The 72,089-nt window shown below is 49.0% G+C and overlaps 1 protein-coding gene and 1 long non-coding RNA gene across 3 annotated transcripts; one reads left to right on the forward strand and one right to left on the reverse strand.

The window, feature by feature from the left end:
- Positions 1-25,261: 25,261 nt before the first annotated feature.
- LOC136472466 (uncharacterized) lies at positions 25,262-32,934 on the reverse strand. Of its 2 annotated transcripts, XR_010762358.1 has the most exons (5): positions 32,558-32,934; positions 32,155-32,455; positions 31,544-31,581; positions 31,089-31,142; positions 25,263-25,545 (listed from the first exon to the last, which is right to left on the reverse strand). It is a non-coding gene; the product is annotated as an uncharacterized lncRNA (long non-coding RNA). The 2 variants fall into 2 exon arrangements; XR_010762357.1 differs by having other exon boundaries at positions 25,262-25,545; positions 31,544-32,455.
- Positions 32,935-35,320: 2,386 nt separating this feature from the next.
- LOC136472465 (expansin-A19-like) lies at positions 35,321-36,243 on the forward strand. The gene is made up of 2 exons (XM_066470167.1): positions 35,321-35,462; positions 35,594-36,243. The coding sequence occupies exons 1-2, from the start codon at positions 35,333-35,335 to the stop codon at positions 36,241-36,243; spliced, it is 780 nt and encodes a 259-aa protein (XP_066326264.1). The 5' UTR covers positions 35,321-35,332.
- Positions 36,244-72,089: the final 35,846 nt, after the last annotated feature.

Here is a 72,089-nt window from a genome sequence, read left to right on the forward strand (position 1 = left end):
TAGATTACAGGCCACTCAACGCTGTAACCATAAAGAATAAGTATCCCTTGCCTCATATTGATATTCTGTTTGACCAATTATCCAAGGCCAAGGTGTTCTCAAAAATAGATTTGAGATCCGGTTATCATCAGATCAAGATTAGGCCACAGGATATACCAAAAACTGCATTTTCCACCAGATACGGGTTGTATGAGTATCTTGTCATGTCCTTTGGCTTGACAAATGCTCCTGCATACTTTATGTTTTGATGAATACAGTTTTCATGCCAGAATTGGATAGGTTTGTGGTAGTATTCATCGATGACATTCTGGTGTACTCCGAGAACGAGAAAGATCATGAAGAGCATCTGAGAACTGTCTTGACCAGACTTAGGGATCATCAACTGTATGCTAAGTTTAGCAAATGCGAATTCTGGTTGAAGGAAGTTCCTTTCCTTGGTCACATTCTGTCAGAGAATGGGGTTTCAGTCGATCCAAGTAAGGTGCAAGAAGTTATGAATTGGAAAGCACCGACCACAGTTCCTGAGATTAGAAGTTTCTTAGGACTAGCGGGTTATTACCGTCGCTTTATACCAGATTTCTCGAAAATTGCCAAACCGATGATGAGTCTCCTACAGAAGGATCATAAGTTTGGGTGGACAGAGGAGTGTGAAGCAGCTTTCCACACTTTGCGGAAACTATTGACCACTGCTCCTGTTCTAGCACAACCAGATATCGAGAAACCATTTGATGTGTTTTGCGATGCATCAAAGACTGGATTGGGCTGTGTTCTTATGCAAGAAAGGAGAGTCATTGCTTATGCATCACGTCAATTGAGAAAGCACGAGGTCAACTATCCAACACATGATCTTGAACTTGCTGCAGTTGTGCACGCCCTAAAAATTTGGAGACATTATCTACTTGGTAATGTGTGCAACATTTTCATAGATCACAAGAGTCTTAAGTACATCTTTACCCAACCAGAGCTAAACATGAGATAGCGCAGATGGTTGGAATTGATTAAGGATTACAACTTGAATGTGCAATATCATCCTGGAAAAGCCAACGTAGTGGCAGATGCTTTGAGCAAAAAGTCACATTACTTGAATGTGTAGCCATTACTTGAAGATGGGTTCGATCTAATGCATCCTGCTGTGTTACATAGTATTTAGATTAGTTGCTCTTTGGAGAGTAAGATAATAGAAGGCCAGAAAACCGACAAGGGGATATTCCACATCAAAGAGAAAATAAAAGAAAAGCCGTCTCAACACTTTAAAGTGGATGAACAGGGCGTGTTGTGGTTTGACGACCGTCTTATGGTTCCCAAGGATCGAGAGCTTAGGAATAAACTCATGGATGAAGCTCACCTTTCTAAGCTATCTATCCATCCCGGAAGTAGTAAGATGTATCAAGAACTAAGATCTCGTTATTGGTGGACCAAAATGAAGAAAGAAATTACAACATATGTTGTCAGATGTGACACATGTTGTCGAGTGAAAGCAATTCACATGAAACCTGCCGGTATGTTGCAACCCCTATCAGTCCCTAGTTGGAAGTGGGACAATATAAGTATGGATTTTATCACGGGTCTGCCCACTACTCAAAAAGGACATGATTCGATTTGGGTAATTGTGGACCGTCTTACCAAGACCGCTCATTTCTTGCCTGTCAAAACAGATTATCGACCACCTCAATATGCCGAGAAGTATATCGCAGAAATTGTGAGGTTGCATGGTATACCAAAGACCATAGTATCTGATAGAGGCTCACAGTTCACGGCTCACTTTTGGGAACATTTACACAAAGGCTTAGGAACTAGTTTGATTCACAGTACCGCTTATCATCCTCAGACAGATGGTCAGACTGAACGAGTGAATGCTGTTTTGGAGGATATGTTAAGAGCCTATGTATTGTCTTCTAAGGGATCATGGGAGTCATGGTTACCGTTAGCTGAGTTTTCTTATAATAATAGTTATCAAGAAAGCATCAAGATGGTTCCCTTCGAAGCTTTATATGGCAGAAAATGTAGAACACCATTGAATTGGGTCAAACCTAGAGATAGAAGGTATTATGGCATTGACTTTGTAGAAGAAGCCGAGAAGAGAGTTCAGATTATTCAGCAGAATATGAAAGCAGCCCAATCACGTCAGAAAAGTTATGCAGACAGAAGGAGACCCCTTGTGTTTGAAGTTGGTGACTATGTTTATCTGAAAGTCATGCCAATGAAGAAGAAAAGGTTTGGAGTCCGAAGAAAGCTTGCCGCGAGATTCGTAGGACCATACAAGATCTTGGAACAAAGAGGTCCGGTAGCCTACAAGTTAGAGTTACCTGAGACAATGAGTACCGTTTTCCCAGTTTTCCATGTATCACATCTCAAGAAATGTTTGCGTGTTCCGGAGGAAAGAATAGAACCTCGAGGTTTTCAACTCAAATCAGATTTGGTGTATCGTGAGCAACCAGTCCGAGTGTTAGACACTAAGGAACGTGCTACTCGGAATAGTGTGGTGAAAACATACTAGGTACAGTGGGATCATCATGATGAGGGAGATGCAACTTGGGAAACAGGAGAGTATCTACAAAAAGCTTATGAAGATTTTTATAACAAATGGTTCGTAACCCAAATCTCGGGACGAGATTTTTATAAGGGGGAGGGCTGTAACACCCCGGTGTTATGCCTGCATTTAGTCACTGCAAATCATGCATATCATGCATCATCAAGCATTCTAATCACACATGCCTAATCATGTAAATAATAATTGAAACACTGCTTCGAAACATTTGAAACAAGTTGTGAAACCTGAATGTTGCATACCTTTGTTAGAATTGTTTTGCCCTGATTTTGCTTACTAGGTAAGTAAAACATGGTTGGCTACTATTGTAAATCATCTAGGATTGTTTAGTTCAAATTTTTGGAGCACGGTTGTATTCCAATTAATTCGAAATTTGGCTTCAAAAAAATAAATTCCCAAAAATTAGGATTTTGAGTTAAACTTGGACTTTGAATTTACAATTCAAAATCTAGAAAGAATTTGGCTTTGGTCATAAAAGCAAAGTTGTAGAGAATTAAATTCTAAGCAACTTTCATTTTTGATACATTTTCAAAAGATGTCATTTTCTTGCTCAAAATAATATTTGAAGGATGGCATTTAAAAATTCCTTGAAAATACAAATGAAAAAGGCTTTTCCCTCCTTCGCGGGCCGTCGCCTCACTTCTGGCCCACGACTAAAGTCAGCCTAGCCAGCCTCCCGCACGCGCCTCGCCTCGCTCGGCCCAGCCCAGCCCAGCGCCGCGCCGCGCCTGGCCTGCCTCCGCGCGCCTGCCCGCTGACGCGCCGCGCCGCACGTCCCGACCGCGGCAGAGCTTGCTCGCCGCGTGGCGACCATGCGTCGGTGTCGCCCGCCGCGCGGCAGCCATGGCCTGACCCCACGCCCACGTGCCCGCCTACACCTGTCGAAGCCAGTGCGCTCGCTGGCTCATTCCCGTGCTGCCTCTCCTCTCCACCAGAGCCAAGCGCCCGCAGCTCTACCTCTCGCCACGCCACGCACCCGCCGGCAAAATCCACCGCGGCTCCTCCACCTCGGCCAGCAATCACGCGCCCGTAGCTCCGCCTCACCCTCCTTCAAGTCGTGCTCGCGTTTGCGCCGCCTGCCGAGCTCAGGTAGAGCCGTCTCAGCCTCGCCACCGCCGGCCATGGCGCCGCCGTGCTCGGTCGCCATGGAAGGCCCCTTCCTTCTCTTCTCCAGCCCCGCCTAGCTACCCTACCGCATTCGCCATCTTCTCGCGCATCACGTGTGCCCGCTAGCTCACCCTGCCGTGGCCGGAGATGGCCGCCGGCCTCGTGGCCGAGCCGCGCCGCCGCGCCCGCGCAAGCGCCAGCGTAGCCCCTGCCTCAGCCAGGCCAGGCCATGGGCCGACGCCTGCCGGGCCGTCTTCCCCTCCCTTGTGCTCGGGCCGCGCAGGCCGGAAGCAGTCGTGGGCCGCCTAATCCGTTCGGGCCGGCCCAGTAGCGATTAAAGGAATTGTTTTCAATTTATTCTTTATTATTTGAAAATAGAAATGGTTTGCAAAATGTTTGGATACTCAAAGTTGCTCCAAATCTATTGAAATAAATTTTTCTAGGTTCCTTATCATCAGATCTACTAGGAAAAATTATTGCATGTCATTTTTGAAATACTTTTCTATAGAATTTTATTTAATCATGTATATTGCTGATAACTTGAAAAAATATGTAGAAAAATCTATAGGCTTCAGAAAAATATGATTCCAAGTTTGTTAATCTTCTTATGTCATGTATTTCCTATGAAAAATATGTTTCATGCATGTGTTGTGGGAAAATTTTGAGGTGTAGTTCAAGTACCTTTAATGGCTGAATTTTGTTAATTTAGCTAGAGAGCAAACTTTGTATAAAACATGCATGTGATAAATTTTGTACAGTCATTGTATGCTATGAAGAACATAGGAAAAATACTAACTCTATTGTTTGACACTTTTCACAGTTCAAAGTATTTTTATGATCATAATCCTGCCATAGCTTGTTATTTTTGTGTAGGCTAATCCACTCATTCAAATATCATGAAAATCTGTTAGTAAACTACTTAGGGTAGTACTATGCTATAGTAATTTTCTAAGATTTTTCTAAGCAAGAAAAATAGAGGTTGCTATTCAAACCTATTATTAGTTAGGTTTTTATTAAGTGTTGCTTTTTGTGGGATTTAAGAAATTAGTAAAGCTTTGGTGTATCTTTGAAGCATTTAATAAAATGTGTTGAATTAACATATTAGTAGTAGAAGAGAATGCAGTAGATGATATGTGTTTGTAGTATATTTTCTTGGATGATGTTGACTACCTTGCATTCAAACATATCCATTGTATTCATCTCATCCGATGCACCGATTGCATAAGCACTTACGCACATTGCATCATACAGGATCGCAAACCGAGAACCCAGTCGTCATACCCGAGGAGCCCGAGGAGCAGTTCGAGGTGCAGCCGTAGGAAGTGCCCGAAGCCGACGAGGAGGACGTTGAGGAACTTCCGGAGTGCCCAGATCACCGTCCGAGCTCCTTCGAGAGAGGCAAGCCCCGGAGCATTTTCTCCCAGTTTGCAATTATTAATTCAATGCTTTACTTTAATTGATGCATTACGTTCAGGAGTTGTTTGCAACCGTTGCTGCATTATACCTTATTTACCTTTGTTATACTATATCCTTGTTACCCTGGTATCCGCAGTCGAGTCAATGCTTAGCTGGCTTAGACCGATAGAAGTCAGGTGATTTCCTGTCACCTGCGAGCTATAGGTGGTTACCTGGATCTGCTTGGATGACTATGAAGTCATGGTATAACTAAGTGTTAAATGAAGTTCAGACCGAACGGAGACTTGCAGAGTTTTGGACTGTAGTGCTTTCCGTCTATGTCGATTAAGGACCGACCGTTGTTGGGCCTCGAGTCATGTTGAACGCATGCCTTACATTTAGCTGGCTGGATAAAGTACCTTTCGACCGCGAAGCTGGGAGATTTTTCGGGCCGAGTAGATTGCCCGCAACGCACTGTGCCGGAGCAGGTGTGGTAGGACACGGGGGCGGGATGATAAGACCAAAGTGCAGTCGGTCGGCCCCCGGGTACATGTGGTTCCTGGCAAACTCGAGATACCTGGAAAGTTGACTCGGTGATCAATATCTCACTTTAGCGGGTGAGTGAGGTTTGTGTAAGGAATCAATCACCAGCTGGTTAGGAATCGATTCGAATCGCCATCGCTCCTTGATAGTGAGCACTTGACTTGAGTTACTTCATCGTAGTAAATGTTTATGGAACACATGGATAGTTATAATGAATATGACAGTTTGGAAGTTGTTTAATGATCATTGGTTATCATTATCTGCTTAATCACATGTTTACTCTAGTATAGGTGCAAATCTAGTTGACAGGTTAATAACAATTAACTCGACAATAATGCTTTTAGAAAGGTTTTTGAAATGCTAAAAATGCTTCTTTTGCAAATGAGTCAGCTATCCTACTATAAAGCCCTTCATAATCCTTGGTGTTATTTATTTTCGGTTATGTCGGGTAAGTCTAGCTGAGTACCTTCTCGTACTCAGGGTTTTATTCCCACTTGTTGCAGATGGGCAGATGTATTACGACTACTGTATCAACTGCCTTTATCCTGCGATGGGTGATGCTTAGGACCATGGGCATGGTCATTCCTTAGGTCTCGTCTGATGCTTTTGTTGGAAATGATCATTCGCTGGCACTATATTTGAACTCCACGCGTGTGTGTGTGTGGTTTGAACAAATGACTTCTGCTACTTTTATTCGAACTGGTTTTGTAATAACTATGTTGAAACTCTGATGTATCTGTGATGCAAACTTTTATGTAATATGTGATGGCGACCGCTAAACTTATTACGATCTTGGATGGAATGGAAGTTGGTTTGAAATCCTTCGTGATTTCACGGACTACCGGGTTATACGGGCTTAAGTTTGCTAGATCGTCTGCTCTGGCGGATGATTTTCTTACTTAATTTCGTATAATTGGTCGGTTCTGTTACAACCTTCTCGTACTTAGGGTTTTATTCCCACTTGTTGCAGATGGGCAGATCTATTACGGCTACTATATCAACTGCCTTTATCCTGCGATGGGTGATGCTTAGGACCATGGGCATGGTCATTCCTTACGTCTCGTCTAATGCTTTTGTTGGAGATGATCATCAGCTGACACTGTATTTGAACTCCATGTGAGTGTGTGTGGTTTTGAACAAATGGCTTCCGCTACTTTTATTCGAACTCGTTTGTAATAACTATGTTTAAACTCTGATGTATCTGTGATGTGAACTTTTATGTAATATGTGATGGTGACCGCTAAACTTATTACGATCTTGGCTGGGATGTGAGTTGGTTTGAAATCCTTCGTGATTTCACGGACTACCGGGTTATACGGGCTTAAGTTTGCTAAATCGTCTGCTCTGGCGGATGATTTTCTTACTTAATTTCGTATAATTGGTCGGTTCTGTTACAGCTGGCATCAGAGCATGGTTTAGCGTTTTACTGTTCACAAGTGTATTTAAAACAAAAAGGCATTTGAAAAACGTGATTTCCAAACTAAAAAGTGTGCTAGTGGTCATAACCTTTATGCCCAGTTAAGGACTCTAGGTGGCTTAATTAAGTACTGACTTGGGGTTCTTGCATCATATTTCTCTTTCATCGCTCATACGGTGTGCTATTGTATGAGTGCCACTTGTTTGAGTGGTAGTGTATGGATCAATTGCCTCTACGCCTCGGTAAGTGTGAGTTGTGAGAGCATGATCGGATACACCGCCGATCTAGGGTGAATGCTTATATGATGTTGGAGTAATTACATGTTCTACGCATGTTTTACAAAGGTATCTCATGTGTGGGTATTCCGTCTGCTGAGGCGATGCCGTCAGTAGGACGATGGTTCGGGTAGTTACTACCGTTGTACACATATCTAGGGATTCATGTAGAGTGTGTAGATAAAATTTACTGCTTTTATGCATTCATTGGGAATTGGGCTGAAATGAATCTTTTGTAGGTACATAACAACGCTATCGTGTAGAACATGTTAGCTACGTAATTGAGAGATCGTTTGTATGCCACCGAATTCGTCACTAGAAATTATTTATTTCATAAGTTTGTGAGAACGTATGGCACGTACATACATCATATTACTTGTGCATTTCATTCATGTCATGCATTCCTCCCCTTATAAATTGATTATCTCATTTTGATAAAAGTTGTATCACCTAAAATATGTTTCCCCGGGGTAATAAAAGAACTTTTGCTACAGATGGCCCGCACGAAGCAGACCGCCTGTAAGTCCACCGGAGGAAGAGCACCTCGACATCCATTGGCCCTGAGGGAGCACCGCACCATGGACACATTCTTGAGCGAGTTTGGCATGCCGACCTTGCTTTGGAGAGTGCTCCATGATGTGGGGTACCTAGAGGGTCAAGAGCCGGTGTACTCTTGGAATGAGAGCCAGTTAGCAGAGGATGGACTTGCAGTGGTAGAGATCATGGTTCCTGCTCTCGGTGATGCTCCAGATTGGGATGGTTAGCACTTGGAGTTTGAGGGTCGCACTCCTGCTGAGGGTGTAGAGGGAGCAGCTTTCCGTGTCATTAGGGATATCATGAGCAGATTTCCCAGTGAGCTTGTAGCAGCTCTAGCTGGCACTTTTCCTAGGGATGATCCTCGTGATGCTATTTGGGTTCAGCCTCAGGGAAGTGCCTTGGTCAGAGGTCCCGCTGAGGGACAGGCTAGCGACAACCACGCTATGAGTGCTATGTTCGTCGCCATCAGAGCGTATGAGGGTCTTGAGAGCACCTGCTGGACTTTGACTGGCTTACGTGGTCAGGATAAGCTCAAGGGGAGAAAGCAGAAGAAGAGACAGGCACGTGCCATAGCTAGTTTGCAGGAGCAGTTAGCTGATATGAACTTACAGCGAAACTAGGTGGTTGAGAGAGGTGATAGAGCTATGCAGCGGGTGCATACGTTGACTCAAGCCAACAACAATGCAGACCGCATGATTGGACAGTTGGTTCAGGAAAGGAATGAAGCCTGGGACAAGAGGGACCTTCTGCTGCAGAGGGTCGATGAGCTAGAGGAGTACAACGTCAACCTGCACGAGGAGTTTCACGCGCTCTACAATGGGGTTGGCCCATATGCTCCACCAGACGCCGCTGGCATGGACATCGACGACGACAACAAGGACGAGCCTATAGTTTCACCTGGGGTGATGGTGACGTCTCTGATCCCGATAATGGCCCCGAGGAGTAGGCTAGTTGCCTTGCGCTAGTATCTAGGTCCTGTTGCGATGACCTTTCTTTTGTTGGCATAAAACCTAATGTACCTTGCTTTGAACTTATAAGATTTGGTATGTGATTGAAACTTGACTAAGAATGCGATATCTGAACGCATAAAAGTCCAGTGTATGTATGCTGGCAATTTGGTTGTCTGGACGCGATGTTTGCTGTTGAAGTAATTTGATTAAGTGATGTTGTTTTAATTGGGATGCAATTGTTGTGCCTCTGTTTTATTATATGAATTTATTCTCTCTAGTAAATTCAGTACGGCATAATTTTTCCTTCACTCGCAATTATTACAGCTTCACTCAATCATTACTTGTTGCTGAAATATGCAGATGACAAATACTCGTCGTACCACGTATGAGGCCGCTGAGACTGGTGCTAACGGTGCGGGGACCGGTGGTGGTGGTGGAAACCACGGCAACAACAATGAGCCTCCCCATGAACCGCATTTGCCACCTCCTCCCCCATTTACCCCAGAGATGTTCCTCGCACAGTTGCTCGGAAGTCAGCGCAACACAGAACAATCCCAGAAGAACATGGAGGATTTTCTGCGTACCATCACCAACAACATTCAGCGCGGTAATAATCAGGGTGGTGGCATTGGAGTGAACCAATATAGCAGCTTCAAAGATTTTATGGACACCAGGTCACCAATATTCAAGGAAGCAACAGAGCCACTTGATGCTGAGGAATGGATCAACACTATGGAAGATAAATTTCGTGTGTTGAGGATGACTGAGGTATTGAAAACGAAGTATGCTGCACATCAGTTGCAAGGACAAGCCAGAATGTGGTGGAAGCACCATCGCACCACCTTCCCTCCAAATGCTCAGATTTCGTGGAGAGAGTTCGCTGAGGCCTTCCGTGGAGTTTATATTCCACCTGGGCTGACCGAGATGAAGTTGGGAGAGTTCTTGGCGTTGAATCAAGGCACCAAGACCGTGACGCAATATTTGCATGCCTTCAACAACTTATGTCGTTATGCTCCCGACATGGTTGACACCGATGTTAAGAGAATCGCCAGTTTCAAGAGGGGACTCAATCCAAAGATGATGAAGCATGTGGATACCAACAACCGCGCCAGATTCAATGACTTCATTAGCGATTGTCTAAAGTTGGAAAAGAACAACAACGCCAGCACTGCAGCTAAGACTCGCAAGAGAGCCCTAGAAGGTGGTCTGTCCCAAACAAGAGCACCTGCGGGAGGTCGTCCTCCCTATCATCCATCTGCACCAGGCGCTAGGTTCAGGCCACCTCAGTAGAGAAGTCAGAATTTCTGTGGACCCCAGAAGCCTTACAAGATGGCAGTACAGCCCAACAAGGCAGCCGCAACTGCAGTACAAGGCAGTTCCAAGGGAGCTGTGGGATCTGCTGGGACAGTGAGGGGACCCTGCTATAATTGTGATCAACCCGGCCACTTCTCGAGGTTTTGTCCTTATCCGCCCATGAAGAAGTAGCAGACTTATAATGCTAGGGTGCATAGTACGACTATGGATGAAATTCCTGAGGGAGAGCTCGTAACCGCTGGTAAGTTTCCTGTCAACGAAAACCCTGCAGTTGTTCTATTTGATTCTAGATCATCGCATTCTTTTATGAGTCAAGCATTTGCACAAAAACATGAACAACTATGCACAGAATTGGGTTATGGTTACCGTATAAGTTCAGCAGGGGCTGATGTTTTGACCAATCGGATGGTTCGAGGGGCAACCCTTGAATTAGGTAGCAGGAAGTTTCGAGTGAACTTGATAGTTATGCCTAGACTAGTTTTGGATGTCATTATAGGGATGAATTGGATGAAGGATTGGGGAGCGGTCATAGATACTGGAAGTCAGGTACTTACCCTTAAGGATCCCCTGGGTGAGGGTACTTTCCAAGTACCATTGCCTCGGAGAACAGACCTTATAAGTGTTACATGTGCTACGGAAGTTATTCCTATTCATCAGATTCCGGTAGTGTGTGAGTTTCCGGATGTATTCCTGGATGAGCTACCTGGTCTTCCACCGGATAGGGATATTGAGTTTGGAAATGAGTTAATCCCCAGAACAGCTCCGATTTCAAGGACACCCTATCGGATGCCTCCCGATGAATTAGTTGAGCTGAAGAAGCAACTAGAAGAGTTATCAAAAAAGGGGGTTTATCCGGCCAAGCAAGTCTAAATGGGGATGTCTCGCCTTGTTTGTGAAGAAGAAGAAAGAGGGCACATTGAGAATGTGCGTGGATTACAGGCCACTTAACGCTGTAACCATCAAGAATAAGTATCCCTTGCCTCATATTGATGTTCTGTTTGACCAGTTAGCCATGGCGAAGGTGTTTTCAAAAATAGATTTGAGATCCGGTTATCATCAGATCAAGATTAGGCCACAAGATATACTGAAAACTGCCTTTTCCACCAGATACGGGTTGTATGAGTATCTTATCATGTCCTTTGGCTTGACAAATGCTCCTGCATACTTTATGTTTTTGATGAATACAGTTTTCATGCCAGAATTGGATAAGTTCGTGGTCGTGTTCATTGATGATATTCTGGTGTACTCCAAGAACGAGAAGGATCATGAAGAGCATCTGAGAATTGTCTTGACCAGACTTAGAGATCATAAGCTATTTGCTAAGTTTAGCAAATGCGAATTCTGGTTGAAGAAAGTTCCTTTCCTTGGTCATATTCTGTCAGAAAATGGAGTTTCAGTCGATCCAAGTAAGGTGCAAGAGGTCATGGATTGGAAGGCACCGACCACCGTTCCTGAGATTAGAAGTTTCTTAGGACTAGCCGGTTACTACTGTCACTTTATACCAGACTTCTCAAAGATTGCCAAACTGATGACAAGTCTGCTACAGAAGGATCACAAGTTTGTGTGGACAGAGGAGTGTGAAGCAACTTTCCACACTTTGCGGAAACTGTTGACCACTGCTCCTGTTCTCGCACAACCAGACATTGAGAAACCATTTGATGTGTTTTGCGACGCATCGAAAACTAGATTGGGCTGTGTTCTTATGCAAGAAAGGAGAGTCATTGCTTATGCCTCATGTCAATTGAGAAAGCACGAGGTCAACTATCCAATACATGATCTTGAACTTGCTGCAGTTGTGCATGCCCTAAAAATTTGGAGACATTATCTACTTGGTAATGTGTGCAATATTTTCACAGATCACAAGAGTCTTAAGTACATCTTTACCCAACCAGAGCTGAACATGAGACAATGAAGATGGTTGGAATTGATCAAAGATTACAACTTGAATGTGCAATATCATCCTGGAAAAGCTAATGTAGTGGCAGATGCTTTGAGCAGAAAGTCACATTACTTGAATGTGCAGCCATTACTTAAAGATGGGTTCGATCTGATGCATCCTGCTGTGTTACATAGTATTCATATTAGTTGCTCTTTGGAGAGTAAGATAATAGAAGGCCAGAAAACCGACAAGGGAATATTCCACATCAAAGAGAAAATAAAAGAAAAGTCGTCTCAGCACTTTAAAGTGGATGAATAAGGCGTGTTGTGGTTTGACGACCGTCTTGTGGTTCCCAAGGATCGAGAGCTTAGGAATAAACTCATGGATGAGGCTCACCTTTCTAAGCTATATATCCATCCAGGAAGTAGTAAGATGTATCAAGAACTAAGACCTCATTATTGGTGGACCAAAATGAAGAAAGAGATTACAGCATATGTTGCCAGATGTGACACGTGTTGTAGAGTGAAAGCTATTCATATGAAACCTGCCGGTTTGTTGCAACCTTTGTCCATACCTAGTTGGAAGTAGGATGATATAAGTATGGATTTTATCTCGGGTTTGCCCACTACTCAAAAGGGACATGATTCGATTTGGGTAATTGTGGACCGTCTTACCAAGACCGCTCATTTCTTGCCTATCAAGACAGAATATCGACCACCTCAATATGCCGAGAAGTATATCGTAGAAATTGTGAGGTTGCATGGTATACCAAAGACTATAGTATCTGATAGAGGGCCACAGTTCACGGCTCACTTTTGGGAACATTTACACAAAGGCTTAGGAACTAGTTTGATTCATAGTACCGCTTATCATCCTTAGACAGATGGTCAGACTGAACGAGTGAATGCTGTTTTGGAGGATATGTTAAGAGCCTGTGTATTATCTTCTAAGGGATCATGGGAGTCATGATTACCATTAGCTGAGTTTTCTTACAATAATAGTTATCAAGAAAGCATCAAGATGGCTCCATTCGAAGCTTTGCATGGCAGAAAATGTAGAACACTATTGGATTGGGTTGAGCCAGGAGATAGAAGGTATTATGGCATTGACTTTGTAGAAGAAGCCGAGAAGAAAGTTCATATTATTCAGCAAAATATGAAGGCGGCCCAATCGCGTTAGAAAAGTTATGCAGACAAAAGAAGGAGACCTATTGTGTTTGAAGTTGGTGACTATGTTTATCTGAAGGTCACGCCAATGAAGAAGAAATGGTTTGGAGTTCGGAGAAAACTTGCCGCTAGATTCGTAGGACCATACAAGATCTTGGAAAGAAGAGGTCCAGTAGCTTATAAGTTAGAGTTACCTGAGACCATGAGTACCATCTTCCTAGTTTTCCATGTATCACATCTCAAGAGGTGTTTGCGTGTTCTGGAGGAAAGAATAGAACCTCGAGGCATCCAACTCAAATCAGATTTGGTGTATCGTGAGCAACCGGTCCATGTGTTAGACACTAAAGAACGTGCTACTCAGAATAGTGTGGTGAAAACATACAAGATACAGTGGAATCATCATGATGAGGGAGATGCAACTTGGGAAACAGGAGAATATCTACAAAAAGCTTATGAAGATTTTTATAACAAATGGTTCGTAACCCAAATCTCGGGACGAGATTTTTATAAGGGGGGAGGGCTGTAACACCCTGGTGTTATGACCAGCATTTAGGCACTGCAAATCATGCATATTATGCATCATCAAGCATCCTAATCATACATGCCTAATCATATAAATAATAACTGAAACCCTCTTTCGAAACATATGAAACGTGCTCGTGAAACATGAATGTGGCATACACTTGTTTAGAGTTGTGTTTGCCCAAATTATGCTTGCTAGGTTAGTAAAACATGTTTGGCTACGATTGTAAATCATCTAGAATTATTTAGCGCAATTTTTGGAGCAAAGTTTGTATTCAAGTTATTGCCAAATTTTGCTTTAAAAATAATTCTCCAAAATTAGGGTTTTGAGTTAAAATTGACTTTAATTTTATAATTCAAAATCTAGCAAGAACTGGACTTTGGTCATAAAAGCAAAGTTGTAGAGGATTAAATTCTAAGCAACTTTTATTTTTGGGCCATTTTCAAAAGAAGTCATTTTCTTGCTCAAAAGGGTATTTAAAAACTGCTATTTGAAATTTCCTTGAAAATTGAAAATTGAAAAAATGCTTTTCTACTTTCACGGGCAGTCGCCTCCCTTCTCGGCCCACGGCCGAAGCTGGCCCAGCCTGCTGCCGCGCCCGCCGCTCGCGCACCCCGCGTTCGGCCCAGCCCAGCGCCGCGTCTGGCCTACCCAGCGCCGCGTCTGGCCTGCGCTGCGCTGCGCCGCGCCGTTCCCGTGCGTTGCGTCCCTACCGCGTCAGAGCGTGACCGCCGCGTGGCGACCATGCACCGGCGACGCCCGCCGCACGGCAGCCACGGCCTGCCTCACCCTCCACGCGCGCGCCTTCTTCTGCCCGACCACACTGCCTCCTCCTCATTCCTCCTCTCGCTCTCTCAGACGCAGCGCCAACAGTTCCCGCGCGCGCCATGAGCTCGCCACCGACGCCGCCGCTGCCCCGCCGGCGGCATACCCCCTTCCACGCCTCCATTCCTCGATTCCCGCCGCTTGAAGCTCTGCCTAGCATCCCTGCCACGCTTGTGCTCGCTTGAGGCCGCCGTCGTCGAGGTAAGGACCAAGCTCGGCCGCCTCCTTCCTCTCCAGCGAGCGCGCTGCCACGACCAGGTGGTTCATCACGCCACCGAGCCACCTCCACCCTCCCAGCCGGTGTGGCTCGGCGTGGTGTGCATGCTGGCACCACCCGCGCCACCGGAAGGGCTCACCGTCGGTGAGCACTGGCCGGCGGAGCCCCTCCCCTGCTCTCGGTCGCTGACCCATAGGGCCCAGCCGCAGTGGCGTGGCTCCTTGCCCGACCGAGCTGGGCCAGGCTGGCTTGAGCCGAAGCCCCGAGCTAGGCCGCCGCCCTCCCCTTTGCTCGGTCTACGCGGGCCGAATGTGGCCGTGGGCCAGTTGTTTTCCACGGGCCGGCCCAGTAGTAATAGGAAAATTTCGTTTTCAGTTTTCTTTTATTATTTGGAAAGAGAAATACTTTGGAAAATGTTTGTATACTCAAATTTGCTCCAAATCTATTGAAACAAATTTTGCTAGGTTCATTGTCACCAGATCTACATGATAAAAATATTGCATGTCATTTTTTAGATACTTTTCTGTAGAGCTTTAATTAATTCTTGATATTGCTGATATCTTGTAAAATGGTTAGTAAATCCTATATGTATCAGAAAAATATGATTCCAAGTTTGTTACTCTTCTTGTGTAATGTACTTCCTAGGAAAAATATGTGTCATGCATGTACTATAGAAAAATTATGAGGTGTAGTTCAAGTGCCTTTAGTGGCCGATTTTTGTTATTTTTGCTAGAGAGCAAAATTTGTATAAACCATGCATGTGATAATTTTTGTACAGTGATTATTTGCTGTGTAGAACATAGGAAAAATATTTCCTCTGTTGTTTGACACTTTTCACAGTACAAAGTATTTTCATGTTCATAATCATGCCATAGCTTGTTATTTTTGTGTAGGCTAATCCACTCATTCAAATACCATGAAAATCTGATGGTAGACTACTTAGGGTAGTACTGTGATATGGTAATTTTCTAAGATTTTTCTAAGCAATAAAAATAGATGTTGCTATTCAAACCTATTATTAATTAGGGTTTAATCAAGTGTTGCATTATGTGTGATTAAGAAATTAGTGAAGCTTTGGTGTATCTTTGAAGCATTTAATGAGAGGTGTTGACTTAGCATATTAGTAGTAGAAGAGAATGCAGTAGATGACATGTGCTTGTAGTATATGTTTTTGGATGATGTTGACTACCTTGCATTCAAGCATATCCATTGTATTCATCTCATCCGATGCACTCATTTCATAAGCACTTACGCACATTGCATCATACAGGATCGCAAACTGAGAACCCAGTCGTCATACCCGAGGAGCCCGAGGAGCAGCTCGAGGTGCAGCCGTAGGAAGTGCCTGAAGCCGACGAGGAGGACGTTGAGGAACTTCCGTAGTGCCCCGATCATCGCTCGAGCTCCTTCGAGAGAGGCAAGCCCCAGAGCATTTTTCTCCCCGGTTTGCAATTGTTAATTAACTGCTTTACTTTAATTGATGCATTATGTTCAGGAGTTGTTTGCAACCATTGCTGCATTATACCTTGTCTACCTTTGTTATACTATATCCTTGTTACCCTGGTATCCGTAGTCGAGTCAATGCTTAGCTGGCTTAGACCGGTAGAAGTCGGGTGATTTCCTATCACCTGCGAGCTATAGGTGGTTACCTGGATCTGCTTGGATGACTATGAAGTCATGGTATAACTAAGTGTTAAATGAAGTTGAGACCGGACGGAGACTTATAGAGTTTTGAACTGTAGTGCTTTCCGTCTATGTCGATTAAGGACCGACCGTTGTTGGGCCTCGAGTCATGTTGAACGCATGCCTTACATTTAGCTGGCCGAATAAAGTACCTTTCGATCGCGAAGCTGGGAGATTATTTGGGCTGAGTAGATTGCCCACAGCGCACTGTGCCGGAGCAGGTGTGGTAGGACATGGGGGCGAGATGATAAGACCAAAGTGCAGTCGGTTGGCCCCTGGGTACATGTGGTTCCTAGCAAACTCAAGATTCCTGGATAGTTGACTCGGTGACTGATACCTCACTTTAGCGGGTGAGTGAGGTTTGTGAAAGGAATAAATCACCAGCTGGTTAGAAATCGATTCGAATCGCCATCGCTCCTAGATAGTGAGCACTTGACTTGAGTTACTTCATCGTAGTAATGTTAATAGAACACTTGGACAGTTATAATGAATATGACATTATGGAAGTTGATTAATGATCATTGGTTATCATTATCGGCTTAATCACATGTTTGCTCTAGTATAGGTGCAAATCTAGTCGACAGGTTATAAATAATTAACTTGGCAATAATGTTTTTAGAAAGGTTCTTAAAATGCTAAAAATGCTTCTTTTTGCAAATAAGTCAGCTACCCTACTATAAAGCCCTTCATAATCCTTGGTGTCACTTATTTTCGGTTATGTCGGGTAAGTCTAGCTGAGTACCTTCTCGTACTCAGGGTTTTATTCCCACTTGTTGCAGATGGGCAAATCTATTACGGCTACTGTATCAACTGCCTTTATCCTACGATGGATGATGCTTAGGACCATGGGCATGGTCATTCCTTATGTCTCGTCTAATGCTTTTGTTGGAGATGATCATCAGCTGGCACTGTATTTGAACTCTGTGTGAGTGTGTGTGGTTTTGAACAAATGGCTTCCGCTACTTTTATTCGAACTCATTTGTAATAACTATGTTTAAACTCTGATGTATCTGTGATGCGAACTTTTATGTAATATGTGATGGTGACCACTAAACTTATTACGATCTTGGCTGGGATGTGAGTTGGTTTGAAATCCTTCGTGATTTCACGGACTACCGGGTTATACGGGCTTAAGTTTGCTAAATCATCTGCTCTGGCGGATGATTTTCTTACTTAATTTCGTATAATTGGTCGGTTCTGTTACAATCACCACCTATGTCGGGGACTCCTCGGTGCTCAGTCATCGCCGGTGACGCTGGGGACTCCTCGCTCCTCGGTCATCGCCGGCGACGCCGGGAACTCCTCGCTCCTCGATGCTCGGACATCGCCAGCGACGCCGAGGACTCCTCGCTCCTCGGTGCTCGATCATCGCCAGTGACGCTGGGGACTCCCTTGCTGCTCGGATCTTGCTACGTCTTATCGGTGTGCTATCAAGCTGCTCCATGCTGTTTGGATCAGGGTGTTGATCTTGGGCAGCACGTCTGGGGTCTTGATACGAGCATGTCGGACGACGTCAGCAAAGCTTGCAGACTTCTTTTTCTTTGACCCTACTACAAGATTCATTCTTCATCTTCCAGCAGGCTCGGGGACTAAGTGGGCACACTTCACCTTGTGGTGAATGTGCTTGTTCTCATCTCAAGGCTACGCCCGAGGATTGGCTACCTGCTCGGCTGGTCTTCTACTTTCTGACCCTGGCACCACGTGACTACGTCACCTACTATCAGGCTCGGGGACTAGCGATGGGGGTATGGCCCCCGGTATCTACAAGACAAGACATGGGCCACACCATCAGAGGTGGCCCAGCCCACAAGATCAAGGCATGCACGGCACTGCTCGACGTGCACCGCAAGCTATTATATAGTACCAAATAGGATACTTACCTTGTAACCCTACCCCTCCAGAATATATAAGGAGAAGCAGGGGTCCCCTAGTGGGCAGATCTCATTTACATATAGCAATACAATCAGACGCAGGACGTAGGTATTACGCCTTCATGGCAGCCGAACCTGGATAAAACCTCGTGTCTGTCTTGCGTCACCATCTCGTTCGTAGCTTGCACACCTGTCTACCGATAATCTACTACCTTGGGCATACCCCTAGGTAGACTGCCGACCATATTTCATTGACAGGCGCCTCCTGCCCGGCCGCCGGCCTTTGGGGTAGGCTTTTGGGCCTTGCCCTACTAGCCGAGGATGCTGCGGATGTAGCCCTTCATGGTAGTGCAGTCCTTGAGGAGGTTGCCTACCCCCCATGGAACGGGTAGGGGGACTCGAGTGCCTTCTCAAAGTGTTCTAGGCATGCACCTTGCCCTCGAGGGTTAGGTCCGGTGGTGCTTGTTCCTCCTATCATGGCGTCACTATGACCGATGGCTTTGGCTTTGTCACTGAAGTTGGCCTAGACCGCCTCCTCGCCGGTGGCGTACTGGGTGGTGACGTCCAGGAGCTCCTGTGTCATATGCGGGGTCTTGTGGCCGAGCACATGGATGAGCGCCTTGCAGGTCATGCCGTAGATGAAGGCATTGATGATGTCGACGTCGGTGATGTTGGGGAGCTTGTTGTGCTTCTTGGAGAAACACTAGATGTACTCCCGAAGGGTCTTGTCAGGCCTCTACGTGTAGTTTTGGAGGTCCCAAGTGTTCCTAGGCTAAGTGTACATACCTTAGAAGTGGACGATGAAGATGGAGCAGAGATCGCCCTAGCAGCAGATGCTGCTAGGCTCAAGCTGCTCGAGCTAGGCTCTGGTCGAGCCTGACAGAAGCAGAGGAAGGTACTAGATGGCGAAGTCATCATTTGACCCTTCGGCCTTCATGGCGAGGCGGTAATCCTATAGCCTATGTTCCGGGTTGGTCTCACCATCGTACTTGGAGATGTGCATCAGTGGCTAAAAATGCCTAGGGTAGGGGGTCGCTCGGATCGCTTGCCTGAACGCCGGGGGGGTGAAGTGATCTAGGGAGGCGCCCTCGCCCCATCGCTTAGGGGTATGGGACTGCGCCTGAGCGTGGTGCCTGGCCTCGATGGTGTCGTGGATGTCATGGTCGTTGTCGATCCAGTGGCATGTAGGGGGACGCTGAGGAGAAAGATCACACCTTCGCTCCTATTGATGCTTGGCGCCCCGAGTCCGCGGCTGGTCAGAACTATTGCCGGAGGTGTCACCGCTGCTCCTCCCTGCCTGTTGGGCATTAGCATCGGAGCGGTCCCTGTTAGGAGAGATCGTCATCTGGGATGGCCGAGAAAGCGTGGCGCGGTGCTGGGACGCTAAGCTCTTGGCCTGTTGCTTGAGGGCGATGCGAAAGAGCCGCTCGTTGGTCTTTGGGTCCGGCGTGTCGAAGATGTCTTCCACGCGGCAAGCAGCGGCCGCCATGTTGTACGCCGCACGGGGAAAGCAGAGGCCACTGGGAGCCCCCATGTGGGCGTCATCATCGTCGCCGAGAGGGTGCCCTGCTCGCTGTCATGCAAGATCCTATGTTTGGCGCTCGAGGTCTGCCTCGATGGCCTCTAGGTCCACCTATCGAGCCTGTAGGCGATCCTCCTTTTCCTAGAGGTAGGCCACATGGCTACGAGGACTCTGGTCCGACAGCATGAGCCCGGGCACCTCCTCATCAAGGACCTCATCGTCAATGCGGTAGCACATGCGTGGAGGGGCGTTGTAGTCGACATCGTCGAAGTCCTACTCCAAATCGCTCCCCGAAAGGATCTCGAGGAAGGCACACAGCGATGGGACGTCGGTCCCCACCATGCTAGAGATGATGGCACTTCATGGCGCCTCACGACTGATGAGGTGCTCTAGCTCCATCTAGAAGGATGCTGCCATGTTCTGGATCCCAAAAGGTAGGTTTGGGAGGTAGTACCAGAAGTGGTCAGGCGGTGGGAGCACCTCACCGGTGGTGATCTGGTGGTGGACGTTGGCCAGCATGTAAAACATTTGGTGATGGTCTGACACGGTGGGGTTCGGGCCCAAACTACATCGGATCTATCGAGCCAGGACCTCGTGATCTGCTCTCAGAAGTCTTGGCAAAGTGGGCGATGTCGGGGGCTCGCTGCTCACCGGCGTAGCCCCATGTAGTGGACAAAGCTCGTCGTAGCAGTCGGTGGCGTAGGCCAAGATCCCAAAGTTGAGGACCTAGCCTAGAGCAAAGGCGTCGGCCATGACGGAGAACTCGCTGGGGAAGCGGACACCACCATCTAGGGTAGTGCCAATTGCTCTAGCAACGAGGTAGGTGACTCCAGCCACCGTAGAGCCAGAATCGCACTTGACATTGCCCCTTATCTGGCACACCAGCTATCGTGGGGTTGAAACCACGGCAAGCATTGTTGTTTGAGTCAGTGTCAGAGTACGGGTCTCTGGTGGCTCGGGTGGACTAAAGAACACAAGAATCACAGAGAGGACGCAACGGTTTATCTTGGTTCGGTCCAATTGGTGCCAATGGTCCAACAACTGATGATCCTTATACTCAAAAGCACCCAAAATTAGGGGGTTACAATAGGGTTGTAGAGAGATTTGGTAGGGGGTTAGCTCGGTGCTAATCCTAAGGTTGCCTCGCCGCCGGTGGTGCCTTCCCCTCATCGGAGAAGAGGAAGACGATGGGATGCGGTGGAGAAGCTCTCGATGGCCCTCAGTGGGTTGCCTTGCTTTCAGTGCTGAGCAGAGGCCAAGGAATGGAATGGAGTGGAATTATCTATCTTCTCCTTTCCTTTCCTTTCCCCTCCCCTAAGTCATACCTTATCCCTTATATAATGAGATAGGTTGGGTACATGGTGGTTTGGGGGAACTAATCTATGGTCTACATGCGCCAGAGTCTAGGAGGGCCTTGCAGCGACGCGCTGTGGACCGTGGCAGTGTCGTGGAGCCAAAGAAGCCTTGGGCGTCGTTCGTCTGCTCTGTTTTTACACTCTGCGTGTCAGGCTATGTCGGCTTGGACCGGCCTCCCCTAGGTGGACCTTCTGGAGTCTTCTTGGCAGTAAAGGAGGTTGGCTTCAGGGGCTAACGCACGGGCTCGGGGGCCTCCGAGCCCCTGGAGGCCGCTGGGAAGCTTTGTCTTCTTATGTCACGCCCCATGCCTCGGTAGCTCGGGGCATGTCTTCTTACGCCTGGGCCTTGGGCCGATGTGTCTTCTTGCGCTCGGGCCTTGGCGGGGTAGGAGCCAAGGGCCGGGCCAATGTGTTGTCGTAGATCGGGAGCCTTGGGGCTCGGGCAAGCCCTCGAGCCCCAAGCGGAAGTTGTGGTGGAGTCAGGCTCGGCCAGGATTCTTCTCCAGAGGGTGTGCACGAGCGCACCTGATGGGTATAGCCCCCGAGCCCTCGGGCGATCATGGAGGGATCGGTCGGGGGTCTTCTTCGTTCGGTAGCCACTGGACCCGAGGCTTAACATACCTCGTCAGGGGGGAAATAGACAATATCATATGCAACAATTTTTTGACAGATTGAGTTGGGGAAGCCAATCTAGTATATCTATATAACAGTGTTAAACGAGCATTGACGTTTCCGAGAGGGTCTAAAAATTACGAGATTAACCGAAAAGAACAAGGACGCGTCACACTGTTTAATATGATGATCTAATGGTTCAAATTTAATCCAAGGGTCGATTACAAATAGTACACTACATGAGATATGACCTTCTACATCGTTGCATTCATGCCGTGAAACTGGAAATCATGCCATGTTTCACAATTTACGACACGCGTGCGACGAAAATATATTCATCGCCTATTCCCCATAGCTAAAGGTGTTCCGTGACAAAAATTATATTCCTGTCGTAATTTTTGTGACATTCATACTTGCATGGTGGATTTATGACACTCGATTTTTGTTGTTATCAAGTAGAGAAAATGTTGCAAAACATTGACCATGCTGGATGACTATGCAGGTACCACGCGCATAGGGTAATAAAACACCGTAAAATATTATTGTCATATGATGTGGCAATGATTAGGATCTGGCATGGCAATTTAATATAAAAATTTAAATTGTCACAAAAAATTTGATGGCCCAAGAGTATCATAGTTTCATATCAATCAAATAATTGTTTCTTTTCAAATCTAAGCATCATACATGCCAAGACTAGTTGTATATCTTATGTTTTGCGAGAGGCACAAGTTACATGACCATTGTTAAACCTAAACCAACACTCAAAATTCACGACACCAAATACAACTACAACTACAAAGTTCTCCCATCTTTGACGATGGCTTGCAACATTTTCAATCCATGGATGGCTGGATGGGCCATGAAAGCAATTAACAACAGTAAGAAAGTTAAACAACATCTACACAACAAGAGTATACAACTACTAGCGGTGATGCTGCTACTGTTGTGCCTTGGGAGATGACAGTGATGGCAATGGCCAAGGGCGGAGCTAAGGTTTGAACATAGGGGGCCGTTCGAACCGACAACAATCACGTATAACAAAATACGTACACGACAAGAGTATACATAACAACCGAATAAATGTTTGTAACAATACAAAAGAAACTTGAAAATCTAAATAAAACACTGAATATTATAGAGCAAAAGATTAAAAAATAATTAGCCTTAGGTCTCTAACCTTCACCGGATCAATCTAATTCTTAGGCTAGAAAAATAATCATAGTAATAACAGGAACAAATGAGGCAAGGAAGATAACAAAATGATTAATCCTAAATAATATAGATACCATTGGAGATCATTTTGGAGGCAGCAAACAAGCAAAACACTAACTTATTAGAGGGTGTATTGTGGGGACGAACTCGATATTTGGTAGGCCCTACAAAAATTATAAGAGATGGAGAATATAATAGAGATGTCTAATTCTTAATTATATAAGATGCTATTATAGATTAATATAGAGCAAGGACGACACGGAATCAAAGCATGAATAACAACATTAACTAGCTAACCAGGTATTAAGTAGCTAATGGAATGGATGAAATATGGAAGGCATTGGATTTGGGGTAGGGGGCTTGTGCCCCCTCCCTCCGGCACTGCGACACAGGGTTAAATACTAATAATCGTAGGAAGTTTTGAAAGGAAAATGGGATTTTTCATCTGAAGTAGGAAGTTTGAAAGGAAAATGGGATTTAAAGTCTAGTTCTTACCTCCTCAACCACGTTCTGGTAGTGAACACTCACACAAAATGTGTTGTTCTCCACACTTGCACCAATTTTTTTTTCCTTTCACGTACCATATAGTAATAAACCTAAAGCGATTAAATACGTGTATTAAAATTCCATAGGTCATATAGATTAGCTTTCTATCGGTAATTGGCAGATGTATTCTGCACCTCATTGATCACCGTGGCATACTCCTTTGCAGGCTGGTACGAACCTTGCTCTTTTGTCTGCAATGAAAATGAGATGATCAAGTTCAATAAATTTATGGATCAAACATATAATCCATAATACGAAATTGTGCAAAGTAATTGTATCTCGTTGCTGGTACTGGCGTACTGTGTGATAGAGGCCATCTTGATGTCCATGCCACGGCTGCTTGCGTAAATCAAAGCTCTATGCAATAGTTTAGCAAATATGTGAACATTAAACAGAGGGGGATGAGAGGTTTACGCTTAAATGAGGTTCAATTTATGTTTAAAAACGACAAATGCAAAGCTCACTTAAACAAAAATTGTGTGAGGTTCAATTCAGGCTGAGACCTACCTCCTAGGGGGGCTCAAGCCCCCCTACCACATCCGAGCCCCTGGAGATCTAAATTAGAAATACTATATATCACAGACCTTACAGATATGTACGCCCCCTCTAGGTCTCCTAGAGATCTAAATAGAAATACTATCTCATTTACTTTACCAGACATGTAAGCCCGCTTTGGGTCCCTTACAATTGGCGTTAGTGTTCCGTTATAGTCTGGAGACACGGATATTTCTCTCTTGTTCGTCTGTTGTATGATCTTCAAAGTCACCTTTTATTACCTGTACACGAAGCTCCTTAAAAAGGATTATCTAGAAAGTAATGGGCACGAAGCAAACAATGAAAACTAGATTACTCTGATAAAAACTATTATTACAATGCATAGTACAAATGTAGAAGTAATGGGCTTGCACATATGTTGTGTATTTTAAATTTGATAGTCACCAAAAGAGTTGTTGTATATTTCAAATATAGGTGTTGATGCAAAGATCGGCTACACACCATAAAGAGCAAGAACGCTCTTGTCGCAAACAGACCAAGAACACAACGGATAAATTATATATAGTTAAACTCGTACTTAAAAGATATAGGAAATTATTAATTCAATTTCTGTATGAATTGAGAAACAAAATACATACATATACGAGTCCACGTCAAGTGCAACAAATAATAGTTACATTTGGAATAAAATTATTGAAAAGTAGAAGAGACATGGGCCGTTGATCTTGATATATGTGTCGAGTTTGGTAACGCTGCAGATTATTGAACCTAATGGAGTCCATGAAGAATTTTAAAAACATGTAATAACAAAACAAAAATTAGGACCATGTAGACTCATGCTTGGATGGGAATACACTTTTTATAACATTCTGTGCAATAACACAAGATCAACTTGCCAATAATGTCAAGGATATCAGATTATATGTATAAAGGGAAAAAACTCTTTGCGCATGAAACATGTTAGTAGGTTCTTAAACTGATCGCATGTCAAGCACTACGTGAAAAACCTTTTTGTAGAGGCGGCTCCAGATGATTTGTAGGGGCGGTTTGACCAGCCGCCCCTACCATACCATCTTTACAAATCATGTATTTGTAGAGGCGGTTCCCAGACCGCTCTTACAAATCGATTTGTAGGGGCCCTACAAAATAGATTTGTAGGGGCTACAGCCACCTCTATAATACATGTTTGTAGAGGCGGTTTAGTCTAGAACCGCCCCTACAGTGCATTTTTTCGCCAAAAAAAATTCAAATTCGACCACAAGCACAAGAGCACAAGGTGTTGGTCCTGAGAATTTCTACCTAAGTGAACGTTACAAGTATGTATACAAACATATAAGCTAACAAGGTTATATCAATGGGCTAGAGCTAGCCTTTCAGTCTCACGAAGCTGTTGGTGCTGAGGATTTCTACCTAAATCAGAATCTCAGTACAATCTGCATACATGGACGGAGTTGTGGTGGCCTGTATAGAACCATGAAAATCTATGCAACCATCCATATATAGTGACCGTGGCCACTTAAATGACTCCCCCGTGGTGATGCAGTGTTATCCTGCAACAACAAATGACTGAATGAGCAAACCATATAGCAGCAGGCAAGCAGCAGATCAAAAATTGCGTTCAAAAAAATAGCAGATCAAATTGCAGACAGCAGCAAATCAAGTAGTACTGCAGTGGGCACCCCTTTATTTAACTGTTGCATCATATTCTATCACTAGTTAGGCAAGCAAATTGTAGAAAGGAGCAGCATGTGCAATCCTGAAACTAGTATATAGCAAAATGGTAAAAAAATATGAGTTTGGAAAGGAACTGTCATGTGGGGCCAAGGCTATGTCAGGCGCCAGCGCAACCGCGACGCACGCCGCGCCAAGGAACGCGCGGCCCGCGCGGACCAGGCTGTTCCAGCGAGCCTTGGCTAGATGGGAAGTAGGGCGGTTAGTTGTTAAATCCCTAGAATCAAGGAGTGATTAGTTTCCCTTTTGGTTGGCCTCATGGCTATATGTATCCAGCAACAAGAAGTTAAGAATTAAGCAAGGAATTATCCCTAAACTCCTCTCTCGCTCTCGTTCAACCAAAGCCTGCGGCGGAGGGGTAAACCTCGCCGGAGAAGACGGATCGCGACTACGAGTTACGTAGTCGGGGTCGTGCTATCCTAGGGTTTGAGGCCCTTGACAACCTGGTATCACGGTCACATCGATCCTCTTCACCATCCGCTGCCGCACCAACAGTCCAGCCGCCAGCCGCCGCCGCTCCCGCATCCCCACCTCCCGCCGCTGCCGCATCCCTAACCCCATCATCCGTCGCCTCCTGCTCCGACGACGACATGGGTGACGACCTCAAGGCTGCCATCGCAGCGCTCACCAAGACAATGGCCTTGATGCAGCAATCAATTGAGGCCAACGCCAAGGCGATCCATGATCTCTCCATCGCGAGCTCTTCAGCATCCGGTGGCCGGCCGGGCACCGGCGAGCACCACCAAGATCGGCCGCCGAAACACTGGCGTCCCGAATTCCCGCACTACGACGGCAAGAGCGACCCGCTGATCTTCATCAACAAATGCGAGTCCTTCTTGCAGCAGCGGATCATGCCAGAGGAACGCGTTTGGATGGCGTCGTACAACCTCCAAGATGGGGCGCAACTGTGGTACATGCAGGTCCAGGAGGACGAAGGCACGCCGACGTGGCCGCGCTTCAAGGACCTCCTCAACCTTCGATACGGGCCCCCGCTCAGATCGGCGCCCCTCTTCGAGCTATCGTCCTGCCGCCGCACGGGAACGGTGGAAGACTACCAGGACCGATTTCAAGCGCTGCTTCCCCGCGCCGGTCGTCTCGATGAGGCCCAACGGGTGCAGCTCTTCACGGGGGGTCTCTTGCCGCCGCTCAGCCTCCAAGTCCAGACGCAGAACCCGCAAACCCTAGCCGCCGCCATGAGCCTCGCCCGCCAATTCGAGCTCATGGAGCAATACTCTGCCGCCCCGGCCAGGGCTCCTGCACGGGGCGTCCTGCCCACGCCGGGAACGCGCCCGGTCCTGCCCCAGCCTCAGACGTCCAAGCCGGCTGCACCCACGACCACGATCGAAGGGCGGCCCGTGCGACGGCTCTCCCAGGCCGAGCAGGAGGAACGACGCCGCCTTGGGCTGTGCTTTAACTGCGATGACAAGTACAGCCGCGGCCACAACAAGGTGTGCAAACGCCTCTTCCTCCTGGACTGCGCCGCGGACGACGACGAAGATGACGCTTCCGCGGCTGATGACTCGGTGGACATAGAGTCCCCGGTGTTCTCCCTCCATGCCGTCGCGGGCGTTCCCATCGCCGACACGATCCAGGTCACGGTGTCAGTTGGGGGCGCGTCCTTCCTCGCCCTGCTCGACAGCGGGTCGACTCACAGTTTCATCAGCGAGGACGCAGCGCGCCGCACTAGGCTGCTGGTCCAGGCCCGACCGCGCATGACCGCGACGGTCGCCAACGGCGAACGAGTGGCCTGCCCTGGCGTCATCCAGAACGCCCCGTTCTCATCGCCGACACGATGTTCCACACCGATCTGTTTGTGATGCCTCTCGCAGGGTATGACGTGGTGCTCGGTACACGGTGGCTGGGGACGTTGGGACCTATCGTCTGGGACTTCGCCACAAGATCCATGTCGTTCCAGCATCAAGGGCGCTCCGTCTGCTGGTCGGGCGTGCCCTCGGCCTCCGCCGCGCGCCTGCGCACCATCGCCGCGGCCAGTGGGACGCTCCTGGACGAGCTCCTGACCGCCTACAGGGACATCTTCACCGAGCCGACCGGCCTTCCACCCCAGCGCACCCGCGACCACGCGATCGTCCTCAAGCCAGGCTCCGCTCCCGTGGCAGTTCGCCCGTACCGGTACCCGGCGGCCCACAAGGACGAACTTGGAACGCCAGTGCGCCGCGATGATCGAGCAGGGCGTCGTCCGACGCAGCGACTCGCCCTTCTCCTCACCGGTCCTCCTCGTCAAGAAGGCCGACGGCTCGTGGCGGTTCTGCGTCGACTACCGCGCCCTCAACGCTCTCACTGTCAAGGACTCCTTCCCGATCCCCGTCGTCGACTGAACTCCTCGACGAGCTCCACGGCGCGCGCTTCTTCACCAAGCTGGACTTGCGTTCGGGGTACCATCAAGTGCGGATGCGGCCGGAGGACATCCACAAGACGGCGTTCCGCACCCACGATGGCCTCTACGAGTTCCTGGTGATGCCCTTCGGGCTTTGCAACGCCCCGGCAACATTCCAGGCACTGATGAACGACATCCTCCGGGCCTACCTCCGGCGGTTTGTACTCGTGTTCTTTGATGACATTTTGATCTACAAGCACCACATGGGCAGATCACCTCCGGCACCTTCCGCATCATCCTCGCACTACTGCGCCAGCACCGCCTGTTCGTGAAACGGTCCAAGTGCTCCTTTGGTGTGGCCTCCGTCGCCTACCTGGGCCACACCATCTCCGCGGCCGGCGTCGCCATGGACCCCGCCAAGGTCCAGGCCATCCACGACTGGCCCCGTCCCCGATCGGCTCGAGCGGTGCGAGGCTTCCTCGGCTTGGCAGGCTACTACAGGAAGTTCGTCCACAACTACGGGGCCATTGCGGCGCCCCTCACGGCGCTCCTCAAGAAGGAAGGGTTCGCGTGGAACCCTGATGCGGAGGCAGCATTCGGCGCCCTCAAAGGGGCCGTGACTTCGGCGCCGGTACTGACCTTGCCGGACTTCACCAAGTCCTTCGTCGTCGAGTGTGACGCGTCCACACACGGCTTTGGCGCCGTCCTGCTCCAGGAGGGCCACCCGGTCGCATTCTTCAGCCGGCCCGTCGCGCCCAGGCACAGCTCCCTCGCGGCGTATGAGCGGGAGCTCATCGGTCTCGTGCTCGCGGTGCGGCACTGGAGGCCATATCTGTGGGGCCGCCGCTTCCTCGTTAAGACGGACCACCACAGCCTCAAGTTCCTGCTGGACCAGCGTCTCGCCACCATACCGCAGCACCACTGGGTCGGCAAGCTACTTGGCTTTGACTTCACCGTCGAGTACAAGTCCGGGGCAACCAACACTGTGGCGGACGCCCTCTCCCGTCGCGATGCTGAGGAGGACAGCATGGGCGGCCTCCGCGCAGTCTCGGCACCGCGCTTCGACTTCATCGGCCGTCTTCGCCACGCTCAGGCCGTCGACCCTGCCTTGGTCGCCATCCACGACGACGTACGGGCCGGCACGCGCGCCGCGCCTTGGACGGTGGTCCGATGACATGGTGCTAGTACGACGGGCGCCTGTACATACCGCCCGCATCGTCCCTTGCTCCTGGAGATCGTCGCTGGCGGTCCATAACGATGGCCACGAGGGCGTTCAGCGCACCCTGCACCGACTTCGCCGTGACTTTCACTTTCCCAACATGCGTCGTGTTGTGCAGGATTTCGTGCGGGAGTGCGTCACGTGCCAACGCTACAAGTCGGAGCACCTCAACCCGGCGGGACTTCTCATGCCCTTGACCGTTCCCACCGTCGTATGGGCGGACATCGGTCTCGACTTCATCGAAGCCCTTCCCCGGGTCAACGGCAAGTCGGTCATCCTCTCAGTCGTCGACCGCTTCAGCAAGTACTGCCACTTCATCGCCCTCGCCCACCCGTACACCGCCGAGTCCGTGGCCCAAGCATTCTTCGCCGACATCGTCCGCCTACACGGCATGCCGCAGTCCATGGTCTCCGACCGTGACCCGGTGTTTACCTCCACGTTTTGGCGCGAGCTCATGCGCCTGATGGGGACCAAGCTGCACATGTCCTCCGCCTTCCACCCACAGTCGGATGGCCAGACCGAGGCGGCGAACAGGGTTATTGTCATGTACTTGCGCTGCTTCACCGGAGATCGTCCCCGCCAATGGCTCCGATGGCTGCCGTGGGCCGAGTACGTCTACAACACGGCCTTCCAGTCGTCCCTTCGGGAGACACCGTTCCGCGTGGTGTACGGCCGCGACCCGCCCACCATCCGCTCGTACGAGCCCGGCGAGACTCGGGTCGCCGCTGTTGCCCGGGACATGGAGGAGCGCGACGCCTTCCTCGCCTGACGTACGCCATCGTTTGGAGCAAGCACAGGCGGTCCAGAAGCTGCACTACGACAAGCATCATCGGCAGGTGTCTTACTCCGTCGGGGACTGGGCCCTCCTTCGCATCCGCCAGCGTGCCGCGTCGTCCCTGCCTCAAGCACCTACGGGCAAGCTGAAGGCCCGCTTCCTCGGTCCGTACCGCGTCGTCGAGCTCATCAACGATGTCGCGGTGCGCCTGGAGCTACCCCCGCAGGCTCGCATTCACGACGTGTTCCACGTGGGCACCCTCAAGAAGTTCATCGGAACACCGCCGACGACTCCCCCGCCCCTGCCTGACATCAAGCATGGCTCGGTCGTCCCTGCGCCAGACCGCGTGACTCAGACTCGTTTGGCCCGTGGAGTTCGTCAGGTGCTGGTCTACTGGCGCGGCGAGCCGGCATCATCAGCAACCTGGGAGGACCTCGACGAGTTTCGCACCACATATCCAGCATTTCAGCTCGAGGACGAGCTGGATCTCGAGGGGGGGAGAGATGTCATGTGGGGCCAAGGCTATGTCAGGCGCCAGCGCAACCGCGACGCACGCCGCGCCGAGGAACGCGCGGCCCGCGCGGACCAGGCTGTTCCAGCGAGCCTTGGCTAGATGGGAAGTAGGGCGGTTAGTTGTTAAATCCCTAGAATCAAGGAGTGATTAGTTTCCCTTTTGGTTGGCCTCATGGCTATATGTATCCAGCAACAAGAAGTTAAGAATTAAGCAATGGAATTATCCCTAAACTCCTCTCTCGCTCTCGTTCAACCAAAGCCTGCGGCGGAGGGGTAAACCTCGCCGGAGAAGACGGATCGCGACTACGAGTTACGTAGTCAGGGGTCGTGCTATCCTAGGGTTTGAGGCCCTTGACAGGAACTGTCACAGATCACGTATACTCAAAATACTACTGGACAGATGCTTTTTGTTTCACAACTTATTCAACCAACAGTGTACTAGATTACCAGTCTTCGAAGAACACACTCTGAACCCAACAAAAACAGTACCACACCACATATATGTTAGAATAGATCTTACCAGTCTTCGAAGAACAGCGTCACCCAACTCTTGAGTGAGGTTTATTAGTAGCCCCTGGAAAGAGAATTGGCATCAACAAAATATAGATAACACAAGAAAAGATGATTCAGAATTAAAAAAGAAAAAACACCTGTAATCTTGTATACAAATAATGTCATGTTTTGGTAATGCAAAGAACAATCATTAGTTTCCAGGTTTCTTTTTCTTTACTAAAAAAGTAATCATGAGAAAATTTGGTCACTAAAAGCTGAGAAGGTAAAGTGGAATATTAATTAGACTAATTTAGTGATGACAGCTATTGCCCTATAAGGCTGAAAACTGTTTCAGAAATGACGGAGCACAGAATTGACACCCCAAGAGGCAAAAATACAAAGCAAAATTCCTAACATGTCCTAGCCAAGGTTACTTTCTTTATGGAAACCAAATACTAGGAGTTGAAGTTAAGGGTAATTTACATTGAAATTGAAGTGACTGCCAAATACTGGATATCAATCTGCAAAGTAAAAACCAGCCACCAAATAGAAGCCTCAGCCTCCAGCATTACAAGAAAACAACTAAATATGATAAATCTATAAAATCACCTAAGAATATGGCAACTGAACTAACAGAAAATACAGACATCCTTTTGCTCACAAGAACTTCTAATACTGTAAGAATATCATACGGCATTGAACCAATTTTCATGAATTTGCATTCAACCAGTGATTAATTTTAGAAGTAATCCATTTGCTGGTCAGGGTTTCAGTGTTAGGGTTATTCACAGCCATGGCAAGAAGCTAATGTCAGGGTTTCAGTGTTAGGATCGTAACACAAAGATGAGGCAATCATAATTTGACTGGTGCACTGAAATAATAAAATGAAATTTTTTAGTGATAAAATGAGGAAAGTCTATGCAGGATATTGGCAGTTAGAATGTAAGGCGGTGGATGTAATCCTAAATTGAAGCATGTCAAACTGAAGAATGTGTTATAGTGCCACTTAAGCTATATATTGAAGCCTGCTGCAATTGAGAACGATGAATTTCTATACAATGTATAGAGGCAAAATTGAGGGAAACCAAACTGGCCTATTAGTTCTTGCATCTCATCATTAGTTTTACGAGACTGTGAACATAGATCCCCTGCAGACAAGAAAATAGGAGCAGATCTGAGAGGGAGGTTGGGGAGAGAGAGCTCCTCGCGGTGGTAGCAGCATGGGTGCCGGAGAGGTCCTGCAGCGTCGGCGGTGCTGGCGTCAGGGGAGGCCCATGGGTTTGCGGCGCGGGCGTCGAGGAGGGGCCGGCGGCGTGGGTGGCGGGGTTGCCCCTGGGCACTGCTTCCGCTTATTCTTCACAGCATCACCTTCCTCCTCCAGTCCTCCTGTTGCCGCTGCTCTAGCCGTGGCAACCAATTCGATTGCTGTCAGAAACCCGATTCCCAGCCATGAAAAAGATTTGATTCGAAGGGAGAGAAGAGACAGAGAGTGCTCACCTGGCTCCTCTGGATCCAAAGGCCCATCCTCTTCCTCGTCGCCTCCGCTGCGGGGAGCTAGTGGCGTGGGTCGCAATGGCCGTCGCCGTGGCATGACTAAGCCCGGCCGGATCCACGGCACCGACGGCCGGATTCGCGACGCTGAAGCTGGATCCGTGGCACCGACGGCTAGATCCGCGGCACCGACGACCAAATCCGATCCGCCACGGCCTTGTCCTGGCCGCCCTCGGTCGTGCTTCGCAAGGGTTGCCGCCTCCGTCCGCCTGGGGCTACGCATTGCCACCTCTGTCCGCCATGCGTTGGAGGCGCGCAGGAGCTCGCACGAACAGAGTTCTGGTGGTGGGGAAGAGGCCGCAGTCACGAAGAGGAGAGTGACGATGGAGATGAATGAAAGGGCTTCTCTAATATATATATATATATATATATATATATATATATATATATATATATATATATATATATATATATATATATATATATATATATATATATATATATATATATATATATATATATATATATATATATATATATATATATATATATATATATATATATATATATATATATATAGAACTACTATCCTATAGCTGGCTACAAAATAATTTATTATGTAGCTACTTTGAGTTACGATAATTACTATGTTAATTTACTAAGTGGTTTACTATAACGTTATGGTAAATATCCCCATATGTTATAGTAACCCAACTATCGTAAATATGTATTGACATTATCGTAAATTAGTGTATAAAATTATAGTAAATGGAGGTGGCTACAGAATAACTTATTTTGTAGCCGGCTACCGAATAGTCTCTCCCTATATATATATATATATATATATATATATATGTGTGTGTGTGTGGGTGTGTGTGTGTTAGAGTTTGCTGAGGGGTGTATTTTCCGTCGTCCGATACTAGTGTATATATATATATATATATATATATATATATATATATATATATATATATATATGTGTTAGAGTTTGCTGAGGGGTGTATTTTCCGTCGTCCGATACTAAATCTTACGGTTGTTAGTGATTGAGCTGAGATGGGCCGTAACGATTTGTAGCCGGTGATTCAGCCGCCCCTACAAATAGACACATATTTGTAGGGGCGGCTTGTATTACCAGCCACCCCTACTATGCCATTTGTATAGGCGGCTGCTATGCTGGAGCCTGAACACACCACTATAGGAGCGGCTCCAATGTTAGCCGCCCCTAAAAAAAAGATTACGTTGCTACCAACTGTTTTTCACGTAGTGAAGCTTCTCATCACGTTGGAAGGCCCAACTTCCTCAGTGCCTCTTCACCACATCATCGTCGTGTTGTTCGCCAAGTAGAATATGCACAAGGGCTTGGCACATCAAAACCATCACGAGAGGCACGCAACAAAAGCAAATACAATTATATCTTAAGAGGAACCCGAAGGCTTCACGGATTGGGACTCACCTAAAATTGCGAAGACACAATATATGAGTGGGGAAAAAATAAGAGAGGGAGATGACAATAACCTTAAGGAACCATTCAACAATAGCTGTACGGAGATCATACCCTAGGATGCAATGGCTGACATGAAGAGATGACATATTACAATGTAATAAATAAAAGGTACTATAAAATTTTATTTTTAAATAAAAAATCAAAATATATAATAAGAAAAGTCTATCTACTCGTGCTATTTGTGCGGACTGTCTTGCTAGTTGAAGGACATATTGTACGTTGTGCTATTTAAATGTTTAGTTCGTCTGAAAAGAATTGCAAAAGTTCAGTTCACCAATTGTTAGGCAGAAGCTACCTGCCGTTGCAATAGTAATGATTCCAAGGCGTTGAGCAGTTTAAAACATCACGGTTTAATAGCAGTTGGTACCGGCACTTAATTATCTATGTATATATGTAATAACCTACTGATCGAAAGAACAATGGTGAACATAAAGAATTGTGAAGTAGTACTAAGCGTACTAGTCAAACACAATTTTATATGTTCTTGCGTGCATGAAATGTGGATGGTAGCATATACTGAACCAAGCAATGGAACGAAGATACCCAATAAGGGGAATGTTTCAAGATCAAAGACACAGAATAAAATGATGAACTGTACGGCCCCGTTCGCTGGTCTGAAATTTGGCTGAAAAACACTGTTCCGGCTGAATTGTTGTGAGAGAAAAACACTGTTCGGCTGGTTCGATGAATAGTAAACTGAGAGAGAGAGCAGTCGGCTGGCTGGTCAAACCAGACCAGCGAACTACGTAACGACCTAATACGGTGCATTTTTTTATTTGTTTGTCTAAAATAATAGAGCTGAGAAAATTTGAGCTAGATGCTTGAGTGTGGTTGTAAGTTGTAACTACATGCACACCAGCTGGAGCTGGCTACTGAGTACGGAAATATAATTGCTTTCTAGAAACAGTACCAGTGCTAAGCAGACATGCAGATATCGATCTTTAATTAAATATAAACAACTATCAAGTCAACCTCTGGTCGTTGCGATCGTCGTTGGAACAGTGTTTGTCCGTTTCGATATGTGATGATGTGATAACCATGCATGCAATGCAATGCATTTCTGTTGGAATAATCTAATATCAAATTCTTTGCCGGCCAGTACGTACGTCTCCTCCAGCTCGAACCCTAACCCTAGCTAGCTATATAAGCACCACCATTGCTGCAGACATTTCTCACCTCCAAGCTCCAAACTTGTTTAGTGTCTACAGTCTCTATCTACTCTCTAGAACGTAGCAGCATCTGGGACTGGCATCGATCGCCGGCCGTTTCTGAGCAAGATGGGGAAACCTTTCCTCCACCAGCTGCTCGCCGTCGTCCTTGCACTCTTCGTCTCGCCGGCGAGATCGGGCGACTGGCTTCCGGCCACTGCCACATTCTATGGCGGCGCTAACGGCTCCGACACAATGGGTAACCTAGCTGTCTTTGTCTTTGTGATCGTGAATCGTGAATCGTGATGATCAGTTCGAGCATGCATGCATACTACACGACGTCTGTATATGGGCTTTGATCGATGAGCACGAACATACGCATGCGTGCAGGTGGCGCGTGCGGGTACAGCGACCTGTACGAGCAGGGCTACGGCGTGAATAACGCGGCACTGAGCACGGCGCTCTTCAACGACGGCGCGTCGTGTGGACAGTGCTACGCCATCATCTGCGACAGCAGTAAGACCGGGTGGTGCAAGCCCGGCAACAACTGGGTCGTCGTCTCCGCCACCAACTTCTGCCCGCCCAACTGGGACCTACCCGCCGTCGGGGACCTCCCCGCCGGCGGCTGGTGCGGCCCGCCCCGCCCCCACTTCGACATGTCCCAGCCCGCCTGGGAGAACATTGGCATCTACAGCGCCGGCATCATCTCCGTCCTCTACCAGCGGGTGAAGTGCTGGAAGAGCGGCGGCGTGCGCTTCACCATCGCCGGCTTCAACGGCTTCTACATGGTGCTCATCACCAACGTCGCCGGCAGCGGCTCCATCCAGAGCATGGCGGTGAAGGGCACCGACACGGACTGGATCCCCATGTACAGGAACTGGGGCGCCAACTGGCACTGCCTCTCCGGCGGGCTCGTCGGCCAGGGCCTCAGCTTCGCGCTCGTCTCCACCGGCGGCCAGAACCTCGTCTTCCAGGATGTCGTGCCGGCTTGGTGGCAGTTCGGACAAACTTACACCACCTACCAGAATTTCGATTACTAATAACCTATATACACTGCTTCATTCATTCATTCCACGACGGAAATCACTTTATATTATTATACAACCGCCAACTGATCATTGAGAGTATATATATGTTGTAACTTGTAAGTAAAATACTTGGTTATTTCCTCTTAAAAAGTACACTTGGTTACTATGTGTTTGTCACTGATTTGATTTGTGGATTTGAAATTGCCACCCACGAATTATTCTTTGCTTCATCTTGGAGGCGCATACTTGTTTCACTAGTAGATAAAAGTTGCATCAAGAGTTTCAATGCATGCGAGTGCGTTATCAAATAATTATTGAGAGTTATATATATATATATATATCATCCTGATCACAGTTTAGTGCACCTCTCTTCTAACAATCAAAGCGTGACAATAGCCAACTAGTGGTGTTTCTCTTCTAACTAACAGCCTAGGGCGGAGGATCCAATATGGCACTCGCCATACCTGTTCCATCGCGGATACCCCTTGAAATCACCAGCCGACAGCCGCCCAAGTTCAACCTCCGTTGTATCTCTTGATTTTCTGAGCACCGCTTTGTGGTTTACCGAAAGTCGGCACCCCGATATTGATCGTTGCCAATCCAAAACCTCATCAGGCACCTCCCGCTAGGCCCCAACCGCCACTGCCAAGCCATAACCATGCTGAACTAGGCCATAGCTTCCCTAGGTCACGACCATTTACCCCACTTTTCATCTTTCTACTGTCTGGATCCCCTTTGGTTGGCCCTCGAGGTCTCTTCGATCACATTACAAAGCAATGTTATCCTAAACAGTAAACAATAAACAATTAGTATTTTATCGTTTAGCTAATATTTTGGCTAAACGACCACTTAAAAACTGGCAAACAACCATTTAAATGTGGGTAAGCGGTTGATTAAATGGAAACAGTATGTAAATGGGTTAAACGACGTTTGTATGAACAGTATAAAAAGAAGCATAACCTTGCAATAAAAGGTGATAATGTTGCGCCCGGTAATGTTGCAATAAAAGGTGATAATGTTCCCCACCCGAAGCCACGCCACCTCGCTTCTATAGCCTATGCCACCGCTGCGAGTGTGGCCCGCGCTGATCGCCCGTGTGCCCGCATCCGCAACCAAACATGCCGCCCATTGCCCAGCACAGCGCGGCGCTGCCCCCTGGTTCCGCCCTGCTCGGACGGGAGTGGAGGGGAATGCATTAGAGAGAGAGAGAGAGAGAGAGAGAGAGAGAGAGAGAGAGAGAGAGAGAGGGGGGGAGGGAGAGAGAGCGAGAGAGGGAGAGGAGCGGAGGCAGGCTTGTGCGAGGGAGAAGTGGATTTGAGTGAGGGGCGACGGTGATACAAGTACACTCCAAAATTTCCAACCAAATCTAAGTAAATTTCTAGGTTTGATAGCCCTAGCACTCTACACATTTGTTACCAATTAATGGTTCGTGTCACAAACCGGCATGAAACTAATTTCACCGTCGATTCGTGTCATGAACTATTGGTAAAAAAATCTCCCAGATGGATGCACAACTTCATTACAAATAGGTGGTGATATATTATCAGCAACAATATTAACAGAACCGGATGATGAAAATGTCATTCGCACAAACTATTGCAGTGGTAGTGATTGTAGGCCCAACCAGTCATGAACCCCATTCACCTTCATTTTTTATACCACAGAAAGTTTTTATACCACTGAAAATTTTCTACGGCCAGTACCCACCGCCACTAAAAAATGATTTCTTGAGGCAGTCGGCAACATGAGTTGCCTCTAGAAATCATTTTCCAAAAAAATGGATAACTCCCATAAAAAATAGCAAAAAAGAAGTAAAAAAAGTCACGCAGTTTTCATACAGAATGGTTTTTATATGGACTTTGGTTTGTAATGACTTCATATGAACCTATCATGTATGTATGGTTTCCTAATTAATTACGATGTATTTGTTATCGTGTTATGTGAGATATATGATGGTAGTGAGATATATGTAATGCGTCAATAATATTAGACACTATAACATCTATTTGAACGTAATGTAATAATAAAGTAAATTAAAGAAAGGAAAATGTAGATCACTATCAATTGAAGTCATTGACTCGACAATGACCCTAATACTATCACCGTCGTGTCAAGGTTAATTAGACCCGGCAGTGATATCCTCCTATCGCTTCTAGGTCTAGCTAGGAACATGTAATGATAGGCTAGTCCGGTCACTAAAATTGTAAGTGATCGAGAGCCTTTGATTGAGACGCTTGGCATGTACAACCGATATAAGGAGAAAAACTCTCGGCAAGGAGAAAAACATGGCCGCTGACCCTCTGCTGCAAGATTGAAATCATTGACTTTCAGAAAAAAAAAAGATTGAAATGATTGTACCACTATTTGAGAAAAACATGCCGCTTGCTTTCATGATCCTATAACCCCGGCCTTTTGTTCATCCTGGATTCTGCATCTGTATCCACCGGCTCAATAATAAGCTCGTCACAGCCATCATAACTCATAACCCATGTCCATGGAGTAGTCGTGCTCAGCTCAACACTGTAGGAGCTCAACCGAAGAGAAGCAGCTCGGTTGTTAGTTTAATCGCAATCATGCACAGCTCTTAAGGTTTGAACTCCTCCCCGCCGTATATTCCGAGTCACCTAACAGTAGGAGTTTTTTTCTTTTTGGCCAGCACGTAACAGCAGCAGTTAAATATCAAATTCTATGATTTCCTTGGAAGACCCACAAAAGTCTCTATTTTATCTGACCTAGCGAGGAACCTTGCTTCCAATGTAAGATCGTTCTTTTTTTCTCTGGGTGAAGTTAGAATATTTTTTCATTGGGACAGGCAAGCGCCTGGACGTCCGGACAGATGCTTACGCCTGCTGTGTTCGTTTCCCGCGCACGCGTCCGCCAGCCCCCAGCACGCTCCCTCCACAGCCCCTAGCGTGCTGCGTGCCCCGTCCGTCGCCCGTCCGCAGGCCCCCGGCTCGCTGCGCCCCATGCCCCAGCGCCCCGGGGCCGTGCCCCCATACCTCTAAAACATGAAATACTTGCAACACGAAACACTTGAATGCAACATATGTCTGAAACATTTGGAACATACGCTCGTAACATATGTTTGAAACATATGCAACATCCAGATAAAAATATTTGCAACATTACGTCTGAACGATGAAATATTTTTATATATGTATTGCAACATATGCAACATCTAGATGTATTTTTGCAACATCCAAATAAACTACATGCAACATTCGTCTGAAACACCTGGAACGTACACTTGCAACATTCGGTTGCAACGCAATGCCACCTTGCTGCTTGGGCGGGTGGATACTCGTCATTGCGGAGCTTGACGACAGCGCGGAGGTCGCCGATGCATCAGCGGCGTGGGCAACTCGCTGATAGGGCGGCGGCACATGAATCTCCTCCCCTCGCCTGCCGTCATGGAGGCTTGCCGGCTCGGTGGAGGGGCTGTGGCGAGGGGGCAATGCAGTGGAGGTGGCCACAGCGAGCAGATGGCGTCGTGGAAGCGACCGTGGCGGGCGGATGGCACGATGGTCACAACAGAGTGGGGAATGTTCTGAATCACTGATGCGTAGTAGAGAGATTGGGGGAGAGCAACTGCACCAGAGCATAGAAGGCAGACCGGTCGCCTGCACCGGCCCACAGGCCCAACAAGCAAGCGTCCAGGACAGATGGATGCCCTGGCCCTGCATTAGCGTTTTCATTTTGTCGGGGACCAATACTAGGGTACCCAAAGAGGAGTAGCTAATAACCATCAACGTTGATTCATCCGAACGGTCAAGAGCGCGACTACAGCTCTTGCCGACCCCCAGGTACGCAAGCTCCGCCTTGCCCAGCCTCTGAGAGATGGCTCCGCCTCGCCCGACCCCTAAGGGCTGGCTCCGCCTTGCCCGACACCAAGGCCACGGGCTCCGCCTCGCCCGACCCCTGAGGGTTGGCTCTGCCTAGCTCGACCCCTGAGGGTAGACTCTGCCTCGCCCAACCTCTGGGGGTGGGCTCCGCCTCGCCCGACATCGAGTCTGCGGGCTTTGCCTTGCCCGACCCTTGAGGGTGGCTCCGCCTCACCTGACCGTTGGGTTTGGGCTCTGCCTCGCCTGAGCCTTGGGTTTTCGCTCTGCCTTGCCCGGCCTCTAGGGAGGAACTCCGCCTCGCCCGACCCCAAAGCCACGAGCTCCACCTCGCCCGACCCCTAAGGGTGGCTCCGCCTCACCCGACACCGAGGTCACAGGCTTCGCCTCGCCCAACACCAAGGTCGTAGGCTCTGTCTCGCCCGGCACCAAGGCCGCGGGCTCCACCTTGCCCGACCTCTAAGGGCTGGCACTGCCTCGCTCGACCCTTGGGTTTGGGCTTCGCCTCGCTTGAGCCATGGGTTTGCACTCCGCCTCGCCCGGCCTCTTGGGAGGAACTCTGCCTCGCCCGACCCTGAGGCCAGAGTCTCCGTCTCACCCGACGGAGACCCATACCACCGCCAACCACTCTATGGTCCAAGCGTATGGGCCTAGGTAAAAGCTCTAACACCAGGGAAGAGACTAGCATGCCTCGATGTAGCCCGCGACCCACGACAGGCCATACCTGGGGGTTCACATCAGGAACAGCATCAGACGCACCGATGCTATTCTGCCTAACCCCCGTACGAACACTGATGGGTGCATCAGTTCACCACGACATCCGCCAGGACAGAGTGGAGCGCCATGATAGGTAGACGATGCCTGCACATGGCGCTAGTGACAGATAGGGCCATGATGAGAAGATGTCCCTGTTGACGTCTATAGGGTCAGCGAGACCCACATAAAGGAGAAGGACCCAGCGATCCTAAAAGACTTCTTCCTCTCATTCTCTTCTCTTCCTCCATTGTAACCCGTGCTCTCCCTTGATCTATAAATGGAAAGGCAGGGCATCCCACAAAGGGGACCGAATCGAACACATCAAAACCCGACTCGAAACCGAACCTGAATCCATCGGAACTCATCACAACACACCACTAGAGACTTGGGACCTATCCATCTCAAGACCGTTTGTAACCCCTAGTATGAACTTTCAGTGCTAGTAACACGAGCAACAGCAATGAACTGGACGTAGGGACATTCTGCCTGAACCAGTATAAACCTCGTGTCCTCTTAGCACACCATCCGGGCCAGACACACAATAATACAAATTTACTCGTCAGTGGAAACTCAAAACACCGACAATTGGCGCGCCAGGTAGGGGCCTTTTGCGCATCTCGACATCCACACCAGTCCTCGAATGGCTAGTCACAACCTCAGCTGGGTCTCGGGCGCGCACGTGCGCTTTGGGCACCTAGACTTCATCGTCACGGTGGAGGGAGAGTTGCAATGGCTCCTGCCACCGTCGGACCTCTCCACTCCACCAGCCTCGACGCAATCACCGAGGCGCTTGAGGAGCTACTGTTACACGCACCGGGGGCCGCGCACCCAGAAGCAACCAGCTTCTCAACTTAGACTACATGAGGTTAGAGCACCAGCTTAGCGCCTTCCTGGGACCCTGGCCATCCTTGGGGGACCTACGCCACCTTACCTTCTTGTTCGCCAACATCATGGCATAGCTTGCCGGAGGGGAGCCGCTCTCTGCAGAATACCTCATCCGGAGCGCCCCGACAGCGCTCTCATTCGGTATCCGCAACGCCGCAGAGACCAATGGCCACCCTATGGCGCAACGCACGCCTTCATCCCCCATGAACGACAGATTCATGGGGGATGACTGACTATGTCATGGAGTCTTTCCACGACCTCCTCGTAGGAGAATCAGAGTCACCCTCCACCTCAGACTCTAGTAGGGGAGCCATCACCCCTCTCGTGAGTGCTTCATGATGGGTACCCCGAGGGACACGTTGAAAGCATCCAAGAGGAAGAAGCTACCCCAACGAACGACCTCGACGATGAGGTCGAGGGGGAGATAGGGGCCCTACCCCCCTAAGGATGGAGCGGCTAAAGGCCCGGCACCTAGAGCTCGAGGAAGCATGAGTCCAGCTCGAGCAGGAATGCATGAAGCACAATCGGGAGATCAAGCGCCACGGAGACGGTGGGCGTGCGCGCCATGGCCCGCGACGTGAACTGGAGGATCATCGCGGATGATGACGCCCTCCCGCACTTCGCCTGGGCAAGCTAGAACATCGCTGCTACGGCGACCTTGCTCCTAGGGCTTCCAAGGCTCACGACGCCCGAGGATCATCGAGCCCACCATGAGATTCGCACGCTACTCGAGCGTGCGGCAGCCTAGTAAGTTGAAAGCTCATTGTCTCGACGACGCGAGCTCGACGCCAGCCTGCGTGCACCCTCAGAGCGACATGACAAGGACATGTCGGTCCACCAGGCGCCACAAGGTGGTAGGCAGTGCATCACGGTCCCAGTGCATGAGCATCTCGGCTACGACCGTGACGCACGTGACACCCTCAATGCCCGCAAATGTACCCACGATGATCCGAGAGAGGGAGCTAGCCATGGCTATCACCCTCGTCATGGCGGACGCTACAATAGCAGTGAGGACCAAAGCCCGAGCCCCGACCTATCGGGGCCTTAGGCCCTCGGCCGACACATTCTCAACGCCGCCTTCCTGCCAAGGTATAGGCCACCAACCTACATCCAAAGTACTCTGGGGAAATGAACCCTGGACTATGGCTCGAGGATTATCGGCTTGCCTACCAAGCTGGTGGAGCGGGATAATGATGATTTCATTATCCGCAACCTTCCATTGTTTCTGGTCGATTCAGCGCGAACATGGTTGGAACACCTTCCGCCCAACAGAATCCAAAGTTGGGCGGACCTAAAAGAGATCTTCGTGGGGGAACTTCCAGGGCACATATAAGCTCCCTAGGAACCCATGGGATCTTAAGAACTGTCGATAGAAGGCCAGAGAAACCCTCTGTGGGTACATCTAGCTCTTCTCTCGGCAGTGCAATGAGCTACCTAACATCGTCGATGCCGACGTTTTAGGAGTTTTCATATATGGGACCACTTGTGAGTCCCTAGTTCACAAGTTAGGACGTAAGGGCCTATGAACCACCAAGGATCTCCTCTACATCGCCACTAGCCATGCCTCGAGCGAGGAGGTGGTCGGAATGATCTCCGTCCACCTCAAAGGCAAGGCAAAGTGGGACAAGGATGCCGGCGAAGGTGCCTCCAACCATCCCATCGAGAAGAAGAACAAGCAGCAGCGTGGGGGCTCGCTCATGGCCGACACCGACCATAGGGGGGTCAAAAGCCCGTGGAGGGCACCCCAAACCACTTCAAGAGGCTACTCGAGGGGCCATGCCCAAACCATACCTTCCCTGTCAAGCACCTGTACAAGGACTATGGCCACATGAAGTAGTTCTTGTCTAGAGGCTCCAACAAAGGGGAGCATGGGAAGGACCCTGACCCGACCATGGACGAAGCCTAGGGGAAGGATGGCGGCTTTCCAATGCCAGATGGCTACCTCATGATCTTCAGAGGGTCAGTAGCCTATGACTCCAATCGCCGTCAGAAGCTCACACGCTGCGAGGTCTACATGGTCGAGCTGGCCGAGCCTACCTTCCTTCGATGGTCGGAGTCTGCCCATAACCTTCGATCGGACCAACCACCCGAAGAGTGTCCTGCAACTAGGGAGATACCCGCTCATGGTCGACCCAATCATCGGCACAAAGCGGCTCACCAAGATACTAATGGATGGAGGCAGTGGCCTCAACATCATATATGTCGAGACGCTTAACGCTATGGGCATCGACCGAGCGCACATCCAATTGACCAGAGAGCCTTTCCATGGCATAGTGCCTGGGAAAGCAGGCTATGCCCACTTGGGCAGATCAACCTGCCCGTCACCTTCGAGGGCCGTCCAACTATAGGATGGAAACCCTCACCCTTCGAAGTGGTTAGGTTCCACGGAACCTACCACGCCATCCTGGGATGACCATGCTATGTGAAGTTCATGGTCGTCCCCAACTACACCTACCTAAAGCTAAAGATGCTAGGCCCAGGCAGGGTCATCACCATCGGCACCTCCTTCCAACAACGCCTACGAGTGTGAGGTCGAGTGCTATGATCAGGCCGCAGCAATCGTCGCCTCCAAAGAGCTCACAGCCATCAGGAAGGAGGTCACCAAAGAAGCACCCAAACCCCAAGCAGTCGGTCGGGTCCTTCGAGCCAGTGCAGGATGCCCAAGGAGGTCCCCATAGACCTCAGTAGCCCTGAAGGCAAAGTGGTGCATATTGGCACCACGCTTTCCTCCAAATAGGAAAGCTCGCTCGTCGGCTTCCTCCGCGCCAACAGAAATATCTTTGCATGTAAACCCTCGAACATGCTAGGAATTCTAAGGGAAGTCACCAAGCATACTTGAAGATCTGGCCAGGCTCCAAGCCGGTAAAGCAACGCCTGTGTCGCTTCGATGAGGGGAAACACAGGGCCATCGGCGAGGAGATCACAAAGCTTTTGGCGATCGGGTAGAGAGAGAGAGAGAGAGAGAGAGAGAGAGAGAGAGAGAGAGAGAGAGAGAGAGGGGGGGGAGGGAGAGAGAGCGAGAGAGGGAGAGGAGCGGAGGCAGGCTTGTGCGAGGGAGAAGTGGATTTGAGTGAGGGGCGACGGTGATACAAGTACACTCCAAAATTTCCAACCAAATCTAAGTAAATTTCTAGGTTTGATAGCCCTAGCACTCTACACATTTGTTACCAATTAATGGTTCGTGTCACAAACCGGCATGAAACTAATTTCACCGTCGATTCGTGTCATGAACTATTGGTAAAAAAATCTCCCAGATGGATGCACAACTTCATTACAAATAGGTGGTGATATATTATCAGCAACAATATTAACAGAACCGGATGATGAAAATGTCATTCGCACAAACTATTGCAGTGGTAGTGATTGTAGGCCCAACCAGTCATGAACCCCATTCACCTTCATTTTTTATACCACAGAAAGTTTTTATACCACTGAAAATTTTCTACGGCCAGTACCCACCGCCACTAAAAAATGATTTCTTGAGGCAGTCGGCAACATGAGTTGCCTCTAGAAATCATTTTCCAAAAAAATGGATAACTCCCATAAAAAATAGCAAAAAAGAAGTAAAAAAAGTCACGCAGTTTTCATACAGAATGGTTTTTATATGGACTTTGGTTTGTAATGACTTCATATGAACCTATCATGTATGTATGGTTTCCTAATTAATTACGATGTATTTGTTATCGTGTTATGTGAGATATATGATGGTAGTGAGATATATGTAATGCGTCAATAATATTAGACACTATAACATCTATTTGAACGTAATGTAATAATAAAGTAAATTAAAGAAAGGAAAATGTAGATCACTATCAATTGAAGTCATTGACTCGACAATGACCCTAATACTATCACCGTCGTGTCAAGGTTAATTAGACCCGGCAGTGATATCCTCCTATCGCTTCTAGGTCTAGCTAGGAACATGTAATGATAGGCTAGTCCGGTCACTAAAATTGTAAGTGATCGAGAGCCTTTGATTGAGACGCTTGGCATGTACAACCGATATAAGGAGAAAAACTCTCGGCAAGGAGAAAAACATGGCCGCTGACCCTCTGCTGCAAGATTGAAATCATTGACTTTCAGAAAAAAAAAAGATTGAAATGATTGTACCACTATTTGAGAAAAACATGCCGCTTGCTTTCATGATCCTATAACCCCGGCCTTTTGTTCATCCTGGATTCTGCATCTGTATCCACCGGCTCAATAATAAGCTCGTCACAGCCATCATAACTCATAACCCATGTCCATGGAGTAGTCGTGCTCAGCTCAACACTGTAGGAGCTCAACCGAAGAGAAGCAGCTCGGTTGTTAGTTTAATCGCAATCATGCACAGCTCTTAAGGTTTGAACTCCTCCCCGCCGTATATTCCGAGTCACCTAACAGTAGGAGTTTTTTTCTTTTTGGCCAGCACGTAACAGCAGCAGTTAAATATCAAATTCTATGATTTCCTTGGAAGACCCACAAAAGTCTCTATTTTATCTGACCTAGCGAGGAACCTTGCTTCCAATGTAAGATCGTTCTTTTTTTCTCTGGGTGAAGTTAGAATATTTTTTCATTGGGACAGGCAAGCGCCTGGACGTCCGGACAGATGCTTACGCCTGCTGTGTTCGTTTCCCGCGCACGCGTCCGCCAGCCCCCAGCACGCTCCCTCCACAGCCCCTAGCGTGCTGCGTGCCCCGTCCGTCGCCCGTCCGCAGGCCCCCGGCTCGCTGCGCCCCATGCCCCAGCGCCCCGGGGCCGTGCCCCCATACCTCTAAAACATGAAATACTTGCAACACGAAACACTTGAATGCAACATATGTCTGAAACATTTGGAACATACGCTCGTAACATATGTTTGAAACATATGCAACATCCAGATAAAAATATTTGCAACATTACGTCTGAACGATGAAATATTTTTATATATGTATTGCAACATATGCAACATCTAGATGTATTTTTGCAACATCCAAATAAACTACATGCAACATTCGTCTGAAACACCTGGAACGTACACTTGCAACATTCGGTTGCAACGCAATGCCACCTTGCTGCTTGGGCGGGTGGATACTCGTCATTGCGGAGCTTGACGACAGCGCGGAGGTCGCCGATGCATCAGCGGCGTGGGCAACTCGCTGATAGGGCGGCGGCACATGAATCTCCTCCCCTCGCCTGCCGTCATGGAGGCTTGCCGGCTCGGTGGAGGGGCTGTGGCGAGGGGGCAATGCAGTGGAGGTGGCCACAGCGAGCAGATGGCGTCGTGGAAGCGACCGTGGCGGGCGGATGGCACGATGGTCACAACAGAGTGGGGAATGTTCTGAATCACTGATGCGTAGTAGAGAGATTGGGGAGAGCAACTGCACCAGAGCATAGAAGGCAGACCGGTCGCCTGCACCGGCCCACAGGCCCAACAAGCAAGCGTCCAGGACAGATGGATGCCCTGGCCCTGCATTAGCGTTTTCATTTTGTCGGGGACCAATACTAGGGTACCCAAAGAGGAGTAGCTAATAACCATCAACGTTGATTCATCCGAACGGTCAAGAGCGCGACTACAGCTCTTGCCGACCCCCAGGTACGCAAGCTCCGCCTTGCCCAGCCTCTGAGAGATGGCTCCGCCTCGCCCGACCCCTAAGGGCTGGCTCCGCCTTGCCCGACACCAAGGCCACGGGCTCCGCCTCGCCCGACCCCTGAGGGTTGGCTCTGCCTAGCTCGACCCCTGAGGGTAGACTCTGCCTCGCCCAACCTCTGGGGGTGGGCTCCGCCTCGCCCGACATCGAGTCTGCGGGCTTTGCCTTGCCCGACCCTTGAGGGTGGCTCCGCCTCACCTGACCGTTGGGTTTGGGCTCTGCCTCGCCTGAGCCTTGGGTTTTCGCTCTGCCTTGCCCGGCCTCTAGGGAGGAACTCCGCCTCGCCCGACCCCAAAGCCACGAGCTCCACCTCGCCCGACCCCTAAGGGTGGCTCCGCCTCACCCGACACCGAGGTCACAGGCTTCGCCTCGCCCAACACCAAGGTCGTAGGCTCTGTCTCGCCCGGCACCAAGGCCGCGGGCTCCACCTTGCCCGACCTCTAAGGGCTGGCACTGCCTCGCTCGACCCTTGGGTTTGGGCTTCGCCTCGCTTGAGCCATGGGTTTGCACTCCGCCTCGCCCGGCCTCTTGGGAGGAACTCTGCCTCGCCCGACCCTGAGGCCAGAGTCTCCGTCTCACCCGACGGAGACCCATACCACCGCCAACCACTCTATGGTCCAAGCGTATGGGCCTAGGTAAAAGCTCTAACACCAGGGAAGAGACTAGCATGCCTCGATGTAGCCCGCGACCCACGACAGGCCATACCTGGGGGTTCACATCAGGAACAGCATCAGACGCACCGATGCTATTCTGCCTAACCCCCGTACGAACACTGATGGGTGCATCAGTTCACCACGACATCCGCCAGGACAGAGTGGAGCGCCATGATAGGTAGACGATGCCTGCACATGGCGCTAGTGACAGATAGGGCCATGATGAGAAGATGTCCCTGTTGACGTCTATAGGGTCAGCGAGACCCACATAAAGGAGAAGGACCCAGCGATCCTAAAAGACTTCTTCCTCTCATTCTCTTCTCTTCCTCCATTGTAACCCGTGCTCTCCCTTGATCTATAAATGGAAAGGCAGGGCATCCCACAAAGGGGACCGAATCGAACACATCAAAACCCGACTCGAAACCGAACCTGAATCCATCGGAACTCATCACAACACACCACTAGAGACTTGGGACCTATCCATCTCAAGACCGTTTGTAACCCCTAGTATGAACTTTCAGTGCTAGTAACACGAGCAACAGCAATGAACTGGACGTAGGGACATTCTGCCTGAACCAGTATAAACCTCGTGTCCTCTTAGCACACCATCCGGGCCAGACACACAATAATACAAATTTACTCGTCAGTGGAAACTCAAAACACCGACAATTGGCGCGCCAGGTAGGGGCCTTTTGCGCATCTCGACATCCACACCAGTCCTCGAATGGCTAGTCACAACCTCAGCTGGGTCTCGGGCGCGCACGTGCGCTTTGGGCACCTAGACTTCATCGTCACGGTGGAGGGAGAGTTGGCAATGGCTCCTGCCACCGTCGGACCTCTCCACTCCACCAGCCTCGACGCAATCACCGAGGCGCTTGAGGAGCTACTGTTACACGCACCGGGGGCCGCGCACCCAGAAGCAACCAGCTTCTCAACTTAGACTACATGAGGTTAGAGCACCAGCTTAGCGCCTTCCTGGGACCCTGGCCATCCTTGGGGGACCTACGCCACCTTACCTTCTTGTTCGCCAACATCATGGCATAGCTTGCCGGAGGGGAGCCGCTCTCTGCAGAATACCTCATCCGGAGCGCCCCGACAGCGCTCTCATTCGGTATCCGCAACGCCGCAGAGACCAATGGCCACCCTATGGCGCAACGCACGCCTTCATCCCCCATGAACGACAGATTCATGGGGATGACTGACTATGTCATGGAGTCTTTCCACGACCTCCTCGTAGGAGAATCAGAGTCACCCTCCACCTCAGACTCTAGTAGGGGAGCCATCACCCCTCTCGTGAGTGCTTCATGATGGGTACCCCCGAGGGACACGTTGAAAGCATCCAAGAGGAAGAAGCTACCCCAACGAACGACCTCGACGATGAGGTCGAGGGGGAGATAGGGGCCCTACCCCCCTAAGGATGGAGCGGCTAAAGGCCCGGCACCTAGAGCTCGAGGAAGCATGAGTCCAGCTCGAGCAGGAATGCATGAAGCACAATCGGGAGATCAAGCGCCACGGAGACGGTGGGCGTGCGCGCCATGGCCCGCGACGTGAACTGGAGGATCATCGCGGATGATGACGCCCTCCCGCACTTCGCCTGGGCAAGCTAGAACATCGCTGCTACGGCGACCTTGCTCCTAGGGCTTCCAAGGCTCACGACGCCCGAGGATCATCGAGCCCACCATGAGATTCGCACGCTACTCGAGCGTGCGGCAGCCTAGTAAGTTGAAAGCTCATTGTCTCGACGACGCGAGCTCGACGCCAGCCTGCGTGCACCCTCAGAGCGACATGACAAGGACATGTCGGTCCACCAGGCGCCACAAGGTGGTAGGCAGTGCATCACGGTCCCAGTGCATGAGCATCTCGGCTACGACCGTGACGCACGTGACACCCTCAATGCCCGCAAATGTACCCACGATGATCCGAGAGAGGGAGCTAGCCATGGCTATCACCCTCGTCATGGCGGACGCTACAATAGCAGTGAGGACCAAAGCCCGAGCCCCGACCTATCGGGGCCTTAGGCCCTCGGCCGACACATTCTCAACGCCGCCTTCCTGCCAAGGTATAGGCCACCAACCTACATCCCAAAGTACTCTGGGGAAATGAACCCTGGACTATGGCTCGAGGATTATCGGCTTGCCTACCAAGCTGGTGGAGCGGATAATGATGATTTCATTATCCGCAACCTTCCATTGTTTCTGGTCGATTCAGCGCGAACATGGTTGGAACACCTTCCGCCCAACAGAATCCAAAGTTGGGCGGACCTAAAAGAGATCTTCGTGGGGAACTTCCAGGGCACATATAAGCTCCCTAGGAACCCATGGGATCTTAAGAACTGTCGATAGAAGGCCAGAGAAACCCTCTGTGGGTACATCTAGCTCTTCTCTCGGCAGTGCAATGAGCTACCTAACATCGTCGATGCCGACGTTTTAGGAGTTTTCATATATGGGACCACTTGTGAGTCCCTAGTTCACAAGTTAGGACGTAAGGGCCTATGAACCACCAAGGATCTCCTCTACATCGCCACTAGCCATGCCTCGAGCGAGGAGGTGGTCGGAATGATCTCCGTCCACCTCAAAGGCAAGGCAAAGTGGGACAAGGATGCCGGCGAAGGTGCCTCCAACCATCCCATCGAGAAGAAGAACAAGCAGCAGCGTGGGGGCTCGCTCATGGCCGACACCGACCATAGGGGGGTCAAAAGCCCGTGGAGGGCACCCCAAACCACTTCAAGAGGCTACTCGAGGGGCCATGCCCAAACCATACCTTCCCTGTCAAGCACCTGTACAAGGACTATGGCCACATGAAGTAGTTCTTGTCTAGAGGCTCCAACAAAGGGGAGCATGGGAAGGACCCTGACCCGACCATGGACGAAGCCTAGGGGAAGGATGGCGGCTTTCCAATGCCAGATGGCTACCTCATGATCTTCAGAGGGTCAGTAGCCTATGACTCCAATCGCCGTCAGAAGCTCACACGCTGCGAGGTCTACATGGTCGAGCTGGCCGAGCCTACCTTCCTTCGATGGTCGGAGTCTGCCATAACCTTCGATCGGACCAACCACCCGAAGAGTGTCCTGCAACTAGGGAGATACCCGCTCATGGTCGACCCAATCATCGGCACAAAGCGGCTCACCAAGATACTAATGGATGGAGGCAGTGGCCTCAACATCATATATGTCGAGACGCTTAACGCTATGGGCATCGACCGAGCGCACATCCAATTGACCAGAGAGCCTTTCCATGGCATAGTGCCTGGAAAGCAGGCTATGCCACTTGGGCAGATCAACCTGCCCGTCACCTTCGAGGGCCGTCCAACTATAGGATGGAAACCCTCACCTTCGAAGTGGTTAGGTTCCACGGAACCTACCACGCCATCCTGGGATGACCATGCTATGTGAAGTTCATGGTCGTCCCCAACTACACCTACCTAAAGCTAAAGATGCTAGGCCCAGGCAGGGTCATCACCATCGGCACCTCCTTCCAACACGCCTACGAGTGTGAGGTCGAGTGCTATGATCAGGCCGCAGCAATCGTCGCCTCCAAAGAGCTCACAGCCATCAGGAAGGAGGTCACCAAAGAAGCACCCAACCCCAAGCAGTCGGTCGGGTCCTTCGAGCCAGTGCAGGATGCCAAGGAGGTCCCCATAGACCTCAGTAGCCCTGAAGGCAAAGTGGTGCATATTGGCACCACGCTTTCCTCCAAATAGGAAAGCTCGCTCGTCGGCTTCCTCCGCGCCAACAGAAATATCTTTGCATGTAAACCCTCGAACATGCTAGGAATTCTAAGGGAAGTCACCAAGCATACTTTGAAGATCTGGCCAGGCTCCAAGCCGGTAAAGCAACGCCTGTGTCGCTTCGATGAGGGGAAACACAGGGCCATCGGCGAGGAGATCACAAAGCTTTTGGCGATCGGGTTCATCAAAGAAATCTACCACCCTGAGTGGTTAGCCAATCATGTTCTTGTATGAAAGAAGAGTGGTAAATGGAGGATGTGTGTTGACTATATGGGTCTCAAAAAAGCATGCCCAAAGGATCCATTTCCTTTGTCGCGCATAGAACAAATAGTCGACTCTACCTCAGGGTGCGAAACCCTTTGCTTCCTTGATGCATACTCCGGGTACCATCAAATCGTGATGAAAGAGTCCGACCAGCTCGCGACATCTTTCATCACCCCCTTTGGATCATTTTGCTACATCACAATGACGTTCGGTCTAAAGAACGCTGGGGCTACGTACCAGCATTGTATGCTCAAGTGTTTTGGGGAACTCATCGGGTGGACCGTTGAGGCCTACACGAACGACATCGTGGTCAAGTCCAAACGAGCTGACCAGCTCATAGCCGACCTTGAGTAGACCTTCGCAAAACTCTGAGCAAACGGCATTAAGCTCAACCTGAGAAGTGCGTTTTTGGGGTCCCGAGGGGTATGCTGCTTGGTTTCATTGTCTCTGAGCGTGGCATCGAAGCCAACCCGGAGAAGATCTTAGCCATCACAAGGATGGGCCTAATTCAGAACATGAAGGGAGTACAGTGAGTTATAGGGTGCCTCGCCTTGCTCAGCCGCTTCATCTCGCACCTTGGCAAATGAGGTCTCCCCAACTATCAGCTTCTAAAGAAAGCTAACCATTTTGAATGGACGCCTAAGCCCCAGGAGGTGCTTGACATGGTCAAGCAGCTTTTGATGAAGGCCTCGATCCTAGTTCCTCCGACCGATGAAGAACTGCATCTGCTCTACATTGCAGCCACCACGCAAGTGGTTAGCACCGCCCTAGTGGTGGAGCGAGAAGAAGAGGGACACGGCCTCAAAGTACAACGCCCCGTTTAGAGCAGCAAGGGTCGGGGCGTATGATGAACATGGAGCCCAGGCATCCCTCAAGGACGCCATGGACCAGCTAGATGAAGCACACGACGTTGCCCTCCTCTGCTCAGCAAAGTACCAGCAGGCATTGTGATGGTACCACAGCTATCGAGTGTGAGGTCGGGCCTTCAACATCAGAGACCTGGTCCTCCGCCTCGTTTAGAGCAGCAAGGACCGCCACAAGCTCTCCCCACCATGGGAGGGACCGTACGTCATCACAGAGGTGCTCTGACCAGGCGCCTGTAAGCTCAAGACCATCGACGGCAAGGTCTTCGCCAATGCCTGGAACATCCAGCAGCTATGTCGCTTTTACCCTTAATAAACACACACTTTCCCTTATCAGTTTCGCTATCAAACTCCCCGACCTTTAGTGACACCTAACCCTAGCAACGGTGGGGGGTCGGGCCTCACTCGGGGGCTAATAAGAGTGTGCATATTCAGTAGACATTCTCTACGCCTGACCCTCTCTCATGTTAAGACCCAAAGGCAAAGTTTTTGGAAACAAACGCTGAGTAAAACTGGTCGGACTGCGAGAAACCTATGCCTCAGTGGCTACAACATCTTTGCTCACTAGCATAATCAGAGTTTTTTCCGCACCCTAGGCTTTTTTGGCCTTAGCCACGGAAAGAGTCAGTACACGTTTAAGAGTCTATCCGCCTAGCAAACATTCTCTATGCCTGACCCCTATCATGTTAAGACCTAGGAGCTAGGGTTGCAGGGACTAGTTCTGAGTATAACTGGTTGGACTGTGAGAAACCTATGCCCCAGCGGCTACGGCGCCTTTGCTCACCGACGTGATTAGAATTTGCTCACCCACCCCTCGAGCTTTACGACCTTAACAACAGAAAGGGTCAGAATACACTAAGCTTTTTATACAAAAAGGGGAGAAGGGCTAAAAAGCTATTTGGCTATAACAAAATTCAAGAACTTGTCCATTTATTACAAGTTCGCCGCCTGGCTTATCTGCCTAACTAAATTCTTACGCTAGGTGTTCTCATCCTCTATCTCCACAGGTAAGTCCTATCCCAGCAGGGCAGTACAAGTGACCAGATGGCATAGCCGCTGTCGAGCGACAGGTAGGGAGAAACATGATGCCCCACGTGGGTTATGCCGACCCCATCACTCATATCATCGAGGTAAATCATGTGCCCAAGTCGATCGAACGACTCAAAGCCGCTGCCGAGAGACGGGTCACCCTTACTTTATGGGCATTAATTTTGCTACCGAGCCCCCGACCCCAACAATGATGAGGGTCGTACCTCACTCGGGGGCTAGCAAGAGTGTCTATTCAGAAGACATTCTCTATGCCTGACCCCACCTCATGTTAAAAAAACTAGAGGCAGGGTGTGCGGAGACAAGCACTGAGTAAAGCTGGTTGGACTACGAGAAACCTATGTCCTGACGGCTACGGCGTCTTTGCTCACCAGTGTAATCAGAGTTTTTCTCCCCGTACCCCGAGCTTTAGACTCCACCTTCTCGAGAAAGGTTTGGAGGGGCCCACCTATAGAATCTCCATCGAGGAGAGGCCGGTAGGTTGCCTAGGTCAGTTGGACGGCTCGAACTGCTGGCGAAGATGGGCACGGAGAAGTGGGATGCCCCATGCAGGTTACACCAGCTCCATCACGAACGTCAGACCTAGACCCCACATGGACATATCTGGTAAGAGCTCCCTAAACCCATCACTCGAGCCATCGAGGTAACTTTATCGACCACCACTTTTCTTTTTTGTTGCATGATCATTCATTCATCCATTCTCATGCATGCATTCATTCATTCATTCATTTATTCATTCATCCATCTATACATTCATCACATACATCCAAGAATTTCATATGCGATTGCCGCATCACAATGCTTCACATCGCGTCATGAAGCGGTAGTCTTCTCATTTGATATGAGCGGTGACCGATCGAGGTTCGAAGGCTGGCCCACGAAGGGCTCAAGGCTGCCTTGCATCAAACAGAGCCAGGGAGAAAAATGTAGATGAGCCCCAGCAGCCTTTCCCGACCCCGCTCAGAAGTGGATAGGGACATCTAGACCTTTCTCGTTCGATCCTAACCTCGAGCCATGCCCATAGAATCTCCACCGAGGAGAGGCCAGCAGGCCACCTGAGTCGCTCTTCGGAGTGACATGGGCATCTGCCAGGAGGTGGGTTAAGGAGCAGTGGAATGCCACATGAGGGCTATGCCAATCCCATCACGAATGATGGACCCAAATTCCACTCTGACAAGACCGTGAGCGAGCTCACCGAGTACGACACTCGAGCCATCGAGGCAAGTGTCGTTAGCTCAGCCCCTCTGGTTGTGGAAACCGAGGACGGGGTGACACATGAAACATGACCGACCCATACCGAGCCCCATGGGGCTCAGGGGCTCAAGCCGCCCGACCCCAAACCAAGAGTCCAACTAATCAGGGTTCGAAGGCTGGCTCACAAAGGGCCCGAGGCTGCCTCATGTTGAACAGAGCCAGGAGAGAAAGCGTAGATAAGCACTAGTGGACTTTGCCCGACCCACTTAGAAGCGAACAGGGTCATCTCAACCTTCTCGTTCGATCCTAACCTCAAGCCGAGCCCACAGAATCCCCATTGAGGGGAGGCCATCGGGCCACCTGAGTCGCCCTCCAGAACGGCTTGGGCATTTGCTGGAAGGTGGGTTAAGGAGGAGTGGAATGCCACATGAGGTCTTTGCCAACCCTGTCACAAATGACAAACCCAGATTCCACTCAAATGTGCCCATTAGCGAGCTCACCGAGCGCATCACTTGAGCCATTGAGGCAAGTGACGTTAGCTCAACTCCTTCGGTTGCATAAATTGAGGACGGGGCAATGATCACAAAGATGAGCCGACCCTAGACCAGACCCCTGCTATGCGTGGGGGCTCGAGGAAAGTTGGTCTCGCAAGGAGACTGAATGCGCGATCGTGGAACGATAGCTCAGATCCTATGGAGGGGGTACGTGCAAAAACAAGAGACGCTTTCTCCTACTGGTTTCGCTATCCTCTCCTCGATCTTCAGTGACACCCGACCCCAGCAACGGTAAGGGATCAGGTCTCACTTGGGGGCTGATAAGGGCATATATACACCCTTTCTGAAACAGTCATCGCACCCGACCCATTCCTCATGCTAAAAAACCTAGTGGCAAGGTTTGTAGAAATGAACGACTGAGTAAGGCTGGTCAGACTACAAGAAACCTACGCCCCAGCGGTTATGGCACTCTTGCTTACCAGCATTATCAGAGTTTCTTTCCTACATCTCGAGCCCTATGGTCTTAACAAATGGAAGGGTCGGAACACAGAGCCCCTTTTTCACACAAAAAAAGGGAGAAAAAACAAATTCGATCAAACAAAATAAAATGATAAATTTGTTTGGATAGTATAGAGGGGTCGGAGCTTATCCGCTTGTTACATGAATGATTACCCGAACTATCTTGCTAACTAACTCCTCTGAGGGAGAACTATGCTCTCTATTCTATCCGCTAGGTCCTACAAAAGAGGAGCCACCACCATCTCCATCTCCTCCAACTCATGGGCTTCATAGCCAGGCGCGAAGCCATGGCTCATCACCTCTAGGTCAATGATGTTGCCATAATGAGAATGAGCAATCGCAAAGGATTGATTCACCCTGGCACGAAGGGCATTCCTCTTAAGCTGGCACACCCGAGCCGTGATCTCGACAGCATGGGACACAAGCGAGCTGGTCCCCTCTGACCGCACCACCTCAAGGTCATCGCATACCACTTTGAGGATGGCGCTTAGGATACCAAGATCATCGCTCTCTGCCTGAAGATTCCTCCATGCCTCGGTGAGGTCCATGGCTAGCTTGATAGAAATGCTCTCGGCCTCCAGCTTCTAGGCCATCACATTTCTAAGCTCAGCCTGGAGGGAGCTGACCTTCTGCTACGCGTCATCGCGCTCTTGGTAGGCCTGGTCATGCTCTAGGAGGGCCTGGTCATGCGCCTCGCGAGCCGCGCCATGCTCCGAGCGGAGTCTCTTCGTGGTTTGGAGCAGCTCACCCCACTCCTTGCGTAGCCATGTGACCGCCGCAGCATCTAGACTTGCCCTCTTCTCTAGGGCCACAAGCTTCTCCTCGACCCCCAGCTTTAGCTCTTGTTCCTTCTCAACCTCGGCCAGAAGGTTGAGGATCCTTTGGCAGGTCTCAGCGTCCTTCTGGAGTAGCTCATCCTGCTCCTTCCTAACCTTGGCAACCTCCTCCACATCCCTCTGCGACCTCACCGATAGGGCCTCGAACGCCCTCTCGGCCTCGTTAGCATGACGATGGGCCTTGGCCACCTGTGATCGAAGACTGTCCACCTCCTCGGCAAGGGGAGTTAGCTTGGCCACCCTACTGCTGGGTAGAAACAAGCTGAGCGGTCACCTACCCACGTAGCCACGCCTCCTCAATGAGGCAGTCCTAGGTTTCCTTCTACTCACGAAGGAACCAAGACTTCCCTCGGCTACGAGCAATAAGGGACTGAAAGGAGAAGATGGTCAAAATACAAAGAATATATAGAGAATGAAAAGGACGAGAAGCAGGGTCAAGCGAATACCCAATCGAAGGGAACGACAACATCATGCAAGGCACCTCTGGTGTGGTCTAGGGCTTCGAGCATGGACGTGATCCCCACGTCAAGGCTCTCCTGCTCCATGCTCTCTGCGGCGGCGGCGAGAGTGAAGAGCGTCGATGTCGGATCCTCTAGACTCACCCACCGAAGCAGGGGCTCACTCCGCATAGGCGAGTCACTGCCCACTAGCGTCAGGGCTAGGGATGGCTCCTTGTTGGTCCCAATCGTCGTCGACCCTCCTCGCCGTGATGTCCCCGCTGGGACACTCCCTCCGGCGACCGAAGGGGTTAGCGGTACGGACGCTAACTCCTCTCCCAGCACCACGACCTCTAGGGACCCCTCAACCGTGTCCCCTCCATCTAGTGCACACCAGGCACCATCACTAGGGCCACTGATGGCGCGGGTCATGCCGGTTCCTTAGGCACCGCCACGATAGCACCCGGCTGTGACCCGCCCGTCATAGCCCCCACCACCTTCGCCTGCATCGGCGAGGTCCTGACTGGCTGCGTCTCGCCTGCCGCACTCAATGCCACGAGTGCAGTCAGTAGCCCCATCTGCCTCATCGTCGGCAGCGGCATCACCACCATCGTTGGCTGCTCCATGACCTCTAAAGGCATCCCTTGAGCCTCCGTGTCCGCCTATCCCGCCGAGGGCACGGGCACCACCATGGACGGCGTCTGATCGGCTGGTGACGCAGGCACACTAGCGCCGCTACCGCTCGAAATGGGCACAATGCCAGTCGATGGCTGCCGCCTTGCTTGAAAGGCAACGCTCTTCTTTGGTGCCAGCGCCAAAGGATTACGCTGCCTCCCGACACTGCAAGAGATGAAAAGCATAAGTCACGATAAAATCTGACCAAAACAGGGAAAAATAGAGGAGCTGATGACTCACCTCATCACCGTCAGGTGGCAGATATGTTTGGGGGTCCAACCCCCCAACCTTTGGTCTGCCGCGTTGGGGCGAGGCTGTTTCGAGCCTGCCCCTGCTCCTAGGCAGAGGGGCTCTCTCCCCTTGGACCTTAGGGCATGATGGTGGAGCCACCCACCTCCACTGGCACCTCGGGCACGATGGTAGAGCCGCTCACCCATGTTGGCTCCTGGGGTAGGCCGACGGTACGGCCCGTCTCCATCGGCTCCCCGGACATGCCCTCCCCTCCGTGGAACAGGAAGGATGCTGACTCCTGCAAGGATGAACCGATACCTGTCAGCACATCCTTGTTCTCTAGGTCATCCCACTCGATGTCATCGACTACCTCGTCATCGTCTCCATCATCATCATCATCGTCGCTATTGGTGTCCTCCCCATGCTCCTACGCCTACAGCTTCTGCTACTTCTTCTTCCTATTGTCCTCCTTTGCCTTCCTTAGACGCTTGCCCTAGGCGCAATTCGCCACCCTCATGGACGAATCCCTCAGCAACGGAGCCGGGTGATCCATGAAGATGAGATCCCTCGGCTAGTCCCGTCCCTTTCAATGTTAGTATCAAGAGGTCAGTAAATCAATTGAAGAGGAGGCATGAGGAGGGGAAACTTACGAAGATGACGTGGCCTGGTTTCGGCCACATCGGAGGATGCCCCGGCACTGGGTAAACGAAATCGAGGGGGGCACCTACACCATCCCATGAGGGCTCCATTGCCTCCTTGATGTGTTGCGCGATCTCAAAGTTGGGGAGCGCCCCCTCGGCGAGCGCCATTTCATCGAACGACGCCTCGAGCGCCATCACATACAGTGGGAGCGCTCGCATCATCAACGGTGCCACCCTCCTTGCGTGGTAGGCCCTAATGAAGCCCGACCCCTTCAAGCCACTCTCCTTTAGGATATGGATGGCAGTGATGTGGTCCTAGATCTTCTTCTTATCCTTCTTTGGGACACCCCACTTCCTCCACGACTCTGGGGCCTCTTCGATTAGGTGCCCGGTGAACTCCAGCAGGGGGCGATGGCGTCGTTCTTGAGGTAGAACCACTGTGAATCCCTTGTTGGACGTTGACAGCCGCATCGATGGGTACTCCCTGACCCGATTGTTCTTGAGGTGGATGCCAGCGCACCCCATCGACGTGTGTAGCTCCTGCCTACCGCTCTTCTCCCTCTTCTTCTGGAGGGTGACAGCGAAGAAGTACCTCCACAGATCAAAGTGGGGGCTGATCCCTAGGAATCCCTCACACAGGGCGACGAATGTCGCCATGTGCTGGATCCTATTAGGGTTGAGATGTTGCAGCTCAATCTTGTAGTAGTGCAGCAGCCCCCGGAGAAATCTATGGGCAGGGGTCATGAACCCATGCTCATGGAAGTGGGCGAACGACACTATGTAGCCATCGGGCGGCTATGGCAGATCCTCCTCACCAGGTAGCAGCCACTCCTCAACCGAGTTCCGTGCGCGAAGATGACCGTGATGGACGAGGCCCTCCATGCGTTGGAAGGAGATGTCAGAGCGGCACCACGGATCCATTGGAGGTGGGGATGGTTGGATGTGGGCTCAACGGCAGGGGGATGCAGAGATGGGGAACCCTAGGTGATTGGTGGCGGTGGTCATGACTGCGGAGGCAAGGATGCAAGGTATAGAACCCTGGGGGTAAACCCTTTGGTTTTATAGGGGCGACGGATACAAGGAAACCAACCGTCCGCCTAGATCTCTGCGCCTACCACAATCTGCCACAACATCTTGCTGCGGGAAGTGCACACGCAATCTATCCGTCCCCTCGAAAAACTCGCCAGACGTTTCGCCTCTCTGGACGTGCCACGACTCGTCGCAAGTAAGAGGAATATGGATCAAAAAACACCTCCACGGCCCGCTTGGGCCTAGAAGTTCGAAGGTTGGCCCATCGACATGTTTGACAACCGCTCCAGGCACCCTTAGAATAAGGGATGGAAAGGGATGGGCCCGCAAGCGGCCAGTACTTAGGCGCACAAGCGCCACGGGCATCCCGACCCACGATCAAGTCGTAGTTAGGTACGATCCATGGTTTTTTCCTAAAGAAAAGGCAGAGAGCCCTCAGGACCGATCGAACAGACCCAAGAACTATATGGATTGACTGCTGAGAATCTAAAGTCGAACACCAAGATGGCCCTAGCTGGATCCCCATGAATGGAATGTTGGGGCCCCACTTAGACTAGCGAGTTAGCAAGCTCACCGAGCGCGTCACTCGAGCCATCGAGGCAAGTGACGTTAGCTCAACCCCTCCGATTGCGGAAACTGCAGATGGGGTGATGATCACAAAGACGAGTTGACCCTCGACCGGACCCCCACTACGTGTGGGGGCTCGAGGAAAGTTGAACTCGCAGGGTGATCGAATGCACGATCATAGAATGATAGACCCCTTAGGGGTCAAAAATCAGGAAAGACCTTTTCCAACCCACCAAATCTCATGGCCATGCCCGCGAAGGGTCCAACCTCGACGAGAGGGAATCATCGTCCTCGGGACATGCCATGGGTGACAAAAGAAGGCTAGGGCCCTCAGAGTCCTCCCATTTGGAAACGCCTCCGAAGGAGTATTCTACTCCTCCGCGGGATCAGGGGCTACTGTCGGGGACTAATACTAGGGTACCCGAAGAGGAGGAGCTAATAACCACCAACATTGATTCATCCGAGCGGTCAAGAGCGTGACTACAGCTCTTGTCGACCCCTAGGTATGAAAGCTCCACCTCACCCGGCCTCTGAGCGCCGGCTCCGCCTCGTCCGACCTCCTATGGGTGGCTCTGTCTCACCCGACACAGAGGCTATAGACTCTGCCTTGCTCAACACCTGAGTGTTGGCTCTGTCTCACCCGACACTGACGCTACGGGCTCTGCCTTGCCCGACCCCTAAGGGTTGGCTCTGCCTCACCCAACACCGAGGCCACGGGCTCTGCCTCGCCAGACCCCCGAGGGTTGGCTCCGCCTCGCCCGACACCGAGGTCGTGGGCTCTGCCTCGCCTGACCCCTGAGGATAGTCTCCGCCTTGCTCGACCACTAGGGGTGGGCTCTACCATGCCTGACACTAAGGCCATGGGCTTCGCCTCGCCCGACCCCTGAGGGTGGCTCCGCCTCGCTCGACCATTGGGTTTGGGCTCCACCTCGCTCGGCCTCTGGAGAGGAACTCCACCTCGCCTGACCCCTGAGGGTGGCTCCGCCTCGCCTGACCCCTAAGGGTGAATCCACCTCGCCCGACCTCTAAGGGTTAGTTCTGCCTCGCCCGACCCTTGGGTTTGGGCTCCGCTTCACCCGAGCCTTGGGTTTGCGCTCTACCTTGCCCGGCCTCTGGGGAGGAACTCCGCCTTGACCGACCCCGAGTCCGGAGTCTCCGTATCACCCGACGGAGATCCATACCGCCGCCAACCCCTCCAAGTCCAAGCGTATGGGTCTGGGTCAAAGCTCTGACCCTAGGGAAGAGACTGGCATGCCTCGATGTAGCCCGCGACCCACGATGGGCCATACATGGGGGTTCACATCAGGAACAGCATCGGGCGTACCAGTGTTGTTCTGCCTAACCCTCGTATGAACACTGACAGGCGCGTCAGTTCACCACAACGTCCGCCAGGATGGAGTGGAGTGCCATGACTGATAGACGATGCCTGCACATGGTGCCAGTGACGGACAGGGCCACGACGAGAAGCTGTCCCTGTTGATGTCTATAGGGTCAGCGGGACCCACATAAAGGAGAAGAAGGACCCGGTGACCCTGAAGGACTTCTTCCTCTTATTCTCTTCTCATCCTCCATTGTATCACGTGCTCTTCCTTGGCCTATAAAAGGAAAAGCAGGGCATCTCACAAAGGGGACCGAATTGAACACATCGGAACCCGACTTGAAACCAGACCCGAATCCATCGGAACTCATCACAACACACCACCAGAGACTTAGGACATGTCCCTCTCTCAACCATTTGTAACCCCTACTACGAACTTTCAGTGCTAGTAACACGAGCAGCAGTAACGAATTGGACGTAGGGATATTCTGCCCGAACCAGTATAAACCTCGTGTCCTCTTAGCACATCATCCGGGCCAGACACACAATAATACAAATTTACTCGTCGGTGACAACTCAAAACACCGACACATTTTATCAGAAATATTTTAAGCTATGATAACTTTATCAAGGATTGGAATATTTGTTATTAAGTTGGTATATTTTTTCCTATTTTATTATACTAGCAAAAGTGCCCGTACGTTGCAACGGGAGAAAAGATATAGTGGTATCCAAAGTTTTGATATCTACATGTTGTTTTGTCTTCAAAGCTATAATTTTTCATTTACATCATTATGTTTTTATTGCACTCGACGTTATGCTAAAAAATGTATATATAAATTTTTTTGACTCAATATATTTTCTTCTACCTAAGTAATCAATTGCATCTATGCCATAGCGTAGGCGAACATGAAGGGCTAGGGCCGCACGTTTTTACTTCCACTTCCAATTATAGCATAAAAGAATCCACAAATATAACGGAGCATACTGCATACTGCATACTAGTGAATTTACATAATGTTAAACACTTTATCGGGCAATTTTTGTTAAAGTCGAGACCAATAGCACACAATTAATCAACGAGAAAACATAATACCCTTTCTTTTCTTTCTTTTCTTTTTTTTCTTTTTTCTCTTCTTTCTCATCCTTATCTGCTAGCTCGGACTCGGAGTCATGTGGCATCATCCACTCCCACCCCGAAGCCTCCAACTTCGTCTGCATGAAGCCTTGCCAAGGTGGCCACGGAGCCCCGACGCGACCACGCCCCGGTAGGTCTACGCGACGGCGTCCTGACAGACTGGCAGGTCCATGCAATGGAGCCCGGTGGTCTCATGCCCCAACGACTTGGCAGCCTCTCCCACGTCGCCGTCTCCTCGACCACGCCCCACGTCATCGCCGTCGCACATCCTCGCATCGGTCTCACTCATGTCGTCGTCTCTTCAGATTACCCCTCCGTTGCTCGACCTCGCCGTCATATCTGCGCCTCACACCATCGTTGTTCCAGCCTCAACATCTTTTCGCGTCGCCTTGTCGGCGCTGATATGGTGGTTTAATTTGTATTTTATTCGATTTCTCCTATTGGATTCATATTTATTTATTGATTCGTTGAATTGTATTCGATTTCTCCTATTGGATTCATATGGAGAGCCCATCATGTTGGAGGTGGGGACACAAACCAAGGAAATAAAATTTATTAAAGATTGGATGCAAACTGAATAGGGCATTGAAAAAAGGATTACTGGACAAAAAACTAGAATCCGAATAGAAATCAGAGCTGGACGAAAAAAATTGTAGCAGAAATTTTGTCTATTTATTATTAGGTATAGATATGAAAAAAATGATGAATGGTTTTTCTTCCAAGACAAGAGACATTTTTAATCTCTCGTAGGTTATTTATGTGTTCTACATGAAATTTTTTTGTCTCGTCCAAGGCCCAATGTAGCCATATGTTGGATAATATCTACTACTTAATATACTAGCTGGCTGGACATTGATGTTGTTTTCAGTCGGTTTGGGATGGATGAGATCTTCGGCTATTTTTTGAAAGGTTAGATTTTTTTAGTGGATTTTGAAAGGTTAGATCTTCGGCTATTTCTGTGTTTTTTTTTTTTTTTGAGGGGATTCGGCATTTTCTGTGTGCGCGAGTGCATCATGGGCCGACTTCTGTCCTTTTTTTTCAAATCGGCCCATCTTGGATGCGAGTCAGAACACACGCGGCTTGTGATTGCCAGGCCCAGGTGCCAAGGTAGCACGGGGCCGGGGGCCAGGATCTGCGCGTCCCGACGGCAAATTCCTTACGCATGGTCTGCACAAAAAAAAAAGATGGCGATGTGCAGCTGACGCGTGGACTATGGGACATCTAATTTAGCATGCGTGTGGTTAAAATGATACGGTGATACATATGTCAGTCAAACAGTCCGCACCACGGTCCTCACCCAATTTTTTATGGCAAATTGGCAATGGCAATAACCGAATTGGAAGCTGCGTTGTGTGTCCCCCAGGCGGAGGTAGCACCGTGGCAACTATCCGATAACATTAAAAAAAATATGATTTTTTAAGGTGAATTTTGGTACACGATTAATATACTAGTGAGATTTTATAATTGGCTTTAGCATCTTAACACTCTCGAATGAAAAAAAAACATAAAAACTATAAAGTTATAGATCCCATTGAAGGCTACAATTGTCGTATAAAAATCATATTCATATGAGGTCGTCTGAAAAAGATACTATTTTTCTAAAATTAAGCTTTGTCGCTGACATGTGAGTTCCATCTGTCAGAAATGCTGAGTCAGCATACCGTGTCAGCTCCTGAATGAAATTGGAAATAACTTCGGGCAGTGGCGGATCTACAGGGGGGCTGCCGGGGCTACAGCCCCCCTAAGCTGCCTTAATCCTTCATTAATTACTGTAGCTTAGTGTGAATTCACCTTTAATTTTTAGCTTTAGTCCTAAATCTTCTTCGTTCAGCCCCTCCTTTGTCCCAATCATAGATCCGCCACTGACTTCGGGGATCCAAAAATACCTTTTGAGACTTTAGGAACCTATACGACATATACCGACAACTTTAGAGATTTAATAACGATACTTATAATTACTAAAAAATATAGTTAACAAATAATATAATAATATATCATAAACGTTTTTTATTATATAAATTTAGTTAAACTTGAGATTTTTCGAGTCTCCAGAAATTTGAAATGACAAAGGTGTTTGTCACCACCGAATTGGCGGCATCATGCCACCATCCATGGGAATGGGACCCGACCAGACCATGCATGGCAAGCAAAGCATGTGTGGCACACTGTCTGTCACTGCACTGCCTGCCTGCCTTCCGCCCCAGCTAGCTAGCTACTACTCCTACAGTCCTAGTACTCGCTTCTGCTATTCTACTGATGCTATGGATTCAGCCAGGTTGTTTGTTTGCTAGCCATACGTACAGATATACAGTGAGCCAGTGACTCAACGCCGGCGGCCGGCCATGGCCATGCATCTAGCTTCCTCTCTCCAATCTGTACATGCTGCTGCTGCTGCCTTCCAGCATGCATGCGTGAATGCTAGCTACAGTGCCGTTTTGTTTTTATTTGGTAATAATTGTCCAATTGTTGACTAATTAGGCTTAAAATGTTCGTCTCGTAAAGTACAACCAAACTGTGCAATTAGTTTTTGATTTCGTCAATATTTAGTACTCCATGCATGTACCGCAAGTTTGATGTGACAGGGAATCTTCTTTTTGCATAGTGTCAAAGTTTGGATTTTGAGTGATCTAAACATGGCCAGGATCGGATCGAGCCGGCCTTATTGGTGATCTCTGCAGGCAGGCTGCCTCCTTGAGAGCTTATCAAATATCTGTAGCCTTCAACAGAATACTTATATGAAAGATTCATTTTAGATGTCAGGAGAGATATAACTCGAATCTGAGCATTCTCTCTCCTATAAACCCATTTACGAAAAATGTTTTTTTTAGCCTTGTCGTTGGAGAAGATTAAAAATAAGTGGTAAACCCTTTGTCTATAACGCTACTTAAACGTGAAATAAGTCTTATATTTTATATTTTAGGTAACCGTTCTCGGAGACATTGGCTGCAATTATGCCGGCCGGCCGGCCGGCCGGCGTACGGAGTACCTGCTTAAAGCTGAAACATTGGTGGATTCGCAGGCAGGGCCCTCAGCATCATAAGTCTGAACAATATCAGTCAATGCGGTCCGGTTCCGGGTTCAAAGCAGGTCGGAAAAGCAAGAGCAAAGAGCATCCTCAGTTCCTCCTTGCTCAGCAGCAGCTTTACCACCCACCCGATCTGCACTGCACATGCAGGTATCTATCCATCTGTCTGTCTTTGTACTGTGCAGAATGCAGTAGCGCACTCCAAATCCTGTTAAGGCCCCGTTTAGTTCTCAAAAAATTTTGCATAGTAATCGTCACATCAAATCTTGCGGCACATGTATGGAGTACTAAATATAGACGAAAAAAAAACTAATTACACAGTTGGTCAAGAAATCGCGAGACGAAACTTTTGAACCTAATTAGTCCATAATTAGACACTAATTACCAAATACAAACGAAATGCTACAGTGAGCCAAAATCCAAAAATTTTTGGATCTAAACGCACCCTAAAAGGAAAACTCTGGCTATTTCTGCAGCCGGCAAACAACGTACTACTCCTACTGTAGGTACTGCATGTGAGACTACTAGTACTTAACTGAAAGTCTGAAAACTTCATGGATATTCTTTTCAGAAAATTAAAAGCATCGATGAGCCTCCTGTACAGCATGCTGCTGAATCTGTTGGTCTGAACATCTACCGCTCTGAATTGAACAGTGTCCTTGGTTACACACAGCTATAACCTCAATAATCCGAGCTAGACATGTGTGACGCATGATGCAGTGACCATCCAGCAGAAACCACGTAGAGATGCGCCGTCCAGCAAGGGCTGTTCAACAGAAAATGTGTATGTCTACACGTAGGTACCCAGCACACAGCAGCATGTCATGCACCACCTGATAGCTGAATCTTGGTGTAGATGCCTACAGCGGCGAAGCTAGAGCAAATGGATAGGGAGCACAACTCCATCATAAATATTATGACCCATATGATGTTCAAATAAATAGCATAACTAGTTCACAATTTTTAACCTCAAAATTTCAACTTCTAGAAATGGCAATGTGATTTATGTCAAAACAATAGCAAGGGGCAAGGGTAATAACCCTCACCATTTATAACAAAATAAAGACGGCATTCACTGCTGTGGTACAGTGATTGAAAGAATGCCAAAAATGATGAACAAAAGATATCCCATATAGCAAAATATGTGATCCAGCTTAATGAAAAGAGAATAAATAGGTCAATAATTTAGCAAAAAAATGTACAATTATCCATTGAAAATAGATGCATTGCATTTGCATTACCTCTTAGATATCATATTGCGCTATTTTCCTTTCACGGTCATGAAATGACGAACCACAGCCTCATCGCTAACTTTCTTCATTCCTCTAAACAAAAAACAATGAAAGCAATATGCTCTATCCATGATTACCTATAATTTAGTCATTTGCATAATTAAATTGTAGTTCACAAATTCACATATAAATAATTTTATTGAGGATGAACTTGAGGATAAAGAAAAACACTCACCAGCAGCAGCAGGAGTCTGCGATGGCCCATGGAAGGGGCAGGGACAGCCGGCAGGGGGCGCCCAGGAGGACCGCGGACAGGGACAGCAGTCAGGGAGCGGGCGGCCACGGGCCACCGGTCGGCAGCAGGGCAAGCGGTGCGGCATGACAGGTGTCCACCGGTCGCGAGGCAGGCGAGGGCGCGAGGCGTCGCGCGGAACTGCGGAAGGAACCGCGAGTCCGCCCCCTGGGCGTGCGACGCTTTAGCTGGAAGCCTGAGCCTGGAAGGAAGTGGCGCGGTGGGCTTCTTGGGCCATGGGGGTGCCTCGTCTTGGGCCGTGGGGGTGCCCATAGGGCCGAGTTTTCCTAATCCTTCACAATTTTTGGAATCGGAGGGGGTGCCTGGCCGGGCACCCACGGCTCCATACTGGGCTTCGCCCCATTGATGCCTGCTGAACTGAACCTGAGCTGAGACGACGACAGACAGATAGATGCGGCTAGCTAGCATCAGCGCGCACGCGTGCGTGCTGGAACTCGATTTGCAGGCCACTAATCTCTACTTAAGTATCTCCATTCTTTTTCCTCACCGAAAAAGCAAAAAAGTGTAGCGACAGAGCTATAGGGAACTGGCACTGGAGTGGAGTCGATCGAGCCGCCTTGTTAGCTTTTTTTGCCTGTCCGACGACAAAGGAGGTAGCTTCGGTCCAATCCAAAGCAGTGGAATATGCCTGCTCGTACAACAAGCTTGCGAGGAGAGCAAAGCAACAGAGCCCATTCATATTCTATATATTCGGCTTGTTCGCTGGTTGGTTTCTGGGCTGATATGCTCGGCTGATGCTGATTTGTTGTAAGAGAAAAATACTGTTGACCAGCTGATAAGCCCTGGCTGAAATCAACAAGCGAATAGACTGATTATATACAACAATCTCTAGATATACTGCATGCACAAAGCATGGAGACTACTACTACTACTATGGCATGCAGTGGATACTGGCTAGCTTAGCTACTCCTACAAGTGATCTGATCATCTGATGTGATCTTCTCGCGAGCTCCATTGTCATACGGCCTGGGGTGCTTAGTTAATCAGTACTGCAAAGTAATTAAGTATAAGTACTAGTAGCTAGCTTAGCTTGGACCACAACAGCTCATCGATAAGAGGATAATTAAGCTAGTGGAATAGTGTAGCCTCTGCTTGCATGCGTGTAAGGGAATTGAAACCACTGCACACAGTCTGAAGGAGAATATATCCGTTTCTTAATTGCTAAGATAAATATAAACACAAACACACTGTTTCTATCTAATCTTTTTTTTTCTGTTGCCATGGACATGCATGTGCCTGCCACTCCACTAATAATCTGTCCTTCGAAGGCCGGGAAGGGATCGGAACCCTAGCTAATTAGCTGTGGTGTGTGACTGTGTGGTGGATTGAAAGCTTTAATTAGCTGCGGGAATCTTCCCCGGGCAAGCAGACGATGCAGAGAAAATATCTGACGGCCGGCCGAATCGAGCAGTTCGTTCATCAGCTTTGCCCGGCGCCGGCGCGGGTTGCCCGGCGCCGGCGGGCAGCTGACGCCTGGACGCCTGGTGTAGTGCGCAACAGTGGACGACGCATATGCGCGTACGTACAAAGTTCTCAGTTAGCGCGCGCCCACCCTGCTGCTTGTTAATGCAGACTTAGAGTGGCCGTCGACGTACGTACGTACGTACGTGTCTCTTGCGTACATATATACTATGCATTTACATACCGTACGTGTATACGATCACCTTTAAGCTGTCCAGCATGCTTGGTGGTACTGATCAACTCCGCCTATTTTTCAGTGACGGTGGTACACATACACGATGCTTTATTTTGGAGCCCACACCCAAATGCCACCGGTGGAAGATTATCTTTAATTAGTGGCAGTCTATATAACACGACTGCAGTAGAAATATTTATATTTTTATTGATGGTTTACTTAATCTACCATCAGTACAAAAAGATATTTTAAATTTATTCACTGGTGATAGGTTATTATGTTAGCCGCCAATACAAAACCAACCGCCACTACACAACAATTCAAATGGCATATATCTAAACTTGATAATTTTTCATATGGAGTTGGATAAAAACAAATTTTATATCAAAATTATAGACCTTGATGAGACCTACAAACTTTACTTGGGAACTTTTCCATTTAAAACCATTTAGGAAAACAAATATCTCAAATCTATTTTTAAAAAGACTTTTTTGTGACTGGTTTTTAGATGCAAACGCCTTTAAAATGAATTTTACAAACAGTTGGCTTAAGAACACCCCAGTTGAAAATAGGACCGATGCACGGTTCAAAAGGAATGTTTGTCATGTTGTTGTTGTTTTTTAATATCAACAATAGCTGTGTAGCGATAGAGTAATAAGGAAGGCTCGCGCGAGGAGAAGGTCCTGGTTCGAATCCAAGGGATCATAAGAATAATACTTATTTCACACAAAAAAAATTCATGCGAATTGCATTGGTAGGTGTGAGGTCTGGCCATGGGGTCCTAAGGCTAGTTTCAGTGGAAAGTTTCATAACGTTGTTTCCAAGATTGCTATGTCATATGAAATTAAATGAAACTTTGATGAAACACTCACTCTCAATGGAGAGTTTCATTCCATGGTTTCATAGCATTTAAATTCAAGACTCATAGAGAGTTGGTAATCATGCCAAGAGAGTTTCATCTAGATGAAACTCATTTCTTCTCTCTCTTCTTATTAAATACACTGTCATGTCATCAAAACTGTCTATGTGACAACCTATTTAATGCAAATGAAACTCACATGAAACTTCCAATGAGACTGGCCTAAAACACCATGAGTAGAAATTAATTTTTACCCCTAATAAAAATAGTTTGTGTATTGGTGTCAGCAGTCACAGCTGCAATAATAAACATCACTAATAGCTAGGATCCTTAAAAGAATTGGAAGCAGTTTCCTTTTTTAGATGGAAAAGAGGATCACAAACAAGATGTTTTGCGAGCTAAGGAACTATTACTCTATTTCAAATTGTAAGTCATTTTAGTTTTATCCAAACTTAAACTTTTGTAACTTCTGCCGGTGCATGTTTACAGAAAGAATATATTAACAACTGGATTTAATGAAACTAATCTTATGTCGTAGATGCCCGTGTGTTTTTCTATAAACATAGTAAACACTTGAGAGTTTAACTTAGTACAAAACTAAGATGACTTATATTTTGGACGGATGGAGCACGTGCTAGGCTGCTAGCTGCGAAGATGTTTGGATCCACTAGAGCTTATTTATTGTGATTTTTAAAAACTCTACCTAGATTGTAACAATCCCAGAAGCTGTTAAAAGCTTGGAGGCGCTAGCTTGCGCGAGGCAAAATTTAAAGATCTACAAGTTATATAGAGCTGATCCAAACAGCTCCATTTTTACACCAGCCTTTTAACAATGCACAAACCACATGCCAACTTTTCATAATCTCACTAGCTAATCTAAACCGGGCCTAGGTAAATCATATCGCCCAAAATATTAAGCTATTGGGCATGTAAATTAGCATTGATAGTAATAATAATATCCTTTAGCAGAGACATATAGTCTGTTAATTGTTCATGCCTAAATTTCCTGTAAGCGTATTTGGAATGAATGGAGAGAATACGTGATTGATTGATCAATGGCCATGTTTAGTACATATAGCCAAATGGGGAGCCGGATAGGCAAGCCCATGAGTCGCATGCACTAGGGTACAAGCGTGCAAGGCACGTTTACTAATCTAACATTTCCATAACTAATAATTTTTACGCCCCTAACGTGTCCCGCGAGTTGCCTGATGAGGGTGACAAATTTTTTCGAAAAAACTCTTGCTTCATCACTACATTTCAAGACTAATTAAATTGTTTTTTAGATCAGATTGAAAGTAACAAAAGAGAAGCTAAGACGTCGTCCCTTATCCGATCCACGCGTGCATGTGAACGCTTGAAGCTGGGGAAACCAACAAAATAGCTGATGGACTTCTCCCTTTGTTGCCTTGTATAGGGTTAGCATCTATACCAACCTGTTTGTGCGTGTTGCCACTTGTTAATTTCCTCATGGAGGGGCCCTCAGTTAGCTAGGGCCTAGGGAGCATTTTCACCTAAACTTGTGACTAAGTTGGTGCTTAACTCCGATCGTCACCTTTTCATTTTCCTAACTGCAAGAAAGTGAATAAGATATCCACTTGCCCATCACATCCTTAAAGTACAACATGCCCTAGCCTACTTTTTTGGTTTTGCTTGCTTGTTTGTCTGTGTTCCCACAAGTAAACATTTGGTTGCATACAGGTGGTGGAGGGCCCATGATCCCTCATGCATCTATCTCTCCTTTTTATTTTTAAAATTCCTTCTCAGTTGTTAATTGAATTAGTAGATAGATGGTAGATGGATTAGAGCTAGGGGCAAGGTTTGGAGTAAAGCTTGTCATTAGCCCTATCTTAATCAACTAATCCGATTATCTTATATGTTGTTATGCTTTCGTCTACTGTTGGGCATTGACTCCTCAGTGTGTGTGGTTTGATTGCCGCCATTCGTTAACCATTATAAACACATTCCGTCCAAATCTGCCCCAATAAATCTTTATGTTTTTTGGCTTAGTAAATCAATTTCCATCTATACTTGTCTTGGAAGAAAATGAAAGGTTTGATATATTATCTTGA

The sequence above is a fragment of the Miscanthus floridulus genome, chromosome 8 (genome assembly GCF_019320115.1).
Source record: "Miscanthus floridulus cultivar M001 chromosome 8, ASM1932011v1, whole genome shotgun sequence".
Classification (NCBI taxonomy): Eukaryota; Viridiplantae; Streptophyta; class Magnoliopsida; order Poales; family Poaceae; genus Miscanthus; species Miscanthus floridulus.

Bases quoted from the DNA above. Each gene is read 5' to 3' on its own strand.
- LOC136472465 (XM_066470167.1), top strand. From the start codon at position 35,333: ATGGGGAAACCTTTCCTCCACCAGCTGCTCGCCGTCGTCCTTGCACTC. The intron at 35,463-35,593 runs GTAACCTAGCTG...GCATGCGTGCAG, and splicing joins TAACGGCTCCGACACAATGG to GTGGCGCGTGCGGGTACAGC.